The following is a 72,089-nucleotide window of genomic DNA, read 5'->3' as shown; positions in this document are numbered from 1 at the left end:
GGGCTTACTGCTGTTGGCTTTTGGCAGAATCAATAGCAATAGCAAGGTGATGTGCTTGGGGACCCCAAGATGTGACATTTCAAACCGTTAAGAAGCATAAAAAGCAGCAAAATTTAGAAGACTACTTGTACCATAGATACTTCAGGTATAAGATACTGTTTTCTGTCCCAATAGGAATTTCCTAATAAAACCTGGGAAGCAGGTTTGGCCTTTCTGTGTGAATTAACATATCAGATAAAATGTAGAAGTACTGTCTTAACTTCATGTCTATTTGTTCTTTCATTGACTATGTCCAGCCCTGTAGAGATTGGTAGAATTGCCACAATTGTTTTAGAAGATTTACTTTTAATGAAGGATCCTTTCTTACCTGCTGCAGTTTTCCATCTGCCTTTTCTCATCCAGGTTCCCGCTGATCTCTTCCCAGCCCACAGGTCCTGTCAAGGACTCCGTATGGCAGAGTGCCTGCTTTGGAGACGCTGTGCTGTAAGTTGTATTTTCCTTCCCTCCTTGCCCACAGAACAGGCTTGCAGCTGGAGTGGCAGCAGTGCAGCTGGGCTCGCTTTGCTGAACACCTCCTGGCACTTTGTTGGTGCTGTTGCCCTGTGGTGCTGGCTGCAGGCAGGGACAGCCCTGCTCAGGCCATGTGTCCCCAAGCTTCCAGCCAGTGACTGTGCCCCCCTCCCTGCTCTGCTGGCAAATCACACTTGTAGCTTCACAAACGTCAGGAAGGTGCATTCCTGGTGCAGTGTTTTATGATCTTGTGGCTGCCAGGCCTTTTCAAACTGCCCTTGCACAGCTCTGTTGGTCCTTACTGAGGTAGGGATGCTGCATGCCCCATTCTAGTGGGTGCTTTAAACTCCATTAATTCTACCAGCTGCAGGATAGGACCATTGCATTGCTTTTTGAAAGTGTGTCTGGTGAAGTTTTCAGTTTGAATAATATTAGCTAAATTTTACCATTTCTGTCCACTCACAAACTCAACTCACAGAGGATGAAGCAGAGGGAGTCATTAAAAATTTTTAGTTGCTTAAAACTAATAATCACTTCTTTTAGTTTTTACTCCATACTAACGCCAAATGTTTGATTACACTATTCCACAATTTCACTTCAATTAAAACAGGAAAACCACTTGAGAGTTTAAAAAAAATCAAAGTAATGGTGTTCATCACAGTATCCCTGTGGATTGAAATAGGGCTGTGCAGGCTGGGCTTAGAAATGTTTAAAGTGAATTTTGCATTTCAAGGTTGTCTTTGGAGCAGTTACTCCTTGGTTCCTCTGCACGGGTGGTGCCTGTTCTGGTCCATGGGAGCAGACGTGCGGCCGTGTCACGTACTGAGCACTGAGCCATGTTCCGTGTGTGTGCTTGTCAGCAGCGGGGCCGGGCCGCCCTCAGAGCTCCTTGTGCCTCTGCGCTGTCAGCGCTTGCAGCGTTTTGTTTTCTACGCGCAAAGTGTGCGTGCTCAGCAGAGAAACTGATAAACCACACAGCAGATCAATTCTGCAGCTGTGGGAGAGGGTGTGGGACGCGCGAGTTAACAAAAGGCACGCAGGGTCCGGGAAGGCAGCGCCTGGCAGCCTGGGCTGGCCGGGCCGGGCACGGGGGTTTCTGCCCTCGGCGGGAAGGGAAGGGCTTTGGCTTTGGCGCTGCTGGGTCTGAGGCGCAGGAACTCTGCACAACGCTGCAATTGAAAAGGCTTAAGTTGGGTATGGGGATTTCTCCAAACACACATAACATACCAAGGGCCATTTTGGTAAGAGTGGGGATGGAAGAAGCACTGCTCTGTGCTGACTGTGTTTTCATCCCCAGCGATCCAGGCCCAGCACTGGCTGCAGAGCCACGGCCACGGCAGAGACCCTTCACCCCTCCCAGGCAGTGTCACCACACCTAGAGGTACTTGAGCTGAGGTAAATGATTTTTCAGAAGGGCATGTAGGGACTGAACAAGAACTAGAAGAGATTGGGGTTAGATGTGGATGCCTCATCCCTGGAAGCATTCAAGGCTAGGCTGGGTGGGGCTTTGAGCAGCCTGGTGTAATGGAAGGTGACCCCCAAGGCTGGGGGTCAGATTTGATCTTTGAAGTCTCTGCCACCCCAACCCATTCTGTGATTCTGTGAAATCCCTGCACTGCTTGTACCTCTGGTACCAAGTTCACTTGCTGTATTTTGGTGTAATGATCACAGCAGCATGCAGGGGGGAGAGAGGAGGGTTTATGAGGGTGATTTGGGATACCCCTGTGTGAGGACCTTCAGCCCCCGTGGCTCAGAGGAGCTGCCTGCCCCTGAAGCACAGCATGAGGTGAACACATCCATCAGGGTTTGGTACCTGCACCTGACAACAGAGGGAGTTACATTGGGCAAAGGGGTTCACAGGGCTTGATTTATAGTAAACATGTAATGTCTGAAGGCTAATAAAGCTCTTGCTCTGTCATGAGGAAGGCTGTTGCCACATAAAAGGGTTCCCAGGGGCAGTATGGGCTCCAAGGGAAGACCCTGCAGACCAGCATGTGAACACCAGGGCACTGCAGCTGGCCCCAGGCATGGGCAGGGGGCATGGAGCTGGGCCCAGGCCTCACTCCCTTCTCTTGTCCTGTGCTAGGAACACTCACCCATGCTGTGTAAGGACAGAACTAGCTCCAGCCATGGGCTCTCATGATGCTGAAGGGATGCCTTGCCAAATCTGTCAGCAAAAGATTCTTTCAGGAGTGCTGGTTGCTGAAGAGTTAAACTTCCCTGTAATATGAATCATGTGCAAAGTACCCAAATTTGATTATAAATCCTGTTTAAGTTTCAAAGCACAAGCATTATTGGAAGTAGCAATACTCACATCAAACAGCCTTGATAAGATCAACAAATTACTAAGTATAATTGTTTGTGCTGGGGTGTGTGCAAGGAGATAAATAACTCATAAATTAAACACCAGTGCCTGAGGGTGAGTCATTCATGGATTCAGAGCTGTCCTGACACTCACAAGCAAAAAGTAATTTTCTCTTAGTTCAGTAATTATGCATTTCAAGATATAAGATCAGCAATCAATGCTAGGTGTGCTTGCAAAGGTGGAAGGATACTTCAGCTATTGGAGTTTCCCATACAGAGATTAACAAGAAAAGTCTGTTGCTTTTCTCTGTAGTGGGGAGTATTCAGACTGAGGTACACTTCCTCAAAAAGATTACTAATAAAGGGATTAAGAATAGATTACGGGTCAAATTTTGCTGTTATAAATCAACAGCATTCTCCTGGCTCCTGGTTTATAGTAGCAGAAAATATGTCCCAAATTATGAAAGCAAATCAACAACCCCCCTGTGATAAGTGTTGTTAGTCATCCAGGCTAGTGCCTGCTTCTGAGAGGCACCTGGCACCTCGCTGGCTGCGCTGCAGCTCAGCTCTCACGCGGGGTCATTAGAGCCCCTTCCTGACTTATTCATAAGACCCCATGAGGATCTTGTTCTAATCAGGGTTTTCCTAAGGACAGGGAATAGTAATGTAATCTGTTATTGTAACAACATCATCTTGATCTGCTTTTATTTACTAATGTTTTGCCAGCCATTAAATATTTTTCTGTCAAATTCAGACAGAGATCACACTGAGAAATCATATTTTTGGGAATGTGGTGTAAATCTCACAGCTGCTCAACAATAGTTGCTGCTGGGATAAACTCCCAGCCTGCAGGAGATAATTGATGTGTAACCTACACCCTCCTGACCAATCGGATCTCAAATAGCCTTGACCTCACCAGTCTGGGGAGTTTTCTGCTGGGAGAAGTGTGGTGGGAATCCTTCTGGAGAAGGACAAGAAGTCTGTGACAGTCTTTGATGGGTTCTCTCAGTCCTCAAGAGTACTAGTAGTGCATCAGTTTTCTTCCACAGATGTACAGGAGAGATGAAACACAGCTGGTTTACAGTTACACGTGTGGCATACGTCATGACCATTAAGCGATGCCATCTTCTTGTGACACCTCCCTTCCTTGCACACATTCCTACAACCCAGCAGTGCAGTCACCTCGTGCTCAGGAGCCATCACCAGGTAATAAGGACACTTCTGCTATTGCAGGCCACCTTTTACATGCTGTGTTGTGGGAAACCCTTCATTTGGAGGAGGTTTGTGTCCAACACCAGGTGCTAGTTTGGGATGTGCTTGTGGAAAGTGTTAGAGGTCATTGCTGGCTTCACTGGCAGATGCCATTCTGGGAAAGAAAGAGAAATGTTTAATTTATATTTACTATTTGGGAAAAAAAGCTGTAAGCACACCCTTTTATCCCAAAATAAAAATGAGTTAATGACTGGAGTGTTTAGCCCATTGGGGATGTCATTGTTTTCAATTACGTGCCATTCTGATGGGAGAGCACAGATTCTTAGGCTGAATGGAGATTTGTGCTCCAGCTATTTGTGCCTTTTAAAACATTTTCTTTACTACTTTAAGAGAAAACTGTAAAATGACAATAATGACATATTATTACAAGTAAATTACACTGTAAAATAGCATTAATATTGCAGTTGAAACCTAGAATTTGAAATAAGATGGAAATATTCATTTGCACACAGCTTTTGTTCTTATCAAAAGCAATTTGGATTAGGAATGAGATTTACTTAGCGCCTGCACTCTCAGGCGAGCTAATGCTCAGTCACCTGGACTGAGCAGGCTGTCAAGCTCATCTGTCACCAGCGCCGCAGGAGCCTCAGGCGGAGCCCGGCGCTCCCGGAGCGGCACAAAGGGAGCCGAGGTGCTGAGAGCGGCCTGGGCTGGGCTCCCGTGGGAGAGGGATGGCCTCTGGTTTGTCTCCACAGCAGAGGAGGTTCTGTACCACAGAACGTGACACCCACTCTTCTCCCGCCTAATGGAGAAAGACTAATAGCAGTTAGAAATTAATAAACCCAAAGTGGGTGCAGGGTAGTAATCGGGGACCTTGTGCTTAGGAACAATGCTGAGCAATTTAACACTCCATTTCATAAAAATTGTCCCCTGAATTTGACCTGTTCTTTAGAGGTCAAGGGGTTTTGGCCGTATTTTTCCTCTCCTCCATTCACAAATAGGAAACCATCAGACCCTGGAAGGTCTACTTCTGTAGAGAGTAATTTTGCACTGGTGAGGACTGCAGGAGAGCCCCTTTATAGGGGCATGTAGAAGGGATAGGGTGTCAAACTGCATTTAAATGCTCCTTTTTGGGCTGTGTTGGCATTAAAGGTAGTTGGCCTTTCGAGTAGAACATGCTATTGTACATTTAATTAGGACCACCAACGAGGCCCCATGAACACCCCATGGCAGTAGGTCTTGAATCTTCCCTTCTCTCCATGCTTCGTCCTCAAACAGAATGGACCTACCCTTCCTCACACCTCAGGCAAGGGCAGCTGGCTCTCCAGGAGATCAGCCCACTGTTTGATGGTCACAGGATGAACAGGGGAACCCCAGGAATCAAATCACCTTTTTTTTTTGTCACAGCTTTCATTAATTTTTATTTGCATTTTCAGCACAGAAAAGAGAGTAATAAATCTAGAATGGATCTTTCAGGCAGCTTCTGCTTGACGTTACCCTTTCAGCCCTTGTTCTCTCTGCCCATCTAAATAACACAAGGAAGGCACAAAAATTTCATAGGGCAAAATAGGTTGAGAGCCTCCTATATTTCTATAGTCCTTTGCAGCGGTGATAAATCTCTGTTATGTGTCTTTGCTGTAATTTTTCTGTGGAACAGAGGAAAAGAACTGGCAGGCACTGAATCCTGTCTCATGCTCCTCATGACCCCACACAGAAGATGGCAGTGAAGGCCAGAAAGCACTGCTGGGATGCTGCTGCCATCCTGGCTGTATAAGGTAAGCCCCAGGTAACTTTCCCTCTCCACTGGATAAATAGGGCTGCAGGGAGGTGCACGCTGCTCCTGGTCCTGTAAACATCTAATTTACTCCTGCACTGCTGACACACACAGGGCAAGCTGGGAATAAACCAGTGTATGCTTGTTGGAAACATTCAGTAATTCCCAGACTGTATGAAAGTACATTTGGAAAGGACGAAGAAGTGACTTGACCAGCAACCTCTTGTGGATCTGTGCCAGTCCCCAACCCAGTGCCTGGAGTGGAGCAATGAGCACAGCACAGTTGTGCTCCATCCCACCACCTCCCTCCATTTCTCCAATGAGAAGGGGTGCTCCTGGGACAAATAAGGCATTGTTAACCTGTAACATTAGTTTTAGGATACAGGAGTACATTGAAACTATGTCTGAGCCATTTCAAAAATATTAAAAATGCAAGGAGTTAGGATGGTGACGGGAGTCAGAGGATGCAATCCCAAGGCAGCCCTGCCAGAGCTCAGGCAGCTTGCAGAGTGCTTCTGCTCTGGGGGCTCTGCCTCCCCCCCCTGCTTCTGGCATCAGCTTTTACAAGTGTCCTGTGTGCTCCGGATGGCGAGGTCCCAGTGACAGCAAATTGGCAAAGCTAAGTGGCGCTCAGCATTGCAGGGACTGCTGCTGTGCCACTGTTCCTGCAGGACTGGGAGTGTTTCTGATGGGCAGAAAGCCTGTTCTGGCAGGTTTGAAACATTTTTTTGGTTCTTCCATGAGAAATAACATGAGGTGTTATATAACACAGGCTTGAAAAATGTGGTTTTTATCTCCTAAGTTAACTCCTGGAATGGTTTGCAAGGGCATTGGCATTGCAGCATGTCTGAGGTTAGTATGTTCACTCTGAAATCAGTGGTTCTATTTTCAAAGGCAGTGAAGGTCTATTTGCAGGAGTTGTATTTTAATACTATGTCAGATTGTATCTTAGAAGTACTCATGGATTATTTCTAGAAATCAGTTAAAATACATATATTATTTATATTCCACTAAATGTCTTTACTTGGGACAAAATATCTTTAAATACATTAGAAATCAAGTCATACACTATCCCTGACAGTCACAGGGCACCTTCAAAATAAGAGAGCTGTTTTCTTTTTGGGGCTCAGAGACCAGTGCAGGAGACCAAAGACATTTTGGTGTTTGAGCCTTGCTGGGAGCCTGGCTGAGGACCCCAGTGCCTGGCAAGCATGTTGGCACCCTTAGGAGTCCCCACCCAAGTGGGGTGTAGGAATGAGTGTCCTTCATCTGATGGTATTAAAAAACCCAAACCCAAACCTCAACTGGTTAATCCATTTTTATAAAGTATCTCTAATAAGACAGATATTCAAAAGCACTTTGACAAAGCTGCTTCATTGTAACAATGAGCAAATAAGAAAACATAAACAGGACAGGTCCTGAGATAGGAGAGAGGAAATGCTTTCTTGGTGTCCCATGTTAACAGAGGAGTTTTTATGCTTCATATCTGAAATAACCTAAATGGAAGGCCATATCTAGGGCCAGTCTGTTTTGGTTTTCAGGCAAATGCAATTTTAATCATAATGATCCCGCTGTATCCAGTGAAGCTACTCTGAGCTTAGAGTTACTGATGTGCCTATCTTTGCCTAAAGACAAATACATTTTTATAGGCAAATTAAGGTTAATCATGCTTTAAATCTTTGTTATCCCAGTTATTTAAATTGGGGTCCAAGGAAACCTTTCTGGCCAGAATCAGAATAGACTTCTGCATCTTAATTATCTAAATATTTTTATCAAATTTGTTTTTTTCCAGTGCTCTGTGATGAGTGGGTATGTGGGAAATGCAATGAAATATTAAAATGTTTCTGATATATTCTTGCATATTTAAAGATTTGACGATTTTGTTCAGCAGCTGAGTTTATGAGCCTGCAATACCAACATTTATGCTTTCACTTCTTCATAAACTCATGGAAACTTTTCAGAAAAGTTTTAACTACAACATGTCAATGAACTATAAAGGAAAGGTTTATTTTGTGTATACCCTCTTTACCTGAGGTCCATAGTTAGACTCTGCATTATGGCTTCTGGATCTCATGTGCTCCGTTTGTGCTTTTGATCATGGCACTCTTTGCACAAAGCTGAGAGAATTTCTGCTTCATAAAGAGGAAAATACAGACACGTTTTGATGTCTATAGAAATGCATGTTTGCTCTTGTTTTTGAGGCAGGGGAACTTAGGGTTTAACATCTCAACAGTTTTTCTTAGGTTTCTGAGCCATCAAAGTTTCCAAGAAGCACTTAATGGGGAATAGAAACCATTTGGTTGTGGTGGTGATAGTATCCTTGATACATTTTTCTTTAAAGGTTGTACGTGGATAAAAATAGTAAGTAACCCAGTCTACTCATAACCACTTCATCTTTAAGTTCATGCAAGTTTAGGGAGGTGTAAGTGACTAAAAGGATGAGTGGCTTAAGATTCACTGAGTGATACTGCCAATACAAGGACTGAAATACCAAAGGAGTAAAGGATATATAGACCTTTGCCCATTACATCAAGAAAATGAAAAAGTTAGGAAGGGGGAGGGGGGGATTCCTGTGCTACATTTTTCAAGTCCTACTCCAAAAGGGGTAACCAGCCCATTAGTATAGGTGCCAGGAAGCTGCTTTTGTGACATCTCACCAAACACACCTACTTTCACTGGACCATAGAAAGATCAATCCTGTCTGAAAACCACCCATTACCTAAGACACCTAATTTATATTAGAAGCTCACTAAAAGGCACTGTCTGGCCCCCAACCTTCACTGCCAGTGATAAAGAGGATGTTTTACACCATATGTGACACTTAATCAAAACCGATATTCTTTAACAAACCCTTAACCTCTAGCACACAGGAGTCATATGAGGCCAAGGGACAAGACACAGATCCAGCTCAGGGTGGCATATCCTTTGATTAAGATGATACAGATTTCCCATTTTTATCAGGGTTACAAATTCTGGATATATCCCTTTTTGATTGTCAGCATTAAATTTCAGTAGAGGTTCAAGCCAAAGAGAGACCAAGACTAGTTCTGTCTTCAACTGTGTATTAGAAGATAATTTCTCTGAATCCTCTGCAGTAATGATCCTCTGATCTTCTCATCTTTCTGTAAGCAAGTTTTCCTGGGAACCTGGATTTAAACTATGGCACAAACCTTGCTTGCGGCTGGGTCCTTTCTTAAGGAGGAGTATCTAAATACTCTTATTCTGTGAGCCCTGAAATGGACCTTTTTTTTCTTTCCTTAGGTCTTTTTCAAAGAGGCAAACCTTCAAGTGAGTTCTTTCACCCTCCCTTGGATTTCTGGGGCAGGAGGTTTTACTTACAGAGTATACAGCACTTTAGATGAGCATTGCAAACTTCAGGGGGTTAGACAGTTTTCACTACCTGCAGTACATTGGAATCTCAGTTATACTTGACTTTACTCCTGGGTGACTTCCCTTTCCCCCCAGATTTTAGGTGAACCCTTATCCTAGCTTTTACATGTGGCTGGTTTGGGCATGGAGAAATCTCTGAAACTCCTCATCACAGCGGTAGGTTTGGCTAGTTTCCCTCTTTGTAGTCAAATTTTTCAGCTGGAGGTTTATATTTTGTCAGGAACATGGTTCTGCAGAAATTATTTCTAGTCACTATTCCTTTAAACTAACATGCTGCTTTATTATTAATGTGTGAAGGAGATCTTGGAAAGGGTTTTACTTTTCAGTTGTAAGTTTTTAAACACTGAACCAGCACATCTGTTCTGCAAGGCTCTGTGGCTGGCTGGAGGATATGGGCTCACTTCTGCCAAGTGCACAATATCCTTGTTCAGCACACAGAAATGTTTCTTATTTGGGCTCTTTTCATTGTTACGGTTGTTACTAGTACATTTATTAGCAAAACTCTCTCTGTAAGGAACTGTCTTTCTCCTACTTTTCCATAGGTGCAAGGAAGACCCTCTACCCTCACAGACAAGACAACATAATCTACACATTTCTCTAGCAAAAAAGGACAAGATTTTGCACGAGTTTAAGATTCCAGGAAAAAGAGGCAAGTAGGAAGCAAAGGCTCTCAAACCTTTCAGATCTTCTTTTTCCTGTGCACTCCATGAAGGAAAAGGGGCAATATATGTAGGTTACTCTCTTCAAGAGCGAACTTCAGTCATAGAAAGATCTGTAATCATGTTTAACTATATTCAAAGGCAGCTTGTGTTTCATAAATGCAAAGCTGACAAACAGAAATCTGGAGGACTGGTTCTAGTTTATGACATATCACATACATCAAAGGTCAGCCTTATTCTCCCATACCTTGGTTTTAAAACTTCTTTAATATACAAAAGCACAATCAAGGAAGAAAGACTTGCAACTCAGCTGCCACTCCCAATTCCTTACCCATCTTGATTTCTTGATCAGAAAATTAATTGAGCCTTGGAATCTTAATTTTTCCCTAAATCTCTTCAGATTTAATCAGTGTGTTCTGCTGGAAGCAATCTTTCACTTAAGATTTCATAGCAATGTAGCTAGAGAAACCACGTCATTTCCTGCATCAAATACATCAAAGTTATGTGTGCTGGGGTGAGGGATGAGTAGGCTCCTGTTGCACGGTCGGGGTGTAGGGAGGCTGAGATCTCTGAAGCTTGCTTTTGGGGGAAGAGGTTTATTGGAGAATTCAGGGATGCCCAAGCCTCGTGCTCTCAGGCGTAGCACGTGGCTGGGCTTAGGAGGACGGGGGAGGGGAGAGAGAAACGGAGGGTTTAGGAGAGGGGAAGCCCCAGGCAGGGAGGGAGTCCTAGAGAGGAGGAGAGGGCCAAGAGAGGAGAGGGCCAAGAGAGGGAGGAAGTCCAAGAGGCCGCATGGCTGCTCAGAGCCCCCTTATCAGGGGCTCCCAGGTGGGCTGGGACAAGGCATGGGCCAATGGGGTTACAGACTCTGTTTTAGGGGCAGGTACAGAGGTGCGGGATGAACCACAATCTTTTGCGGGGTGGGATGGAACAGACCATTTCACTCCAGGATTCATCCAAGGGTAGAAGTGACATCCGGCTAGCTAAAATAACAATCGTATCTATCTATCCTCTGCAACACTGGGGTATTTTAACTTTGTCCCATGTTTCAGTTTTGTTCTCTTTGCTCTAAGGAAAGAGTGTGTTTTATTTCTTTTTCTACTCGGGGGTGAATCTGCTCTACTGCAATGCAGTCTAAAATTAATAAAACCCCAGGGAAAGAGGAGCAGATGCCTCCTCCTGTGCAGTGTGCTGGTACAGGAGCTGACAGCAGTGGCAGGGATGGTTTTCACAGCCAAAGCCTTCTCTGTTGCACATGGTATGAAGCACAGCCTCTTGGTATCATTTAATTAAAAGGCAGAAGGCAGACTATGCTGTGACCAAGTTCTGCCACTATTATTTAATGAACACTTCCCAAACATGAGTGCTCTCACAGCAGTAAGAGATGTAGCCTCCCTTATCCCTAACTTGGGCATTCAATTTACTGGTCACAGTGTCCCAGTGAATACTTCGATTCTCTAATGAGATGGGAGGGTAGTTTGTGTTTCCAGATTTAAAACTTGCTGCTGCAGAGATTTGGCTCTGGCATTTGCAGGAGGAAGTTGCCGTGGGGGCCAGAAGGCTGCATTACAGCATTTAACAGCCTGCTCAGGTTGCTATTACGGGGTCAGCTAAAAGCAGTGCAGTCCCACGGTAAGGTATTGTATTGTTTATTTATATTTCTGCAACAGTTCTGTAATGGTTTGCCCCTCCACCCCCATTTTCTCCCAATGTTTCCACCCCGAGTTTTCCCTCCGTTCCCTCAGTGCCAATCCCCCTGACAATGCTTGGTTACTCCCCTCTCCCCTCCCTGGTACCTTGTCCATCACTCGGCTCCCCATCCATTCTTTCAGAATCTTCTACCCTGAGCATCGAGGGATTGGATGAGGGCCTGGGGTCCCTCCCTTAAATTTCCCCCATTGTTTTTTTGTATCTGTCTTTTACCTACCACTCCCCCAAATCCCCCCACTGGTCAATGGGCGTTCCCTTCCCCTTGTTACCACCCCGGTATTTAAGATGTTGCAAAAGGCTCGAGGCCACATTTGGCTGCTGGATACTCTGTGATTCGGAGGTCCCCAGAGCCTGGGTTAAACCTGAAACTGTTTCCCCAGCCTTGAGTCAGCTCCCTCATTACCTCCTCGGACGCTGCCTCGCCTCCATACGAGGCAGGCACTGTGACTTTCTGCCAAACGAGGCAGGCACTGTGACTTTCTGCCAAACGAGGTAGGCACTGTGACTTTCTGCCTCTGCCGCTCCCCGACTCCCCTCGAGACCCAGGGAGTGACCCCACAGCTCACCGTGCCTCTGCCGGGCAGGGGAAGCCAGGGGGCTTCAGGTCAGCACAGCGGCAGCAGGGTGCCTAGTTTGTGGTTTGTCTTAAATGGAACCTTTTGAAAGAGGCTTATGAATGTTTGGAGAGAGTTTTCCTTTTTGGCTTTGTTTAAAACCCAAGATTTGGCCTCAGCATTAAAGTCAGTGCCACATGCAGAGAGGAGTCTTGCTTGGCTTTCCTGCACAGGTGCAAACCCCACTTTTCACTCTTGTGCATGCTTCAACTTTGAGCTCCCACTGCTTCCTCGGCCTGGGAGTCTCCTCAAGTGTGGGAGTTCCTCTGAGGCTTTGTTAAACATGAATTTAACCCAGCTGAGGACATAAGGATGTGCCAAGGGTGCTGGAGTGTGGCTCACCTCCACCCAGGTGAGAGTCTCTCACAATTGTCCTCTCATCCATTTACCTCCGGCTGACCTTCCCAAGGGCTGGTGAACCTGAGATGTGGGACACTGCTGTGTTGGAGGCACCTGTTTCATCCCAACCATACCTGAAAGCACGTGCTGGGTATCCAGTGGCTGGGAGTTACCTCATGCTCTGTGAATGGGAGCTGCTGTAAGATGGGCTACTGGATTCCAGTCCCCTTTTGCTTCTCTAGTCCCAACAGGAGCCGGCAGCAACTCCCTGTGTGTTCTGTGCAATCACAACAGCATCCACAAAGCATGGACTTTGGTTCACAAATATTAATTAAAAAAAAAAAAAAACTCTTTCATATTTGCCTGGAAAGAAAGCTGGAGCTCATTATAGATGCATGCTTTATGGAAGCTTTGTAAGTGGTGAGTACAAGATACCTGGTAAAACTTCTACAATATGTAATGACATCCAAGTTGTCTATTTTCTCAAAAATAATATTGAATTGGCCAGTTTTGGCCCTGGGATTAGGCTGTAATACAGGATGCTTATAGTTATGAGAAAATTCAGGAGTAAAAATATAAACCAGCTTGACACAAAATAATAGAAGGGGAAAAAAGGCTATCTTAAATGCTGGTGGCAGGCCAACATGGGTATTTAGAAATTAAATCCTAAATCTGATTTGTGGACTAACAGCAGCTTGAGATGAGTGCTGCAGGGGGCAAAGGGCAGTTTTGAGGTCTGTGCATGTCCTGGCTCTCCAGAGGGCTGCAGGTGCCCTCCTCGGGCCAGCTCTGCTGGATCCATCAATGGCTGGGCAGGGAGGTCATGGGGGCTGCTCTGCCCTCTTCATCCCAAACCTCCTGATGGACAGAGTGGACAAGTGGCAGGAAAAAGAAAAAAGCTGATGCCTGTGGAAGGATTTAGACGTCTGTTGATGCCCAGTTTGGCCATGCAGCTACAGCCCTGCTTTTGAAGAAGCTGAGGCCCTGTACACGGGCTCTACCTCTCCCCAGGGCTTGCAGCCACCCAGGTGCCACAGACTCCCCTGCATTTGAGGAGGATGAGGACTTTAGGTCTTGCAAAACCAGCCAGGAAAACAATTTAGAGCTCACCTGAAGTGTATAATGAGCCTATCTACAGCAGGTTGTTGGATGCAAGTACAGAAAAGGCACTTAACTCATTCCATGGGAGACACATGCTGTAGCAGACACAGGGTACAGAGGCTTGTCACCCCTTTCCTGGAGAAGGGACAGTGCCGCTGAGGGCCTGGAACACCTGTGTGCCATCAGGCCTTGGCCGCGAGGTTCTGTTGCTGCCTGTTACATGCTTTCTTTCACTTTCACTGCTAATTGGCACTTTTTAGCTATTTTTGCATGTGGAGTGTGTTAACACAGGATAGGGTTATTATCAAATTAATTAGGAGCTCCCTCCAATTATTCCTGCTGCGCCTGCCGGGCTGTGCCCGCTCCCCCCGAGGGGCTGATTGGCTACCTGAGCCCCTCTGGCTCCGAACGCCGGAGCGGTGCCACGGGCTCGTCACGGCGCCGCTCCCGCCCCATCCCCGGCGCTGCTGCCGCTGCCAGGTTGGCTCCCTGGTGTCCTCCAAACGGGACCCGGCGAGCTCTGGAGCCTGACTGGAGCAGGGATGCTGCTCCCAGAGGTGAGGGTAGCTGCCCCGGCTCGGCCCCAGCGAGCTCAGGGATGGCTCCAGCCAGAGGGCGACACTCCTCCTCGCACAGGTGAGCTCGGGGGTTCAGGGCGGTTCCCTGGCAGGGCTGGCAGTAGGGCTTTGGGGGGGATGCGAGAGGGCACGGCTGGAGCCGCGAGCTTATCCCAGCACCAGCCTCGCCTCAGCGAGGGTGAAGCTGCAGTACCTGGTGTCGGAAATAGCTGAGGCTCTCAGGCAGGGGACAGGGATTTATATACTGAAACTTGCAACATACAAACCCACAAAAGCAGCTGAAGCCAACCAGCATGTGGACATTTGCTTAATTGAGAAATAAGCACATAGTTGTGGGTCAGTGACTATACAGCTGATTGGCTGAGGCTATTTTATTTTGGAATAATTTACAGTTGTTAAATGGATTTGGAAAAGCCTTAATAGTGGTTATTAAACTATTGACTTAGCCTGACGTGTTCAGTGTAGTAATCCGTGTTTGTGTTTGTCGCTGTGACGAGGCTGCTGGAGCTGGGAAAGGTGCTGGAGCGCTGTCAGCGCAGGCGGGGACTGCGGGGCCGCGGGGAGGGGCGGCAAGGGCTCCCCCTGCGCGGACATCAGCAAAGCTCTTCGGATTTTATCTGGGTCAGAAGCAATGCTCTGCTTCCCCATAGCTACAAATGCATTATGTGCATCTCCATCATCATCTATTGAAACTAATTTAATGTCAAAAACCCTCCTCTACAAAGAGTGACTTTTTTGCACCTGTACAGAATCAGACTCGTTTTCAACTGTTTGTGCAATGAATAACTTCAAGTGCAGCACTTGTCAAGTTTGCCCTTCTGGCCAGCAGTTCAAACTGTTCACATTCATTTATATCACGGTGCAGGACACATTTGCTAAGACTACAGAGCACATATTTTACGATGCATGGAAGAAATCCCTCCAAATGAACTAAATATCCTTCCTACTCATCATGTCTCCTGTCCACAGGTGATTTACAGAGCAATTCTTATTTTCTTTTTATTGTTTTCTTTTGTATGATGGTTAAAAAGGCAGTGGACAGATACTTAAAAGATGAATCCTCTTTTTCTGTTCTGTTTAACCCCTTAAATGTGCACAGTAGTAAATGCTGGTTTTCCCTGGAACACAGTTCTGTGGGCTGGCAGCTGTGTATTAGTGTGGAGGCTTTGCTAGAAGGAATTGGAGCTCTTGAATATTTCACAAAAAGATTTTTTTTCTCCAAATTGTCGGTTAATGACCAAACTCCACTAGATGTCAGGAAGAAGGAATGTTAAGCAGTCAGATTAAAAACAAACAAACAAAAAAAAGGCAAAAAGTTTCCTCCCCAGATTTTGGCTCCCCTGTCTCAGACAATATTATTGTTTCATTAGTTGCCCAGCTAGCTAGAATCCCTTCTGGGAGAGACAGGCCCTACATTTCAAAAGGAAAACAAACAAACCATCATGTAAAACGACTCATCCCTGTTGGTTTTCAAAGAAAAATATAATTCAAGACTATTTTAAAATATAATACAAGGGCAGAAGAGGTCACAAGCTCTGAGGGCACCTTTGGAGGTCATGTCAGAGGGCTGCTGTCTGCAGCTGATGGCTGCAACGTTTTTATTTACTCCCCATCCTCTTTTTAAATCTCCACTTTGGAAACACACCATTGGTGTGAATAACTCACTAGACTGAGGGGGGATTTTGGGTTGCAGGGGAGAAGAAGAGCCCCACCCATTCAGTAGCAGTTACAGAAATGATGTGAGGCCTGTCACAAGGAGTCTGCTGTGAAGTGTGACCATCTCTCCAGTTTGGGAAACCCTGACCAGCAATGGAAAATTCCCTGCTGACGCTCTTTGCCCACCATGACTCCTACACCAGCCTGGTTGCCTGGCACGCTTGTTAATGTGCCAGACATCGTGTTATGGCTTTTCCAACCATTTCACAGGCCTAAGGTCAGACAAAAAGGCTCCTCTTCTGGCAGCATTCCCAAGTTTTTTGTGTGCTTAGCAATGCACACAAAACAGCAGTGATAAAACTACATGTCCCTGACGAGCAATTGCACTCAGGCAGTTGCATCTCGATATGTTCTGGTGATGCAGGAGTTAACTTGCAATGTGCAGTGAGAGCTGTTTTGTTTTACTAATTATTATAAATTTTTATTTACCAATTATTTTTTAAACATATATGGACATATTTTCTTCCTCTTGCCTTTTTAAGTATAGTTGCTAGTATTTCTACTTTAGACAAGCCCATGTTCTCATTTCAATTATTCTACAGTTGTTTTCTAGAGTTGAGAGGTATTCCTGTATTAAATATATAATGTATGAGTACACTCAATGGATATTCATGCAGTCTTTCAAATGAGAGTTGCTACTTTTTCCCAAGTACATAGTTATTCAGTAGGAAAGAACAACATGAAAATTTTCTATCATGGAGTGAAAAGCACACAGAAATCTGGTGGCTCCAAGAATTTCAGACCTGTGTAATGTCACTGTGTTTACCTCCAAATGCTCTGTGAAGTATCCCGTGTGAGGACACTAACCTAGATAGTTTACGTAAGACTGCAGAAATTCAATTCCAGAAATGAACCTTCGTATCTCTAGGAACAGCTGGAGAGGCTCAGGTCTACTCATCCTGCTCAGAATGGACATGAGGAATTTGGATTAGATGCAGATGGAGTGGGGATTTTGTTAATGACAGAAAGAGAGGCAAACATGTTGAGGCATAACTGCCTGAACACAATCACAAAATATCTGTGTACTTATTTCTGACTTTAAATGATGAACACCATAAATATGCTATCATGCAAGAGGCAAAGCATATGTAAACGTAACAATATCCCATTACCTCTCCAGCAAAGGAGAATTTTCATCACTCATTCATATCCCATTGAATCAGCACAAAGATTCACTGCTGGCTGTTAATTATCCTCTACAAAGATCTGGTTATTTTGTTCAATTTTAGTAAAGGCACAGTTGTTATTGTAGCGTACATAGAGAGAATGGTACCTCAGGGAGCAGGGAGGAAATAAATATGCTTGTGTAGAATTTTAACTAGGAGAGTTCTGTTGCACTGAAGGGATTCATAGGGTAGGATTTTGATATGTGCTTCAGGAAATTAAGCTTTTCCAAGACAAAAAAACCTTGCTGTGACTCTCTGAATATGTGATACCACTCAGTATTTGAAAGACATCAGCCACTTAAAAATAGCTTGCTGTTACTTAAAAGCATTTCTAAGACTACTTTGAATGAAGGGTAGACAGGAGGAACTGGTCTGTTTTTCTCTGAAGTCTGTGACCCTTCAATCACATCAAGGAAGGTGTATGCAAAAGTTCACAAGGCCCATTCATCTCTCTGGGGTTTTTGAGGGGCACTTGGAGGTCAAAGGCAGCAATCCACTTCCTCCACACCAGCATGGTGGAGGAACTGGGACTTCTGACAGGAGGTTTCTTGGCAGGACCTAGTGTCACAGCAGGAGAGCACCAGCTGGAACTGTGCTTGGGCTGGGTGCAATGCTGGAGTCACCAGGATTCATTGGAGTTCAGGAAAAGAAGAGCTGGGAACAATAGTGAGTTATGCCAGGGAGCTGTGTATTTTATGAACTGAACTGCTGCAAACACTGCAGTCACTTGGCACTTTAGAGGCTTCAGGCAAGATCCGCTGAAGGTGTTATTTTAGAGGGTAAGTTCTTTCCCATGTGTGTTCCACTATCTGAATGCCAGGCCAGGAGGAAGCAAAGCCTTGAGACACTTGGGTTGCTCAAGTCACTGCTGTTGGTATGAAGCAGGTAGGTGGCTCTAGGCTCGTGTAGGAGGACTAGCCTTGTTCAGAGGCAGCACTGCAGCTGCAATGAAATCTGCCTCATTCCCTGCTTCTCATTTCTACTCAATGCCCCTCTTCTCCTTGGTTGTGCAGGGATAAATATAGAGTTCACAGAGTGGCTGTTTGTTCCAAGTGTGCAAGTGGAAAGGACAGGAGAAAGCATGTAACTTTGGGTGGAAATACTCAGAAAAATAAGAAAACAAAATCACCAAAGCTGAAGGAAGATAATTAAAACTTCTGTGAATATCAATAATAACTAGAGATGAAGGAAACCCAAAAAAGATACAGGGTCAGGAAAGTGAAGCAGGAGCTTTGGGGTGGGCTATAAGAAACCACAAGACATGACAGGGTGATTAACATTGGTCACTGAAACACTGGCCATGGCACAACCCCATTGAGGTGTCTGTCCCTGCCACGCCACTTGGATGTGACTCTGCTAGTCCTGCTGCTACCTGCTTGGCTAGACTCCTGCAGAATGGGACAATTGCTTTTGCAGTCCCTTGTGGTTAATCCAGTATAGCAGCTAAGAAATCATCACCAAAAGGCACAGTTCACTTAGCAGATACTTGGACCCTTGCCTTGCATTGCAAAGGAAAGATCTGTGTAGGCTATCCCCAGAATCCTGTACTTGGGCTGATTCTAACAATGAAATAGATTGGTTATACCTTCTGCCCATCTGTCATCATGGTGTTCAACATTAAATCCTGTCCAGCTACTTTTCTTTGCTCCACTGTAATGGGAAGATTCATGATCAGAAACTTCCCACTCAGAGCAGCTGGAAACATTTCATTAATGAAGCATAATGTTGTTTCTTTTGTTCTTTTAAGTTCTTTGAGAGAAAGGTGGGAGATGCCCACTGCCATATGGCCAACAAGAGGCTTCAGTGAAGTGTCTCTCATAGGAGAGACACTGTGGAGTGTCTCTCCTATGAGGAGACCTGATAGGTAAACTTGATGTTTGTTGCTTAAATGATGTCTGTGTGCAAGCAGGATTCCAATGCATTTCTACTACTCACAGCTTGGAAAGTGTTGTAAGACCATTTTTGTCTGTGTGTTTTCTTGTTACCAGAATTATTTTTTTTTGTTTGTTTTGTCATGCCCTGGGTTAGAAGGGAAGACCATAAATATTTTGGGGTTTTAATAGTGTTACTACAAACTGTGTAGTATTCTAATAGCTGCTTGTAAAGTCCCTGTTTATTTAGGAGAGACTTGTATTACATCTGTATAATTTATAATGTGTAATATTAAAACATCGTGAGAGGATTGATTTTTTTTTTCCTATTGCTTTTTACTGATGAGTCAGAAAATAGTTTTGATGCTCCTTCTGCCTCTGATTTTCTTGGCCCCCAGCTGTTGTCCTGCAGCTGGAACAGATGCACTCTGTACCTCCCAATGTCTCACTGGTATGAGGGGAAAATAACCCTCAGCAAAATTCTGTGGGAGGCATGCTGTGCTGCATGTGTAAAGCTGATGGATCAAAGATATAAACTAGGAGTACGTAGGGTTTTCTTTCAGTTCCTGCAGGGGGGTAAGACTTGCCTTAACTAGGTTTACCTTCTAGGAATGCAAAGTCAGTGTGGAAGAACACTGGGGCTTCTGGTTTCTTCAGTGTTTGGACTGTTTTTATCAGTCTTAAAATAAAAGGATAGCAAAATTAATGTGCAAAAGGTTGCAAGAGAAACAATCAGCTGGCCAGCATCTAAGGGATGTATTTGTACTCATGTCCCAGAAATTCAAGTGTGATCAAGTTCAGGTGCTCAGGTGGAACAACAGAGTAGGCAGATTTTTTGTGCTCTGACCTGAGGAATGGGGATAGTTTGCTTTCCCTCCTCCCCTCTGTGTTTTTCAACCAAGCAGCCTGACCACCCAGTGCTGCAGTGTTTCAGTGCTATTTTGTATCAGACGCACACAACCCAAAGCATGGGCTTTTCTAGTAGATAAATTGCATCTTCTTATTATGACTATCCTAATCTATTTCTAAAAGTGCTAATTCCAGTAAATGGCTGTCATTTTCTTATGGCTCAATTCATACCATAGTTAAAGGAAGGGGACATTTGCTTGTGTAGCCTTCAGTTTTGGCCTGAATACTATCTTATACAGGGTTAATCTTGATGTACAAGATAAAGAAGCACAAAGGCAAATGTTGACTGAAAGTCTGAAAGTTATTGGAGATGAGCTGGGATTTCTGAATGTTCAAGAAAATGCATATCAAAATCCAGAATACCTTATTAGAGTGGTATTTGTGATCTTGCTTTTCACACTCCGTGTTGCAGCAGCAGAGGGAATTCCCTCAAGGTCATTGGTTCCTGGTGGATGCTGTGCCTTAATGGCATATAGGGCAGCATTGCTGGGAAGGAGCGAAGAGCTCAGCTTGGACCACCAGCTTTGAGGGGTTTGGGCCTCCATAGCAAGGCTGGGATCAGCCCAAAACACCTATCAAAGACACACCTGAAAAGAGAGAAGTCTAAGCAGTTCTGGGCCACAAGGTAGGTGACTGCAGCTTTGGGCTGGTTTGTGCTACATAACAGAGCTCATTTGGGACTTCAGCGTGGAAGCAAATGTGTCAGCTGCACAGGTGATGGATGGAGTGAGTAATCTCAGAAGATATGTGAGAAAAACACAGAGATGAGATCAGCCACAAAGGAAATAGACCAGAGGCTGGATAACAATGAAAAAGAAACAAAGCGGGGGAGAGATATTTCACCTTCTTTAGAACCATAAAATTATTTAGGTTGAAAAAGTTCTTTAAGATCAAGTCCAGCCACTGACCCAGCACTACCAAGTACACCACTAAACCATGTCCCTAAGCATCATGTCTCTCTGGGCAGCCTATTTCAATGCTTGATAACCTTTCAGTAAAGAGATTTTTTCTAATATCCAATTTAAACCTTTCCTGGCACAACTTGAGGCGGTTTCCTTCCGTTCTATTGCTTGTCACTTGGGAGAAGAGGCTGAGTCCCAATTGGCTATACTCTCAGGTGATGTGGAGTCATGAGGTCCCCCTTGGGCCTCCTTTTTTCCGGGCTAAACACCCCCAGTTTCCTCAGCTGCTCCTCATAGGACTTATTCTCTAGGCCCTTCAGCATCTTCATTGCATTTTTCTGGACACACTCCAGCACCTCAGTGTCTTTCTTGTAGTGAGGGGCCCAGGACTGAATGCAAATTTTGAGATGTGGCCTCACCAGTGGAAAGTACAGGGGGCAATCACTACCCTGGTCCTGCTGGGCACAGTTTTTGGGACTAAAACAACTACCCAGCATAAGCACTGAATCAGAAACATTTTCTTTGTGTGAAGGAATCTAGAATGGTTTTTAGACCAAAAACTGCCCCTACAATGAGAGTCTGCCTCCCAGGATGGAAAAAGGAAGCATATTCAGCATGAAAGGGGTTAAAAAGTAGCAGGAGGGGCTTTATCCTTCTCCTACTCATTCTTTGTCTTTTTCTAGGAACTACACTTCCTCATTAAAGGTTATGTTAGGTAAACCATGCAAACTGTTTTTTTTAATATCATGATTACACTTAAATGTAAAAGCACACGTGTTGCTCTGGGCTCTTCCTGGGCTTCTCGGTGAGTGAGTGTGTGCTGCTGCCTTAACCACGGCTCTGCAGGGCTGGCATCGAAGGAGCAGCCAGAGAGCAGCAGGGCAGAACAGCCAGGGGCCAAGGGAGCACTGGGTGCCTGGGACTGGAGCCCGGGTGGGAGAGGAGCTGGCAATTTTCTGTTTGACAGAGACCAAACGTTGGGACAAACCATTTTTGTAATGGCCAGGTAAGATGGCAGCAGGAGCAGCAACTGTGGAACAGCCGGTGTCTCTGGACAAGAGAATGTTACATCTTTGTTTTGATTACTTTTAATATCTTAGTGTTATTTAACGAGGACCCTGCTGAATGCCTCTTCCTAGACGCGGGCAGGCTGCTGGAGCGAGGCGTGCCTGCGTGATCCGTCACGCAGCCAGTGCAGTGGGAATGCCTCGGCACCCCTGGGAGAATCTCTAATGCCAGCCAGGGCAAGTGAAGGGAGGGTCTGTATGGCCACCAGGTCAGCCTGCGGGGGCATTTTGATTTAATCACATCTCATATACGGCCAGGGGTATCATTGTATTTTTCAGCTTTGCTTTTTCCAACAGTTTTAGATACCTCATGTGAGGAAAGTAGTATCTCTTGAAGAATGCATTCTATATTTGGTAGTGAGTGATTTGAGGCATGAATGTGTCTGAAGGAGAAAGGCTTTTCAAGCAGCATGCTGCTGGCTCAAAGGATCCCACAAATTCTGCTCTGAGTCGTGCTGCCCTCTCAACAGCTTGAGACTTGAGGAATCAATTCTGGAACTGCTTGAGACTCTGCATGATATTCTTCAATGGTCTCTTTCTTCTCTGAAAGAAAAATGTCAGAGAGAATTAACAACTTAGATGGGCAGGTGGCAAGTCTTGAAAACCAGAGATGATTGAGAGAGGAGCACTGTTCCACAAGGAAACAGCTACTAATATTGCACCGGTGACAGGCTTGGAAAAATCAGTTTTGGGGTTTTATTAACTGCAGCACAACCTTAAATAAAAAGGTGGAAAACCAGATCTAATTTGTCTTCAGCCAGTATATTGGCAGTAGAATTAATGGACAAAATGTTGAGAATGGCCTCCCTTTACATCCATGCTGAAAATCTCAAGTTGGCTGAAATGCCACAGGGCTGTAGAGAGACACTTCTTACAAGCCTGTGCAAAGTGGTCCAAAGCAGAGAGCATGGACCAGGCAGCAGCAGAACCTGTGGGGGCTTTATAGAATTTCAGGCACAGGCTTTGAGGCACTCCAGAGGACACTGAGAAGCTGCTAAACTCAGAGCCTCTCTCACCATTGATGCCTCAAGTTGTCTCATTCTGCATAACTGCAGGTGCATCCTGGAGGCAGAAGCTGGGCTGGTTGAGCTTGGGAACTGTGTCTGAAGCTGGTCTGCTTCTTCCAGGAACACCAACAGTACTGTGTGGCAGCACTTTGGAAGTTGTGAAGGTATGTGGAAAATCTACAAGAGGAAGGAAAAATGTTTTCAAATAAGAGAATGGAATACTAGTTATATTATTTAGAAGAGACGAAAAGGAAAAATGTTGATCCATTCTTTGAGATAGAAAGATGGTTAAATGAAGGGTGGACTGAGATTAAAAAATGGGAATTTATTTCTTGGTTCTGCCATGAGACTTCACATGTAACCTCTGCTAAGTCTCTTGATGCTCTTGCACATCTCACTCATGTCTCTGAAATAGGGATAATCTCTTCCACAATTAAAAAATATTGTATGAGGAGAACATCCTCAATGGTTTGAGTCTTTAAGTGGAGATGTAGAGTAGTATTAGAGGGAGTTCTCCGATTTCCTTCTATTATGGGCACTGCTGAGTTAGATAAGAAACAAGCCAGGATTTCAAACAGTTTTGGAGTTGAAGTGTTGGTATCCAACAAAGAGCAAATGTTTTTTATTGAGAGATAAGGATATTTTGTTTCTCACAATGTAAACACAAAATATTGGTCTTTGTAGATTAGCTACAGCAATGAAAATACTTTGCATAGTCACTTAGTTGGGAGTTCTGTTAATACATCCTAAATGGTCGGGTACAGGCTGGAATGGGGAGTTGAATTAAACACAAGATACTGGGCAGGGTGAGGCTTTTTCACTTAGGATAAAGGCAGTTCTGTTCTCTGTGAAGCCTCTGCTTAAAACCCTCACACTTATGACCACATAGCAATTGTGGACAAACCAGTGAGGAAATGGGAGAAAGGACCATCAGCTCACTGCCATGTTGGTTGCCACTGAATTCTGATGAGAGTAGCTGCCTCTCTGCCCCCATGGGAAATCCTTAGTGTACTTCAATTCCTATTGATTTCTATTTGACAAAAGTGATATTTAACTCTCAGTTTACAGAAGTCAAAATTTGAGGTCCTTTATTCTGACTGTGACCAGTAAGTTTCTTCTGCCCATGGAAAGCTTAGGGGCAGATTACAAAGTTTCACAGATAATTTGTAAACCCCTAAAATTGTTGTGGGTTTTTGGTTTTATTTTGTTTTCCTGTGGCCTTTAGAAACCTGCTTCCCAGCCTGCCTCTTCCATTGCCTAAAATCATGGGAATAAAGAAATGCTTGCTGACTTCTAAATGTGAATTACGACAGAATTTGTGAGGGTCTGGGTCCCAGAATCTCAGAAATCAAGTGTGAGTTTACCTTTGAGTTTCTGCAGGGTCCTACTGCTCTGGGGCCTCGACTCTTTAGGGAGCAGTAAATAAGAAAAAGGCAGCTCTCTCCCCATGGACTAGAAATAACTTGCAGATTTAATTTACTTGTTTTATTGTAGATGTTTATGCTGAATTGTCCTACTACAGAAATTGTATAATTCATCCAGGAAATGAAATGGCTTCAACAACTAAATTGAGTGTCACATAAAAAAATCAGCGAGTACTGCCAGCTTTCTGAGGTTTTATAATGGTGTTCCCTTAGACTGTTAAAATCTGAGTCAACTTGTTAAATATTTACTTATTTAACAAACATGCTGTTTTAACTTCCTCCCTATATCCTTAAGTAATGAATAACAAAGCACAAAAAGAAGGCTACTCACCTAGTTTATTTTGGATTAGGAAAACCAGGGACAGGTAGGTATAACATATTAAATAGAATGGGTATTTATATTAAAAAAGATGCAAAATGTAGCTAGTTTAGATGACTAAGAGTAAACTCTAAGAGTTTAAAAGACGTTATTGCTCCAAGCCTTGGAGATTCCTTATGCCTTGCTAGATCATTATTATTCTCTTAGCAACAAAAGACTAAAAAAAAAGTTCATAAAAATTCTCAGGATATCATAAACATGTAGCAGCAAGAATAACAATGCTACACACATCCCTTTGTCACTCAGTGACAAGAGTGGGCACATCTGTTTTACTGGAGTTAATCTTTTTGGGAAGAAGAGTGGAACAGCAGAATTTGGATATTGAATCCTTTCACTATCTTTCCTTTGTGTGGGGTATGAAGGACAGTGAACCAGAACACTGCTAGTTATGGCCACAGGCATCTAAAACAGCCTAGGTGCATTGATTGCTTCAGCACCTACAAGCAAGATTTCTGAGCTTGAGAGACAAGTTTCCATGTTACACAATATGAGGAGTAAAAAATTCCTGGACTGTATTTTTAGAGCTGTAAGTGTGCTTGGCAAAGGAGGGTCTGAGGTATACAGTGCAGAAGAGAGGGACAGACGAAAACTGAGTTACTGTGACTAGAACATAAAAAGGCAGTCATCCAAAAGGGACTGTGAATGTTGGAGTGCCAGAGTTGTCCCTGGAGGTGTTACTGCCAGGTGGTGAACACACAACCCTGGGGTGAAGTAAACAAACCTTGTCCAACACTCCCAAGCTATGAAGAGGGAGAAATGTGACTATAGTGGGTAACTGGTTTCTGGAAGACTGTGTGTCCCTTGATACATGGTGCAGCTCTGGGCTTGGACTCCTTCTCACTGTCTGTAGCATCCAGTGAGGTGCCAGAGATGTGTGACACTGGCAGGAGGGTCTCTGGCAGACCAGCAGAGCTGGGGGCCCTGCACTGCACTGCAAATGGTGAGCAGTGCCAAGAACCCTGACTTAACTTCCTTCAGCTTTGTCTTCTGCATGGATACCATACCTGTATTGCAGAGAAAAAAAAACCAGGAACATTTAGAGGCTCAAGACGTGTGCCCCTCGCCAAATTCTTAAGAATGGTTAGACTCATGGATATCAGTGATATGACAGATGAGAAATTAGGATGAGAAGCTGCTTAATAGCACTGGTTCCTGCTACCTTAAGATCAAACTTCAGGCTGCCAGGGCACAAAGTTTATCTCTAGTTTGCTGTGAACTGGAAGATGCTGTTTTCTCTTTGTCTAGTGTGCTGCATGTGTACATTCTTGTAAGGGTATCTCACAGGGTCTTTAAGAACAAAGTTTGGCCCTTCCTTTCATGTTGGATTTTACCTCTTCAGGTTTGAGAAATCAGCATTAAAAAAAAAAAATCTTTTTCCCCTCCTAAATAAAAGGGCAAAAAATGGAGTATGTCAGCATCAACACTGGATAGTGATGGATTAGAAATCCTGCACAGACCAGTAGTCCTGTAAGTTGCAGATCTGATGGGGCTTGGTTCCCCTTGGGCAAATCTTGTTTGGCTTCTCCTAGGTCTGCATAGCTGGAAGCTCTGACTGCAGCTTTTCCTGTGGGGTGGGTATTTGTAACATCTTTCATCTTTGCAGCTTTCTTGCTGTTCAATAAGGGTTTAATTCAAACTTCGGTGGGTCTCCTTTTACTTAGCAGCTTGTTCTTATGAAACATACAGGAATTTTTCAGCTTTTTTTTTGCTCTGTCAGATGTGGTTAAAATTGGCTACTGTTTGTTCTTGTTCCTTCTCTCTTGCACAACATGCAAGTATGTACATGCACATCTGTGTGCACACATGCGCACACAGACATTTATTTTACATATGGAGAGATAATGATCTCAACCCCATTTTAATTTCTATAGGAATCCAGGCTAGGAAACAAAGTATTGCAATGCTACTTCTTTGGAAGAGGAAAAGTAGAAGGAAATAATTTTTTTTTTCTATGCAGTACACAGATTATCCAGTTACCATTTTGCTTAAACATAATATGTGTTGCTGAAAGTCTGGCAGTACTATTAAAAAGTAAAAGACGTAGTGAGCTCTGTGTCCTGGAACTGCAGTCATGCTTGTGCACGGCATGCACGCTTTGCCTCCAGTGCCAGAGTGGTCCTGCTGAGACTGGAGGAATGCATGGGGAACGGAGGCTTGCCACAACATCCTGTCTCCATTATGTCTTTTGGACTTCTGCCACAGAAAAGAATTTTATCCTTCATTTGTAAGTAATTAAGATGACAGCGGAGTTTAAATTTTCCAACTTTGTGAAAGCAAACTAATAGCAATGATCCACTTCAATAACTCAGATACTAATTGACACAAGAGAGAGAAACAATACATTAAAAAATAATTAACTTTTGTTAATTAATTTTTAGGAATAGGAAGGATACCTGCATCATGTGCAGATGTTTGTAAGTATCATTAGACTGGGAGGGTTGTGCAGTAGTTTGGAAATTGAAACAGGTCAAAACGACCAGGAATGATCTGCAGCATCGTTTGAGAAGTATGTGATTGCTAGTGAGCTGCAATAAAGGTGATGAAGATGTGCATTTTTAAGGATGTTTATAGAAGCCAGAGGTTAATTAGCAGTTAAAAAGCATCCACTGGTGTTTTATGTCAGCACCATGAGTGTGTTAATTATAATTTTCAGCCTGAAATATGCCTCTTTCAGACTTCAGCTGAAACAGATTGATGATTCTTTTACTGAGGCGTTTCTCAGATAAATTTTAATTAGTAACTTCCCCCCCCCCCCCCCCCCCCAACCCCCCAGTTTTCTTCTATGACCAGAAGTGGAGTTTCATCTCACTTGGCTTTCTCTTCCTTGGTATTTGTGATGCAGTTCCAGTACTATCTGTGGTAAAGCAGGAAGGTAAGAGATAAGGGGAATGCATCTGTTACCAAGTCTTGTCCAAATTATAGATTCAGACTTTGCAGAAATGTAGACACAGGAAAATGTGAAATAAACCCTAGAACTTTCCACCTCCTTTTTCAAAGTTAAGCACAAACCTAATTTGTTCTGTTCCTCCTAAATGCTTTTGCCTATTCTAATAAAATAATGCTTCTAGGAAACTCCACAGAAGTTTTATATGCCACTGTGAACGTGCCAGAACTCTCCAAAAACTGGGGCTCCTCACAGGGAGAGTGGACCAGGCACCCTGGGGGCATTTAAGCCCCCAGTTGAGATGACACAGGCTGTGTGTAATTCCCTAGCACCAATTAAAAGAAAATGCCGAGAACCTCTCTAAAGTCAGGTTGTTCTTTGCATCAGACTCAGCCTCAGGGAAGGCTCTCATGTCAGTCTCCTGTCTAGCCCTCTTCTGTAGGTTGCTACCCACAACTCCTTTTTCAAACATCCTCTCGGGGATTTTTTTTTTCCTAAGAAACAAAAAATCTCCCTCACCTGAAGATATGTAAGAATTCAGAATGTACATACAGGTTTCCAAATTACCTTACAGGGACGTTGATCTCATGTCTCATTGTTCAGACCACACTGTGACCTTCTGGCTGCTGGAACTGAGACTTGCCAGAGGAAGGACGAGATGTGGTCTGGACTACAGCCCCAGACTTCCTTCTCCTACTGGGAGCCACCAAGTCTTACTTATTTTGCTTTGGAAACAGGAATTCAGATTGAGATTCACAGAAGTCACTTCATTTCTCCAGAAGTACTTCCTTTCAGAATTTGTAACTCTTGCTATTGTTTTCAAAATTTCAGCAAACATATAATTTGCTAGTTTCTTTCATTTCACTGACCTACTTTTATATCAGTACTATTAAAAATAAAATACCGAATTGTGAGAAAGAATTACACTAGATAAGAAATAGACAAGATTTTTTCCCATTCAGGTGGCTTTATATTTTATCTATGTATCTATTTAATTACTTCTATTCCAATTTTGTGATGAGTAATGGAGGAAAATCCTTAGATGCTGTATTACTGATTCTGCAAGTCACAGTTATGTGGCCTCTTCCTATGAACAAGTTTTCTAACCTTACCTCATGGACCTACAATTTTTTCCCCAATTATTTCTATGATCAGATTTTATTTGTTGTGATGACCTTGAAGGGCAGGAATTAAGCATAAACAAATAGGATAATCATGGGGCCCAAAGACAGTAACTTTAGGAAGCTTGAAGAAAGACATTTCTCATTTAAGAGAGGTGAAATGAAGAATTATTAACTTGCTAAATGGCAAGTTTTCAGCTGTGTACTCATCTGGCTTTTTCTTGTTTCCTCTTCCCAAATGGCTGGGAGATTAAATTACTTTGTTTCATCTTCAGAAGAAATTTTGTTAATGAAAAATATTCTTACTCAGATGGACTGTGCTACCAGTTAATAAAAACCACACACATTTTACAAGATTTAACTAATATACTCTTTATTTATTTCTTTACACAACTAAAACAAAGATAATGAAATTAAGGGGGAAAAAAACACCCAAAACCCTTGGGCAATCATACTGAACTTTGTTCCCTATTGTAATGACATACTTTAACACAAGGTAAGTTTTCTCTAACATTATTAAGAACAGAACCTGTTTACTAGTCAAATACTAGACGTCTCTAGTGAATTTGAAAATTTGCAAATTATACAACAATGTATCACCTGGGGAGAGTTACAGCTGTAAAAAACAAGGAAGAATTTCTGATTAAAAAGGAACATTACTTATTTTGTCCCAATTGCTCAAAAAAATTCATAAATAAAATGACTAGATTGAAAGCTATGTTCCAGAGGTCTGTCCTCACATATTGGTGCGTGTAGAGCTTGGACAAAGTTTCTGTTGGCCCCATTCCTTGAAGATCAGTCATCTGTGTTGGTGAGGAGTCACAGCTTTTAGATTTGAGCACTGGGTTGTTAGGCTACTTACTCAAAGGTTCTTCCTCTTAGCAGGCAGTGTGTTTCAGAGTTCAGTGAAGTGCACAAAGAGCCTGGAGCAGGTGTGTTCCTGCTGTGACTGCCCATGAGTTTGCTAGGCCTGCCTCTATCCCATCCCTAGCTTCTACTGGATGCCAGCAGACCAGTGTCTCCCTTGCAGAACCCAATGTCTCCCTTGCTACCAGCTGGATCCACTTACCACACATTTCCCTTTAACCTTTCTTTAATGGAGTTGTTTCAAGCACAGACCAGTGCTCTCAGAATTGCTTCCCCAATTTAAAACAGAAAAAAGGCTCTCCTAAAATCCAATTTTGCTAGGTATTATTTGTCTTTCATATGGTTGCACTTGGATACCATCATACTTATGCAGCAGACTAAATCGATACTTTGATATTTCACATGCTCTAAGGCAACATTTGTGCTCTTCTAAAGGCTTGAAATCCTGGGATACTGACAGGACACTTTACACAAAACATAGCCAAAAGCAAGTTCCTGTGTTGGTCAGCAAGTCTGTCACCCTGAATTAATCTACCTGTAGCTGCTGAAAGGAGTCTTACCTCTCCTTTTCTACGCCCACCCATGGAACTCTGTTGCTCCCTGTATCTAGTTTGACTCAATTTAGCTTGCAGTATCAGAGGCACATTTTTGTGGGATTTATTTTCTTATGGTGATGCCCATGAGCTGTTAGGTTGGCTCAGCTTCTGGGTAGACCACACCTACTGCTAAAGCCTGCTTCCCCCCAGCAAAATTTTTGTTCCTGTAGCCAGAACACAGGGAGGTGCTTTCTGGAGGATGATGACACAATGCCAGCCAAGACTCTTCTCTAACCATTTTGATTTTATACTGACAAGAGCTCATTTCTCTGATGAACTTGAGTCACGCAACTATCTCAACTACTATGTGCTGACTCACGAAACCTCACAGGTCAACTTCCTGTCAGTCCTGCCTCTGGCCCTCTGTAAAGATGACCCAATATTCTTAAGCAAATGGACCCATACAGGATGTAGAAATTAAGAGTGCAGTGTCTAGGGCTGGTGCCTACACTCTTATTCACATCTTCTAAGACTTAAACAAATTGCAAAAGCAGGCTGAAATTCAGAATGAAGTTGAATTCTAGGAAGTTTAAAAGGTCTGATTCAAAGCCTTGTCATTATCTTGGGTTTTGTAGTACCATGCAAATGTTTGGCGCTTAGGAAAACATACGGCTTTCCAGATTCTAGTAAAATTTTAAACAGATTACTAAAAGAGAAGAAGGTATCTCAAATTCAAAAATATACATCTCCTGAATAGTTAGTTAGATTTTTTGGTGATCTAGTTATTTTCTGAGGTATGAGATTTACAGATAATCCTGCTTGTTGTCCCTCCAGTAAAGGACATGTTTTAAGGTAGATTGTTGAATGGAAGCCCTACAATTTCAGACCCAACTTTTCAAACTAAAGTGACCTGAGCCTGAGTTTTCCTGGTGTTACATTCTGTCACAGCAGAATGCATTCCTGTCTGTCTTGTCCAGTTGCATTCTAGGCTTCAGCATGGCAAAACCACCACTCAACAAAGGAGTGGAGTACCACAGCTGTGAAAACTGAACTGGACCACATACCCACAGACCTTCAGTAATAGAATTCTTTAAAGAAATGCAGGGCTACCCACAGCAGGGACCACTAAAGACAGAAATAACATGTCATGGCTCAGAAATTTCAAAGGACTATGGAAACAGAAAAGCTACTTCCAGGTATAGCAGACACTGTGCTGGATGGAAGTTGTGTTAAGACTGTGCACTTTCTCCTGACTTTGTACTGAACTGAGACTGAGCTCCAAGACTTAAACCAATGAGATATAAGTTACTGTGGACAAATACAGCATTGAGCTTACAACTGAAATACATGACTGGTATCAAGTTTTAGCGTTCTTTCCAAGTTGCTCTTGTTTCATCTGTCAAAACCTCTCAAGTTTCATCAGAAGCTGGTAGACATTGCTTCCTCTTCCATATTATTTTGCTACTTACCCCAAAGGCTACATCTCAGTTCTAAAACTGCTGCATTTTGGTATCTGGTAGAAGTATTATTATTGTTTTAGAACAATATTACTTTCTCTGTACATACACAGCTCAAATACACACCATTTTCAGCAAATTGATCAAGAATCCATCCCAGGACCTGCAGTTAACCAGGAACTACCTAGAAGCAGGAGGCAAAGTCTTACAGAGGCAAGGCTCTTTAAGAATTAACTGGTCATGGTTAGTTTTTTCAGATCACATATAGATATAATACATCTGGTGGGCAAACTCAAGAAACAACGGCTCCTCTAGTTGGGCATGGAGCTCAGTCTCTGGGGCTACTGCCCCAGTGATAACTCTGCAGGAAAACTAGCACCCAGGGGAACTCAGATGTCCAGTTGATACAGAATCTCCCTCATGTATCCAGGATTTTTCTAATGATTAATGTCTTCATCTTAGTATGTTGGTAAGCAAAAAAAAAACAAAAAAAAACAAGCACCTAAATAATGTAATTTATAACTTTCTTTTTACATTTACTTTCTTCTCGTGTTCTTAATGGCTGCTGGGAAGTGGTAAACAGAGACATGTGATGTCTGTCACCAAGTAGTTTCTATTTAACAATTCTATGTATCTTTACACCTCTTTTTCATACTAGCCTATCTTTTTTTTTTGCAACTTTCTTGTAATTTATCTTGATTTTTTTGTCTACTTCTTAAATGGTCTGTTCATATTCTGGTTTAGTTCTTATCTGAATTTAATATAACAGTTCCCCCCCAATTTTGGATACTTGACTAGGAAAAGATCGTTCTCTTCTAGTGTTAAGCTTGATTACATCTGAATTTTATTCCATTGGAAAACTCTTTTATATATAAATTCAATCCCACTACTGGTATTTCAAATCTTTCTGCCTTAAAGCACTGCAGTTATGTCCCAAGCCTGCAATAAGGTCCATGTAGGTAAACTACTCTATAGACAATATCCCCCTTAAGTCAGACAGCTCTCAACATGCACCCATCCAGCTGTAGAAGAACAACTTTCATACTCAGATTGAGCCCCAGACAACATGATCTTCCTAAAGCAAAATGCCATTGATAGTATTTGGCAATACCCTGCCAAATAGCAAGGGCCAGCTTTTCAATATAGTTTTCCCTGTTACAGCATCTCAACATAAATGATTTCTCTTTAACATCGGTCTTTAAATGAACAGCTCAGTTACTAAAAGTCTAAAGTAATCAGTAATAGTTCTGGTACAAGGATGACAGACTCTCGTATGTTTCACTAACAACTTCTGATATTGTCAAACAAACTCCAAGTTCTATAATAGCTGTAGAAGTCTTTTTTTAAAATACTGCAATAGTCAGGCAATTTTGCATTTTCATTTTCTTCCTGGAATGTCCTTATGTATGTACACTGATGAATTTTTAAAGGTTGTGTGTATTAGCTTTCACTGGCTAAGAATTATTTCTGACATATTTTTAAAAAACACTGACTTCTGTTCCTAGTTACAACTTTCTTATTAAAACCAAAAATACAAATTGCAAAGAAACCTTCTTCTTTATGGCTGTGTTATCTACCTCGCTAACAACTAATTCTAAAGTAGAATTACAAGAGACTATGTAAATAAATACAGACATTTAACAAAGAGAAGGATTTGGTTGGCTTTTTTAAACTACCTTGGCAAAAATGAATTGTGACTAAAAGATTGGGGATTAATTTACAACCTACTATTAAGTCACCTGAAAGTACTCTCAACATACCAGCACAAGTAAATTGGTTAGAAAAAGACTAAACATCACACAGTAAGAACTACCTTCCTCCATCATAACTTCCTGATATAAAATTCACATTTTCTGAGTGTGTATTTTCCTGTTCTGTAATAGTTTCTAAGTTAAGCTTGGGTAGTTACTGCAAAGTCATAGTGCTGGGACCAATTAAAAAGCACTTTATTCTCTGTTCAGAGAGTTTATCTTGGGAGCCTGGGACTCCACACACTCAGCCCAACTGTGGACATAGGAGACTGTGCTCACTCTATCTCCTAGTTAATCCTCAGTTCTAATTACATTAAAGATTGTAACAGAAAAGTAGGTTTGAGGTTTTTTGGCCTCGTTCAGACTACTTGGGACACCACACTAAGGGTAACCATGAAAAAGTCATTCTTAGGGAGAATTTGCAAGCTAAGGGTCAAAATCAGTGCTTAAACCTACACGCCATCCCATGACCCTGCACATGCACTCAGATGTGATGGAAGGCCAAGCCCAAATTGTTCCCCTTTACAGGAACCCTTCACAAGCTAAGTGGTGTTACAGAGAAACAGGCCCCACTAATAATCATTCCTGTATCATCATATACTTATGTAACGTTTTATACATATTTCCTGTCTTAGTTTTAACAATCCGAGAGCTCCCAGTTTCCTTTGTGTTGCATAACACGAGACACAGACCAGCAAACTGACGTTGAGGGGAATCTTATTAATTCTCCTTAACACGACGAAAATAAAGCCCGCTGGTACAAATGCTCGCTCCGTGCCAAGGCTCGGGTGTCCAGCTCAAGGCAGGCACTCCCGCTGGGAGGCCGTGTCGCGTTAAAATCGAACTCGCGGCCTTATCGGGGCACGGGCTCTGTTCTGCCTCAGACACAGCGGAGCTTTTCGGCTCACCCGCCCGGCTCAGGCAGGTGCGAGCCCGCCACAGCGCTTATGCACCGGCGGCACGGCGGGGTCGCGCCGCCCAGGCGGGCGCTGCTGCCGGCGCTGACCCGGGCGCCCGGTGCCGCGGCGGGGCGGGCAGCGGGCCGGGCCGCCCGGCTCCCCTGGGGCCGCCGCGCCGACATCTTAGCGCCGGAGGGACAAAGCGCGGCGGCGCTGTCCGTCGGCCGAGCGCTGCTCGGCCGCCGCGGCTGTCGCCAGCCGTGAGTGACAGCCCCGGCGGGGAGACATCGAAAGATCGCAGCCCTGGCCCGCCGCCCCCCGGGCACAACAGCGGCGGGGGCGCGGGGGGAGGGGAGCTGGAGGGATAGCGCCGCCGCCGCGCAGCCCAGCCTATGCGCAGACCCCTGCGGGCGGTCGGGCCCCGCGGGGTCAGGGGAGCGCGGCGGCAGTGCCGCCTCCCGGGACGGCGAGTCCCCGGCCGGCGCGGGCCGCGGCCTCCCGGCGGGTCCCGCTCATTGTTCCCCGCAGTAGCCCTGGCAAACAGGAAGCCGCCCCGGCATGGGGCGCCCCCCCCGCCCCCGGCGGGTGACTGGCAGCCCGGGCGGCCCGTGCGAGCGGCGGCGGCGGCGCGGCGCAGCCAATGAGAGCGCGCGCGCGCGGGCGTGGGCGGGAGTTCCGGGCTGGCAGGCGGGCGGGCGGGCGGCGGTGTCGGCCGGGCCCCCTCTCCCGCGGCAAGCCCCACCTTTCGGCTTTCCCGCACCGTCAATCAAAATAGGAAAAAAAACCCGGAGTAGGCTCGGGCCGCCGCCGCCGCTTCAGCCCGCCGTGAGCACAATAAGCATGTCCCCGGCGGCAGCCGCCTAGCCCCAGCCAGCAGGGCCTGTGTGCGAGCCAGCCAGCCTGCCTGCCTGCCTCCCGCCCAGCCAGCCAGCCAGCCGGCCGCTCGCACTCACACCATGACCGGTACGTACGCACCGACCGAGCCGCCCCGGGGGCTCCCCGCTCCTGCTCCGGCCCTGCGCGTCCCCGCTCCGGCCCCGGAACGTCCGTGTGCGAGCGAGGCGAGAGCGGCACTGAGAGCAGCAGCAGGAGGAGCAGGGGGAGGAGGGAGAAGAGGGGCAGGGGCAGCAGCACGGGGAGGAGGAGGAGGAGGAGGAGGAGGGCTCCGTGCGGGAGGGCGGGGGGAGCGCTGGGGTTAGGGGGGGGAGAGGGAGGGAGGGAGGAAGGGAGGGAGGGAGAGAGAGGGAGGGGGGTGATCGCTCCCGTCAGTGACTCTCCCCTCCCCCTCCCCGCTGTGCCCGCAGCTCCCGAGAAGCCCGTGAAACAAGAGGAAATGGCTGCCTTAGACGTGGACAGCAGCAGCCACAGCGAATATCTCCAGCACGGCAACGGCGCCGCCTCGGCCTCCGCCGGGGCGGCCGCCCCCCAGGTGAGCGCAGGCCCGGCTGGGCCCCTTCCCCCCTCCCCCGGGTGACACGTTGTGAGCGGGTGCGGAGCCGGTGCCGCCGCCGCCGCTTCCTGTGTGCGCGTCTGCGAGGAGCCCGGTCGCTGTCCCGCACTAACCGCCACCCCCCTTCTCTCCCTGAACCCGCCCATTGTGGGTAGGACGCGCAGCCGTCACCGCTCGCTCTGCTGGCGGCCACCTGCAGCAAGATCGGCCCGCCGTCGCCGGAGGAGGATGAGGCCGCCGCCGCCGCCGCTGCCTCTCACTCTGCCGGAGCGGTGAGTGCCCGCCCCGCCGCTCTCGCACGGCCTGCCGGGGGGAGAGACAGCACAGCCAGCCCGCCCGCCCGGGGGGAGGGACGGGACACACGGCACTGCCCGCCCGGGGGGAGGGACGATAGCAGGGCCGACCTGCCAGGAGAGGGGTCCCCGGGCTCCCCTGCCTCTCCAGGAGGAGCCGGGCTCCCGGGAGGAGGAGGGAGCCAAGCTCCCCCCTCCCCCGCCATTGGGAGCGGCGCCTTCATTTACTTTCAAAAACGGGGGGAGGCGGGAAGCCTCCCTCCCCCGACACCGGCACCGGAACGGCTCGCTCGGCACCCGGAGAGGCTGGGAGGCATCTCACCTCCACCTGAGCGCGCCCCCGGTATCCTCGCTAGGCTGTCAGCCGGGAGCCGCGCAGCCAGGCAGGAACACAAAATGAAGGCTGGCTGTAGGGAAGGATGTAGTGAAGTAAAATGGCTGTTTAGAAGCGAACGCGGTGGTGGAAAGCTGCTTCCTGTATCGCGCTGTTTTTCTAAGGAGACTTATCATGCGGTTCCTTGAAGCATTTTCTGTCCTTATCTCTCATGCGCCGTTGCCTCTGAAAGGAGCCTTGATGACCTCGGGACCTGGTGTGATGAGATGGATCTTGCAGACTAGAAACGTATTCTTGATGAAGCTAGTTTAACAATCCCCATAACAAAAGCCTAGTGAAAACTCATTTTCCTTAATTCGTGTAGCTAAACCTCGTGTTTACGTATGCTCACAAAATTCAAAATGATTATGCATTTCTAAATCTTTGATACCTAAAAATATTCGTATATGAAAAGAGAGTTCCAAAATGTCTTCTAAAATGACATGATGTAATTTTTTGGACTTGGTCCTTGGAAAATTGCACATATTACCTCTAATTTTTTTTTTTACAAAAACATCTTTAAAATTAGAAAAAAGATGCCTTTTTCTTTTTCTTCTTTTAAAGCAAGTCTTGTTTTTTAAAGGTACTGTACAACAGCCTTTTACGGTGTTAGGATTTTGCAAACAGGAAGAAAAACTGCAAAGCATTGTACTGGTGAATGAAGTGGCTTTGTCAAGCTTTTAACAAATGTCAAAGTGTTAGTGATAGAAGTTTCTGATACTTGTTAAACTTTAAAATACTTTCCATCTATATATTACAGCTTACTTTACATAAAGGGAAGCTGAAGCAAAATAGCTGTCTGAGGTCATACAGCAGGTTGTAGACTAATGACAGAGCTCGAAAATATCTTAAGATTCCAACCCTTTTCAAACATCCCTTCTGCCAAACCTATTTATTTGCTCAAGCAGTGTGTTTTAAAAAATCTTTCTGGATGTTTTAAAGTGCCTGATAGCTCTAAGATTTGTTTCATAGTACTGGTTGCATAAACATAGTGAAAAACAGATGCTGTGTAAATGATTGCTTGCTTTCTTATATCCACCTCTAAGGCTGGAATTGTGCATCTTGGGGATGGATTGATTGATTAGGATGAGTAGGTCTGACAGGGTACTGGAATGCTGGTGCAGGACAAATGGTTCCTGGCAGTTCAAAATGGGCAAAACAGTTTTGATATGGTACTACTTTACTCCTATTAAGATAATTTGTTGTTGTGTTAATGTTTAAGAGGCTTTTCAAGAGAAATCTTAGTTAAAAACCTAAGTGAATAAGATCACTCACTACTTTCCATACATGCAGATAGGCCCTTCCTACATATCTTCTGTGAGTTAGATTATAGCATTCTGTTAATTTTTACACTCCTACAACCTAATTCTTGAATGATTCAGAATATTTTGGGTGGAAACTAAATATAAATTGAAGGAGATACCTAACAGTAGCTGAACTAGACACTGGAGTTAATTAATATGACCTTAATAAAGAAAGGGGAGGAACTAAAGGCCCTGAAATACATTCCTTGTGAAAAACAGAAGAATGAAAGGGATTTAGTGCAATAAAGTATTTTTTTTATGGTCCTCTGTGTTTATCATATTGGAGACTGAAAGAGGAAAGAAGCTAAAAAGTCTCACATTGTAAGTATCTCTTAAGTTGTGTGGAAAATGAAATCTACATGCACAGACAGACATAATTGTCTTCCTGCAGTTTGTGATACTCATCCCTTTCCCAGAAGCATAGGTCAATCAGTTTGAGACCTGTGCATGGGTGATGGTGCCTAATGTAGCAGTAGAAGGGCAGCTCTTTCCTGTTTTATTCTATACCCGGACTGCAGTTCTGACTGCTGAACATCTGGTAGAACTCTTAATCCACACAAATGGATAGTAGAAGTCAATCTAGGTATTTCCTCTTAGAAGTGCTTGAAGAACCTGCATGTCAATGGACAGCGATGCTGTTGTTTCAGGGTTGTTTTGTTTCTTTTTTACTGACATTTGCTTGGTAGGAGCTGGCAGGGCTGGAGCCAGCATGCTGGGCTAGCATACTGCTTTCCTGGCTGAAATCGTATGCTGCAGCTGCTCCCCAAGAGACCAGCAGTATGATTTAAAAGCAACAACAAAACTCCCATAGGAACACAGTTGGAATATTGCGTGTCTGGGATTTGGGGAAGAGCTGGAGCAAATGTGATTGTGTTTGTAACGATCTAACTGGCCCTGCTTTGAGCCCAGGGGTTGGACCAGGCAACCTTCAGAGGTCCTTTCCAGCTGAAATTATCCTGTGATTCTGTATTGGTATCTGAGTCCAGGCCTACTGTTTGAATGGCCATTGCTGTAACACCACTGAAAGGATTAGTGAGGAAGTAAAAAGACTAATGAAAATGGCAGCTGCTTGTAATAAACAGCAAATGAAGAAGGCAATTGACAGAACTAAACTCAACCCCCTTCTCCCTTCCATCCTGTCAATGACCTGGCAGGTTGTTTTTAGACAACAATGTTTCCAGCTTGGCGGATGGTTCTGGTTGTAACTGTATTTCTTTTTTGATGAGAGGCGCTCGCAGGCATTGCTGCTGATCTTGTCTTTGTGCATTGATAAAGACTGCAGTTTTTCAGCTTTGACACCGTGATTTACTCTGCCTAATGATCAGCCAACACCAGTATGTTGCCTGGTGGTGTTTGATATTAATGTAGGTGGCCTTGAGTTTGTGGCTTGCTTACCTGAGCATCTTTTCCTTGGTTGCCATACTGCTACATCCATGGTTGGTTCAAACACTTGCCATGGGAACTTTGCCTTGAATATTGCTGCTTGCTGGTTTGTGTGAGAGCCTTGCTGGGATGGTGTGTGCTACTGCCTGACCTAGAATGATGACTCATGTTTTGGCCTCTCAGGATGTCTTTCTCTGTCTTAGGAGTTAAAAATCTGAGAAGTTTTAGTTTGGGTCTTTCTTTTTCACTGTTTATCTTTGACTAATAATTCCACTTAAAAAATTCATATTTAGAATTCTTTTTCATTTAGTTATAAATACTGCAGTTTTATTCCAGTTTAAACATCTGTAAAAAATTTTAGAATTAGGTGAAAATGAGAAGCAAAGCACAAGATGGTAAAGCGATGCATAAGGGAGGAAACAAAAGAACAGACATATTTAGGTCAAGCAGAGCCTTGTTGGTCAGCTGTATGGTTGCAGCATGATCAGATGAATAAGAAGCTACAAAGCTGAGATGATAACCAGTTGTTTATGTTCTCTTACTTCATCGTAATGCAAAGCTAAAGGCTGTCTTGGAACTCTCATGCTCCCAAGGGCCATTCATAGGATTGTGCTGGGTGGGACTGGATAGGTGAGGATAGGGTGCAAGACTGATGGGAGGTTGTGTGGGAGGTCTGGAAGGTGGGTGAATTGGGAAGAGTGGCAGGCTGGCTGAGAAAACTGTTGGCTCTGACAGCTGCCAAAGAATGGGAGCTGTCAGCGATGACTGCCCCAGCTGAGGTGTGCAGTTGCATCTTGTGTGAAGTGGGCTGCACTGATTCGCTAGTCTTTAAAAAAAAAAAAAAAAGGCTGGGAGGAATTATTTATATGATTTATTTGTGTTGTTGCTTACCGACAACATATGGAAAACATTTGGACAGGTTAATAATTAGCATATGTGGGGAACATGAGTATAATTTCTCTGTTGTAGGCAAAGCATTTCTGTGTATCTTGTACAAGTAAAGGCTGGGGTGTTTTAAGAGTGGTATGGCATATCTTGAGCCTTAGAATTGAGTATCAGTGCTTCACAGAACTTAATGAAAGTGTGGAATTCTAATTGGTTTATACCTCAGAATATTAAACATCTGAGATGCACCCTAGTTTAAACTCAGTTTAGGGGGAAATAGGAATAATGCTGACAGGATGGAGAAAGAGGAAGGCATTTTAAATATCATGTTTTCCACTAGGCAAAAATATGTCTGAATGCCATGTGTGTCAGTTAACCATACTACTTGGTTTTCCGGCCTAAATGGTCATTTTGAGGAAGTTCAAAATTATTCTGACATCCATTTTTGATTTTGTTCATGATAAGATAGCTTCCTGTTCACATCTGTTCACATTTGTTCTGGATGTGAACAGATGCATCAGAACGTGTTCAGCCACTATAGAAAAGTCTGCCTGGAATTGTCTTGCTTCTTTCTGTTCTCTACTTCTGCAAAACGAAGAAGTTTCACTAGAATGTGATGGCTAACAGTGTATTTGTCCTGCTGCTGTCAAGAAGCTCACCTTTTAAAATGTTCTTTGGTTTTTGTATTCCAATTATGTCTTTCTAATATTGCATCAGAACCAAGTGTTGAAGTTCTTTTAGAAGGTGCTTTAGGGATGTTCTTAAAAAAAAATTATTTCTCCTTATAGTTTTGGAGAAAACAAGAAAATGTATGGTTTAAAGCATTTCCATATTTAAAAATCACATAGACAAAAAGTTCTCTAATATTAAACATTAGCAAGAAGTCTAAGATTTCATAGAAAGTTGAGGCTGGTAAGAATGTCTGGAGAATGCCTGGTCTGCCCCTTCTTGCTCAAAGTAGAGTCAGTGAGAGGAAGTTGTTCAGAGCTATGTCCAGTGGGTTTGAATACCTCCAAGGTTAGAGACTTCATGATCTTTCTGGGTAGTATGTTCCAGTGTTTGATAACCCATATGATATAAAAAAAGAGGCTTTTTCTTATAATATGGGGGACAGAGTCAAAAGCCTGACTAATGTAGTGATAAAGAATATATCTTGCCTAACCCCATCTACCAAGCTAGTTTTCTCATCATAGGGCATTGTGAGGTTAGTTATTATAGCATTATTTCCCTTCCAGTAGGCTGACTACTTCTGAACACTACTTTTGTTTTTTCCCCTCAAGATTATTTGAAGGTTAATTTTTTCAAGGTTATTTTCAAGGTTATTTACTCCTTTGCCTTCCCAAAGATCAATCTGAGGCTGACTGATCCCAGGTCCTCTTTCTTGTTCTCTTGAGCATTTGATAGACCTTTCAGCACCAGCGTTGAAAGCAGGAAGAAAACAAACCATTCCATAGAATGCTAGTTTGGCATGTAGTTACATTAAGATTCGTATGCATATATAGAGTTAATAATTAATAAAGAAAAGAGTTACCTGTGATCTAGTTAAAAATGTCTCCTTGCTGCCATGTCTCGGTTCTTAGTACTTCAGCTTCCTTGTTTCTACTAAGGTCAGGGATATTGTATTGTCTTAATTTGGAAAAGTTCTGAACTTCCACTGATTGATAACAAACTGTTGAAGTTTTGGCTCCAGTTGTCCATGTCAAGCAAAAAGATGTAGATATTCTTTAACTGAGATACAGTTAGATATATTTCACCAGATTGGAGTTTCTTCTAAAATAAGATTTTAAGCAGCCCCAGATAATACATTTTTCCCCAAAATGCTCTTTGTTTTTCCAAACATTTGATTTGGGCAGAAGTATTTCTCTAAATCGAGTGGCTTCATTGGCAGAGGGCTCAAACATGCAACAGAATTAATTTGTCTTAACAAACAACTTTGTGTTAGCTGAACCACAGTAACTGATGTTGAACATGTTTTTAACCTATGGCAAATACAAGATAGAATGTATTAGCTCATGCTTTAATGAAAGAGTTGAAGCAAGTGCATTTTATCTTGTATTTGTAATGACCTAAGAATGCACAGATAGTTTACTGTAGCTTGGTAAACACATGGTATTATTAAACCCATGCATTAGAACCCTTACTCTTTCATAAAACAACAATTTGGATGAGGCAGTGTCCAATCTTCTTCATTAGGTGTGTGATTTTTGAATATTTAGGAGCTCATGACTCATTATCTTTCCACCTCTGGTTGTTTGGCTGATGCTTTTGCTCCAGGGCTAAATGGGGCAAAAGCGACTTTCTGAAAAGTGCAGTGAAAAGCAGTCCACCAGCACAGATAAATGGTTGGTAGACTTTTGACTGATGGCTAATGACATATGCCCATTTGACATGTTGAGATGCAGGTGTCTACAAGAGATACCAGTTCTTACAGGGGTCTTTCTCTGCTTTTCTCCTGTCCATTTTATTTGGTGAAGCATATTTTATTTTTTTAGGAAGTCCTATCATTTAGTATGGTTTAGATAATTTCTGAAAGGAGTTTTATGTTCTGTCTTTCTCTTATCTCCTTCCACATTTGACTTAATGTTGCTGTAATTTTATCGAGATACATTGAACAAGATGATTATTCGATTTTTATTTATCATGGTTCATGATTCTGCAGGGATGAGACTCTTCTCTCAGGGACATCTCTTTATTTTAGCCACTGGAAATTATACAAGGCTTGTTAAAAAATCAAAAGACAGGATGAACAGTGGTTGTAGCTTTCTTTGTTGGTACTTGACCTTTCTTCAGGTGGACATATAATTTGATTTTAATTCATCCTACACCATGTGTCAGCTAGCTACTCTCTTTGCTCTCTCTTTTTCTGGTTTCCTGATGCTGCTTCCAATGAATTCCCTGTTGCTTCCTGTTCTCTCCTCCTTGGCTGAGTAGTGCTGAACTTTCCTCAGATCTTTGTCCCTTCCTCTTGAAGCAGAGCCTTTGGATTGAAACAGTCCAGCCTTCTCTTAAAGGAACAGCTGCCAAGTAACTGCTGCCTGAGTATCAGTTGATAAGGAAACTATTGCTTTTTCTCTACCCTCTAAATAATTTTCACGGATGACTGGGACATCAAACTAACTGGTGTATTTGAATGTAAAGCTCAGTGACTAGGCTGCAGATGTTGCTGCTCATGTATTAGTGGCAGAACTTCTCAATTACTACAAAAGTGCTTAATTGCCTAAGGACATAAAGAATGGTTATTACTCTTTAGTTAGTAAGAAAAGAAGTCCAAGAAATGTATTCTTGTCTCAACAGACTTTGTGAAAGAACATAACAAGTCAATCTTGTTATTGACAAGCTGATGACGACCATTTGGGATTAGAGATCATCCTCAAATACTCTTCATACTCTTTTAGTGCTAGCAATTTTGATAGCTGCCAGATAGCTTCTTGAAAACCTCACCCTCTTTTTGCTCCTCCCTCCACATGATTCAGCTGGTGGTGTCTGATACAGCCAGCTGTAAGAGCAATATGAATAACAGGTATTTTATGTTATATGTGTAGCATAGCTTCTTGTCCTCATGTGTGGCTGCCCTGAACTTCTCTATGGACTGACAAGCGCATCTACTAAAAGATTGGCTCTGTTGTGCTAAAATCATTGCAGAGCAGGTTTTGGGGGAAGATTTCACTGGATCATGAAAACGTGAGATGTGTGCCCAGCATGAAAATGCCAATATGGAAATCAACATATGTTTTGGGAGAAGAATAAAGTAGGTCATTTCCATATCACTAAGGAGACAGGTTCCCTTTGAAGTATTTCCATGGAGGATATTGCATATGAGTAGACATAGACATGTTACTGCATATTAGATCAGTTTAACCTAAGCTTGTAACATTTGCTTGTACGTAGTTTTCTATCAGTGAGAAATTATATCAGACTTGTAATGGTTTATATTACTTTTCCTTTCTCTTTTCTTCTAACAGCTATCAGCACATTATGTTATGAATTTATTTTATAATGACACACTTTAAACATAGTCATATTTTTGCTTTTGGTATTTTCTGACTGACGGTCTTTTGATATTTTATTAAACTTTCAGTTAATAGGTATTTATATGCTTGTGAATTGAGTAGTTATGAACTTTCTTAGCAGCGTTTCAGCAACTTTAAGAATATTAAACACAAGTCTATAAAGCTAATGTGGTAGCAAAGGAAAATAGAACTTGTTGCCTTCTTTTAGGTAACATATGTGACATGGAATATTACATGTTTTTTTCTTCTAGTATTGTAAGTTACAAGCTTGAAAGACTAAAAAAATGAAATCAGTTTTTTAAATGGAAGGTTGATTAGTATATGAGGGAAAGAAAATAACAAAAGAGAATTATTATTCTCCTTATTATGTTTTTTTTTTTACCTTGAAACATGGCCATAAAATTAGTTTTGTTCTGGTGATGCTGAATCTATTTACTAATAGACTACCTGAAAAATTGTGAATCACACTTATGAACCACTGAATATTTTGAGCTGGAAAAGATCCTTATGGATCACTGAGACCAACTCTTAATAAGAGTCAATGGTCTGGTTTTTGAGGGCTGAAGAAGGCTAGCATTCTTTTGTTTTTTGCACAATAATTATTTTTACGGTTCTTGAGAAGAATTTAGAACCACAGTATGTGTTTCCTTATTGAAAATTAAGCTTGGTAAGCACAGTAAAACTTCTTCTAGTAAGTATTCAGACTTAAGTACTTGTTATTTTTCCTTTACATGTAAACATTGTAGTGTTATGGGCTGGAATAGGATAAGAATGTGAAACTAGCAAAGTCCCATCTAATGCTGTGGACTAGATTCACTCAAGTGCATACTGCAGAATTCTTTCAGACTGGCTAGGTCTCAATGCTATGTTAGGAAAGAATTAGATCTGTGCTGTATTTTGCATGTCCTGGTTTTGTTCTAAAGGAAGTCAGAATGCAGCATCAGAAGAAGGTTTTGATATGTTCTGGTAGCTTCCCTACCAGGAGGGATCCCAGGACAAGTGCAGAAGGACAAACCAGAGCTGCTCTTTCTATGTCCTCTGGACTCTGCCAGAGAGTCTAGATTTGTTTCACAGAGCTGAATTGGTTGTAAGACAAGTTAGTTACATGTTGCTAATATGAAGTTATTCCATTGTTTTACTGTAGTATGGTTAAACAGATAATGAGAAACTTTACTTCGTAATTTTTACATTGATGGTTACTTACAATAGCAAGGTGGTTGACTATGCAAATCTGTGCTAGGTATTGCAGGGTGTTAAATCTAATTCTTAATACTCTATTCTGAAAAGGCTTGCTTTGGTAAAGAAAGGTAAGTGCAATCTACCTTTTCTTTACTGAATAAAAACCAAATGCATTATAGGTTCTTTAAGCATCTGGGGTCTACTCTGAAACTCTGGCGTTTTCTATTGTTCCAACTTAATGAAGATAGATTTTTTTTTTTTTCCCCTCCTATCTGATGGATATGACTAATCCAAATAAGATTTCAGTGTAAAAGTTCTTAGTCTAGAAGTCTTCTTCCTTAGCAAAACTAAGTCCTTTAAGCTTGTAAATACTAGAGCTTTGTGTTATGTGTAACAAACTCAGGTTGACCTACCTAACTTTCCAACTGTTTGACTACATCACTTCTTAACATGCTCTGTACTTCTGGGAGTCACAACATGCACAAATAGCAAACAGAGTTGAAAGGCAGTAAAGCTCCAGGAGATAGAGGCAACACTGGCTTCATGGTGGTTCCTCTACTTCTGTGCAATAGGCGCCTAGCTGGGCAAAGAGTGTTTCTGAGCCTCAGGGTAAGTTGGTGATGAGAACTCCAGCAGCCCCTGCCAGCTCCCTCCTTCCCACAGCCAGGGGTTTGGATTACCCAGCAGCCCTGCCACCAGAATAACCCTGCTGCTGGTCACCTGACATAGCCGTGACATAGGAGCTGCATTTGACATGTTCGCGAGCAACGCGCAGCTCATGACCCGCAGGCTGGCTACCCTGACTTAGGCATTACAGCCTCAGACAATTTCATAGATTTGATCCAGTTGCTGATGGTCATATGAGCTGCACTGCCTGTTTTCCAGTAGTGTATCAATATCTAGTGCTGAATTGCATGACTGGTCTAATGCATAGTCTGTACGGCATTTGTCTTAATTTTTTGTTTTCTTTTTTCTTTTTATTCAGACAGGGGATTTGGCTTCTGTGCAATTAGCTGGAGCTCCAAACAGATGGGAGGTCTTGTCTGCAGCTCCTACCACTATAAAGGATGAAGCTGGTAATATAGTACAGATTCCAGGTGCTGCCACAGTAACTTCAAGTGGGCAGTATGTCCTTCCTATTCAGAGTTTGCAAAATCAACAAATCTTTTCTGTTGCACCAGGATCAGATTCATCGAATGGTACAGTGTCTAACGTACAATATCAAGTAATACCCCAGATCCAGACAGCGGATGGTCAGCAGGTTCAACTTGGCTTTGCAGCCTCCTCTGATAATAGCAGTATAAATCAAGAAACTGGTCAAATTCAGATCATTCCTGGCTCAAATCAAACCATCATTGCCTCTGGAACGTCTTCAGCTAATATTCAGAACATCTTATCTGGTCAGTCTGGTCAAGTCCAGGTTCAGGGAGTTGCAATTGGTGGTTCGTCTTACCCTGGCCAAGCACAAGTGGTTGCTAATGTCCCTCTTGGACTGCCAGGAAATATTACTTTTGTACCCATTAATAGTGTTGATCTAGATTCTCTGGGACTTGGCAGTGGTTCTCAAACCATGACAGCAGGTATTAATGCAGATGGGCACTTGATAAATACCGGACAGGCCATGGATAGCTCAGATACTTCTGAGAGGACTGGGGAGCAAGTTTCTCCTGAAATGACAGAAACTGCTACTGATAATGACTTATTTGTGCCAACATCATCTTCATCACAATTGCCCGTTACCATAGACAGTTCAAGTATATTGGAACAAAATGCAAATGACTTGACCACAACTAGTGGTCAAGTTCATGGTTCTGATCTTCAGGGAAATTACATCCAGACGTCAGTCTCTGATGACACGCAGGCTCAAAATATTCAGGTCTCCACAGCACAGCCAATTGTACAACACATACAGCTACAAGAGTCACAGCAGCCAACCAGTCAAGCCCAGATTGTACAAGGTATTGCGCAACAGACAATCCACGGTGTTCAAGCAAGTCAAAGTATATCTCAGCAGGCTCTTCAGAATCTTCAACTGCAGCTGAATCCTGGAACTTTCTTAATTCAGGCACAAACAGTGACCCCTTCTGGGCAGATAACCTGGCAGACATTTCAAGTGCAAGGAGTTCAGAACTTGCAGAACTTGCAAATTCAGAATGCACCTGGTCAACAAATAACTCTGACCCCTGTCCAGACTCTCACTCTTGGTCAAGTTGCAGCAGGTGGTGCGTTGACATCAACTCCAGTTAGTCTAAGCACTGCTCAGTTGCCAAATCTACAGACAGTTACAGTAAACTCTATAGATTCTGCTGGTATTCAACTGCATCAAGGAGAAAATGCTGGCAGTCCTGCAGGTATTTATTTTACTCTTTTTGCAAAAGATTGGTTTTTATTACTGCATGTTGTTGGTTTAAATGGCAATAATCAGTACATCATTGTCTTGCTATTGAAGCCTACAAATACAGTGGGTTCAACATGGCGATGATATATTTTATTTGAAACTACTGTTTGATTAGAAACTGTAATTGTAGAACATAGTCCTACCTTAGTCCTTTTAGTATGAGCTCATGTAACTCCTAAGTAGTTATATTAGTTAACAGCACTTCAGTGTTTTTACTTAAAGGTCTTACCCTGAGAAGATCTGTATACTAAATTGAAAAGGGGGAAATCTGGCTATCAGCTGCCACTCTTCTAAGGCATCAGTATCATTAACATACCCATTCTTCCTAGTCCTGAATAGATGATGTTTCTATGGAAAATTCAAATATTTGTTTTTGCAATTTTTTTCTTCTTAAAATTTTCAGACCTTCTCAGATGCTGATATTTATCTGCGCTTTCATTAAATTAATTTCCTACTGATTTACTGTCGGTGTTACTATGATGTAGGAAACTTGTGTAAGCATCAGTGATACAAGCATGCATATATCAAAATGGAGATTATGCTTAAGAATATGTGTGAATTTTCAGTACTGCTTACTTGCATTATGTTTTAAAGTACAGTCATTAATTAGAAGTATCACAGTGTTTTATCTTGGTGGAGAAGAAATATTGTTTTCTTAAAATAGGTGTTTTTTAATGTGAGAAAAAATAAACATGCCTGTTTATTTTTGATAAATATGATATAGTGCATTCCAAATTTCAGGACATAACTAGCTAAACAAAAAAGAAGGGATTATTGTAGTTCAGGAGATTCTGCTATACCAGAAGCCATTTAAACACATTATTGGGTTGTGCCCAGGCTAGTTACTAAGGGCAGAGTGAGCAGTAGAGGTCATTTGGGAGGGAACTGTTGCACCAAGTAGTTTGGGAATCACTGCTTTACTATAATCATGGGACCCAGCCCTCTGGTTCATCAAGATACTGAAGCATAAATATTTAAGTGAAGCATGCATGGTTTGTATTGTATATCTATTTTAGCTTGTGAGAAGAATGCAATGTTAAGTAAAACATGCCTAGAAGACCTGCTGAGTTTTGTTTCAAAAGGCTACTGATTCTAATACCTATATAGTTACTGATACTACTGTATTCTATGTCAAGATGCTTGCTTTCCCATTTGCAGTCTAAAATTTGAATTGAAAGTACTGTGTTGGGATGTTTTTTAGTTAATTTTGTTTCGGAATTGACTTCTGTATTATGAACTTAGCATCAAGTAAAAATATTCAGATCTCGATAAGCCTACTCTTCATTGGCTTGGAGACAACAGCACCAAAGGAATATGCTCTGCTCACAGCATTTGCTCTTCTGTCTGATCATGATTCCTAAATTTTCTGTTTACAGTGACCACAAGAAGTCTTGGTTTGTCTCCATTACACATTTTAGCTCTGAGTATATAGATGACAGTAACAAAAAGCATATATTCTGCATGTTAATACAGTGAAACTCAGATGTCAGAATCTAAGTCTGTGAAAAAGAGTCCTTTAGTAATTACTATTAGTTCTCTGGCTAATACAAGGAGGATTATTTCTGAGATTTATACTTGGTATAGGATCATGTAGCTAATGATATTGCTTGTGGAGTAATGTAGCAGAAACTTGAGGAGCAAAAAACCCCCAACCAGCTAGGCACATGAGAAAGAAGTTGAGTCTGATCTGTGCTGTGTATCATTTTGTCTATTGATCATTCTCAAGAGTGTTTCAATGGTGGTTTATAATAAAATGCAAGGGAGTTCATCAGGCGTTCTTTAACTGTATTCTGCTATAAGGTTATTTCACATGGGAAGGCAAGAGACTAAATGGGATATGTGAAATGTGATTAAATAAGCAGAAGTGCTAGATGAATAGCAGGAACTCTTGCCTGAAGTGCATAGCTATAAACACCTGGTTATATTAAAGATAAGATGGAGATTTATAGTAACATTTTTCCTACTTGTCTAGGAATAATAAATGGAATGGAAAGTATTAAAACTGCCATTCCCTATATTTGGGGAGAATGTAATTGGTCGTTCCTTTATGTTAGAAGAAACTCACTTTTCCACAGTAATGATTAGTGTGACACTGCTTCTGACAGAATGAAACTGAATTATCTTGATTGACTTTTGTGTCTTTTCCATATGCATCTGGTATTTTGTCTGAAAGAATCTTTTTCAGAGGTGTTGCTCCCCTCCTTATTTATAACCCCTCACAACCTTTCTTCAGTTTGGAGATAAATATGCAGTTAGAAGAAGATTATGAAATAGAGGACTTTTTTCAGTCAAATGCATGTTGTTGTTTTTCAAATAAGGAAAAACAGTTTAATTTTAAACTGAAAGAAGGTAAGTGGAAGAGACAGCAGAACGAGAGAAGTTAAAGGGTGTGAAGCTACTTGATTCCTTTTTTTGCCAACTATCAATGAGTTTTGAAGCAATATAAGAAGGGTTTCCCTGTATTGTCTCCCCCAAGCTGGATAATGCACTCCTTTCATTCCGGATAGAGTCAGGCTGTATTTTCTGTTTTCATTTAAGAAAATCTGTCTACCTGAGGCAAAAATAAAAAGAACATATTGCTAGTTTTGTGTCAGAGATGGCTACTAATTATCTGAAGTCCAAATAATGTACTTTGTTCTGTTAGCAGTGTAGCTGTGAAAGCGGGTGGGTTTTAGATTTTCATTGTTACAGCCCATTGTGTGAGAGGTGTTCTTCCAAGGCTCACTCCCCCTGAAGGCAGCAGAGGACATCTTTACTGTGCTTGTGTGTGAGGGGAAAAAATGTCTTTACCTGGTCTGACATTTTCTTTACATAATAGAAAGCCATTGAAACCCTAATACAAAACTAATAACTTTGTCCAGTAAATGTACAGTTTTTTCCAAAAGGTGTCAGTAATTATGTTTCTACCAAAATGTCCATTCTACAAGGCATATGTAGGCATAGACCTACATTACAGTGAATTTCTGAAATTCTGGAAAGTCTTGGCCAAGCTTGTTTTGTCTTAGGATGTTGATTAGAGCTCATTCCTGGTTGTGCTTAGTGTTGTGACCAGGGGAAGGGTATTGGTTAGTCATAGCTGGGACTCTTCAGCACTGCTTTTCTAGCAAAAAGCTGTATCAAATAGTATCTATATATTAAACACTGCAGAGAGATACCTTTCTCACCTGTGTTTTGGCTTCACTCTTCTGGTCTTGAGAGGAAATTAAACCTGAGAAAGCTCTCTAGAAGTGTACTTCTTGGCAGTTTGTAATAAAATAATGCATTGTGTATAACAGAGCCATTACATGCACAGTTCATGTTACTCTTTAGTCACTTGCCTGGTCAAGAAAGGTGGAGTTTTTTATTAGCTTGTTTATATAGATTTCTTCTTTAAGCATTTCATATAGTATAGTATTTATTTTGGAAAACTGTCAGGAACTGAAATGTACCAACTTGGCCTTCATGTTTCTGATCCTGTAAGTTTTGTCAGCTTGGAAGAATTTTTAAGTTACTGGATTTTCCCCCCGTCCCCAAGCCATTGTCCAGCTGAAGGAAACTTAATGATGTTAATAAAATTCTAATTGTAATAGTGTCTTAGCTAATTTATTAATGTACTGAATCAGTTTGGGATTGTTTTTTTCCTGGAAAAAAATGGCAATTTTACCAGGTCTTATATAGGTTGCATAACTTGTTATAGGATGCTGTATAATTTTTTTTTACATACTTCTTTTGACCATTGCAGTAGCAACTGAAGACACTAGCAAATGACCTGAAAGAAAGTAGAATTGGCTTGAGAATGGACTTTACTACTTATCAACTCAGTCACAGCCAGCTTGAAGATCAATTTATTTTCATAGGAAAAAACCTTACCCTACAAATAGTTTGTAGGTTGGTTTACAGCTGGAATCAAGTCAAAGGGATTCCTTTCAAGAGTTGACTCAAGTGTCACTCCAAACCTGAGGTCTTCATTTCTACATCTTTCTTCCCAGCTCCTCTTCTGCAGGAGTGTACACAGCTCCTTAAGGACTCATCTGCCTGCTGCCATTGACCTTAGAGTCAGGCCTGTTGCTGACTTAGCCCAGCTGATAGTGAGTGGCAGTGCTTGACTGTTCGTGGCAGCTTCATTCATTCCATTCCTGCTGGAATCTGATGTCTTGTCATGCTGGAGTAATTTAGCTACTCTAAATTTGACCAAAAAGTTGGCTGACAACTTTTAAGGTAAATAGTTGCCCAAGGGGCAATTTATCTTTCATCTGCTGATATCTTGTGAGGCTTTGGTCTAATATCTGTTTTCTAAAACAGTCTAAATGCGGAAACAAAATTAAAAATGAAGTATTCACAGTTTTACTTGCTGGGATGGTTGTTTCAATGTTATAGTGGTTCAGATTAAGTAGTGCAGAGTGCTACTTAAAGCATAGCTTTCTTCTGGCATCTAGAACTTTTAAAAGAGTTTTGGCTAGTTTTCAGTGTTTCATAGCTTAGTTTTTTTCTTTTTAAGTTTCAGTTTTTAACCTGATTAATTTCAATTATGCAGTTTTTCCTTCTAAGGCATTCTTTATAACAATACTTTGAGACAAGCGCATGGTATCATTTTGATATAGAATCTGATTTAAAAAAGGAAAAAGTCTTATGAAATGCATGAAGTAAACTGAAGCAATGATGTTAAGTAAATATTTTCATCTGACAATGTCTGTCTATGGCTATCCAATTTTCATTTGAGGCATTTAGTTTTCATGTTATAAAATCAAAACAGTTGAAACAATTCTCCCCACTATTTTCTTAATATGAAAATTAAATTGGAAACTGATGAATTTAAGTTAGTGTGGGAATTAGAGCTATTTATGTACCAATCTTGTGTAAATAGTTTGCTGTCAGCATGCTTAAATTACATTCCTTATTTTAGCATCATTTTCAAAGGAAATTAATAAATTGTGGAAGAATTAGATGATCATGCTTGTATGTGTTTCACAGTTGTGCTTGTAACAGCACATAGTAAATTATCTCCCTTAAAGTTTGCAGAACTCCAGTTAGTCTGGTTAATTTTTTAGTGCAATATCTATTGTGGAATAGAATGACATTTTTTTTTTCCAAATTCTTGAAAATACTGAATTGTTGCAGCCTTCTGCTGCATTAGTACTTCATGAGCTTTTCTCCTCTTTGTTCCAAAACAGCTCATTAATGAATTTTCTTTACAGCTGGTGGTGGTGAGATGAAAGTTTTTTACATGTATGTTACTCCTAAGTAAATATATATTGTGTACGCTGAGTATCTGGGGATGCAGTATAGATTCTCAGGGCTGAGGAGGTTAGCTTGAGTTACCTTAGTCTCAGATATCCTCAGGATGTTCACAAAAGAATATATTACCAGTTTCAGGTACACATTCCTTTTGCATTTGTCAAATAACTCTTTTTACAAGATACTCCTGACACAAAATGAAAACTCTCATACACCTGTGGGGATGTATGGCAAGTATCTATGGAGTGAAAGAGGGAAGGCATTTTATTTCCAGTACTGTTACAGCTTAAGAAGAAGGCTGGACACTTGTCTGTGTTTTTTCAGTCTCAGCACTTCAGGGCCATTGTTTCAGGTTCTGTGCAGTTTTCTTGCCTTTTGAACCTGGCAGGATCACATACTTTGTTCTGATCTCAGAGATCAGAACTGAACTTGTCAGTGCATCTGGCTCATAGAAAGTATCTGAAGTTTCTACCAAGGATGACGACAGTCTTTATAATGCTAGGAATACTCACCAGGACCCTAGTGATTGCCCTCTTGAAGATCAGGCTGGATTGTAGGTTGGTTGTCTTTTACTGCCTGTAGAAGACTTGTATATTTTTCTAAAGGCAGTAATTTCAAGAGCAAAAGGTGATAAAAATACACATTGTTAATGACATTGTTGTAATTTAGCATAGAGAAATGATAGTTCTCAACCTGCATTTAAAATTTATGCCAGTATTTAATTCATGTATTCCAAGTATGTTTTGTACTTCATTTAATCAAAGTGTTTTCCTGTATCCTAGTAAGACACTTGCTGTGCAGAACTCTCAAGTATATTATATCAACAACAGTGTCATCATTGATTTAAATAAAAAATTAGTTTTTAATCTAATTCTCCATATAATTGCATTTTGAGTGCACTAATTCTGTCCCTACTTCTTTGAGTCTTTGTTTACTCTTTTTCAGTATTATCACAGTATTAGCTTTTTTCTAACCCACTGGAGCATTCACATGGCCAAAGGCACACAGCATTAAAACTGCAGAGAGCTCTTCAGCCTTCTCTTAAAAAGTATCAAATGAAAATTATCCTAATCTGTTGATTTATTGTTTGCTTCCGTAGCTGTTTTTACATGTTCCTGACATACTGTCAGTAGGAAGCTTTTCATTGTCATCTAGTAGTAGGACAATTATTTGGCTTTTACCTAAGTACAGGACAGAAACACTTACTGAACAGTTCTGTCTTCCTGAATTACTGCTGACAATTCTGTTGTTTGACCCTAGCAGCAGTCAGATAGTCTTCTATGTAAAAACACTTAGTCCTGATGGTCAGAGAATTCCCTGTCCTCTTGCTTTCCTTACATATTTCTGGTGTTAGTGGCTTCTTCAGTATTAAGGATGATCAACTCTTCTTCCCCTATTTAGTTAGACCTTCTTAGATTTTCAGCTGTGAGAAGAACAGAAAAAGTAAATGTCTGCTGCAGCAGGCATTAGTGTCTCTGAGAATACAGAATCTTCAGTCTGTAAACATCTCAAGTGACTGCAGTTAACTGTAGGGCAAGTAGCTGTTCCTTGATGCATAGTGTGTTCCTTGAGGTAGCACTGGCTAAAGAACTTTAGTAATTTAAACACTTAAATATTTTTGCTTTAGAGTAATGTATAGCATCAGTTGGAAATACAGTGTGGCATTTCTTGCAAGGAAGCAAATCTGATGCTGTATTTTTAATCATTTTGCTGGTACTGCTTGAGTACTACAATGTCCTGCTCTTAGGCTTGTACACAACAGTTGTTTTTCCTCAGAAACTTAACATCTGATTTACAGCTATTGAATCTAGATGACAGTCTTTTTTCTGAGTTGAGGTTCACCAGTATTTCAGGATGATGCTTTGCAGTGTACCTTGTGTTGCCTTTCAATTTATTGTGTAATAAAAATGTCTACATTCACACTTAAGATCTGGGGGCAAATCAGAGTAAAAATCATTATTTCTGCTGAGTTTCCTGTCTGAAAGACTTGAACAGCTGGTCAGCTATTAGAGTGAGTTTAATTTAGATCAGTTTAGATGGGAAAGAGCAAGAATCGTGTCTTAAGAAATTTAAATGTCTTTATTAAAAGCTTCCTCACATCTAGAGATAAAGGCAAGACAAGTCAAGATTCCAAGGTAATGTGGGTTGAACTGTAGAGAAAGCAGAAAACAACAGGAGAAGATGGGAAGGAAGTGGGAATTAACGTCTCTTTTCTTGGGAAAGGTAAGATGGGAAGCCCCTATTTGGAAAAATAAGTAATCAGAAACAATTGAAATGGCAATCAAATTATGATTTTGTGGAGAAATCAGTGGGAAGGTGTGTGCAATGCTGCTGCGAATCTGTTTTCAGTTCAAAGACCATATTTCTGCTTTTCACATCAGGAACTTGTAAAGCTTGGCTGAGAGAAAGGGAGGGTGGCTTTCAGCATCTGGGAAAAGCAGCTGAACTAGAAGCTCACATTTTGCAGACTCTTACAATGTAATGTTGAGCATGCCTTTGTGACATTCTGCAAAGGCAGATATATTTAAAAATCTGCATCCTCTTCCCTTCTCAGTTTACCTCTGTTGCTGTGGCTCTTGGGCAAACTAAAAACTTTTTCCATAGATGAAGAAGATAACATGTTCCTAAGTCCTGGTTGAAACAGATCAAGACGTTATGTGACAATTAATTGATGCATTCATCTGATACCTGGAGAAGTAGGTAAATGACTTGGGTATATCAGTGGGCAACCGTATTTCTCGCCACACTAGATTATAGCTCACGTGTACTCAAGAATAGTTTAAACTGCATTTCCATCTGCATTGTTTCCTCCCATCAATTTAGTTACTCTTCTCTGAAACACTTTAAACAAATCTCTTCCTTATTGGTTTTATTTGCCAAATACCCTCAATCCTGTTCCATATTGTAGCCAGTTCTGGGCTGTCTATGAATATGAAATACTACCTTTGGATCAAAATTGTTCACCGAGATCCCAATTTCCATCTTGGAAAACTCAAACCTAAACCAAATCTTGCACACTAGACAGGAAACAGAGCTTGAACAAAATACATGCTTTTCAGTATCTGTTGGCAGTTTGAAACAATAACTTTGTCTGAAATTCTCCCTCATACTTACCTAGAACTAAATCTTGAACTTTAAAAGTAAGGGCATATAGAAATTTGAAAGCATGGAAATAAAAGAATAATGAAGAAAATGTAACCTTTATTTAGCCCTTCTTTAATTCTTAGAAGACAAAAGTTGTCTCAAATTTGCTAGTGTTTGCATCAGCTTGTCATGACTTTAGGAATTATATTAATTCTTTTAGGTCTCTTTTTTTGCAGAGTTTATGTAAATTCTCTCAGTTGAGGCTGAATTAGAAGGGAGCACATCTAGAAGAACACCGGGGTGAAATGTAGTCTCTGGTATCTATGTGAATTTTCATAATCTTAAATTCCATTGCATTGGAGAACACTTAATCTGTAGCTCTTCTCCATAGTTAGTCCTTTGAACAGCTTCATGAGTGGCACCCCTCCTTCCAAAAAACACTGGTGGAGTTTTAACCTTATCTCTTGAAATAATGTAAAAACTTACTTGAAGGGCAACAGGCTCATTGGCTCTGAGGACCTAATTTAAGGCAGTCACATTCATTGTGGGCTTTGATGCAGTCCACTCTTCTATACTACTCCTGCAAAGGCTACTACTGCTACTACTCCTGGAAATGCTTTAGCTACTGATATTTCTTCTAATTGTGTTTTAAGTATAGTCTACATAGATAAGTATTAAAAAATCCTGTCTGTAAATTGCCAGTTTATGTGGCACTTTTCTGTGTGTCAGGAGTAGAAGATAGTCCTTCTGATGAGTAACTAAAGCAATAGGTACAATTTCTGCCTTACCAAGATAAGCAGAAAGCACAGCACAGAATTAAAAACACTGTACTACTTTGTCTTCATTTCAGTTTGGCATTTTTTAGAATAATGCTATAAACTATTGTATATCTATGCAAATTGTTGTCTTCTCCAATATCCTCAACTATTAGGTATGTTTTGTCTGTCCTGCTTTTTTTTTTTTTTTTTTGTCCTAATAAGTTTCTCAAGTGTGCATATATCATTATGAAACTATTGTACATCTCTGGGCTGCTGCAGTAATGGTGGTGATTGGGAGAAACTGGGAATAGAGAGATACTGATGAAAAAGTGGAAGGAACTCTTGACAAAAGTTTGTAAAGTGAAACAGACATTGCATAGAAGGAAGAAAGTCATGGATACTGGCATGCAGTAATAGACTTTTTGGACATGCTTCTACTCCTACGTGTTTCTCTATGATTGGAGTGTGACTTTGGGAGGTCAGTGTAATAGGAGAAATCATATGGAATGTTTGACTTCAATAGTGGAGTTGGGTCTTGTGAACACAGATCCATACCCTAATTTGTTCCATTCATCTTTACATATCTCTTCTGAAGTATACGTATGCAGTCTTAACTGGATTCAGCTACTGACTTTGCAAGCACACTATATACCACTGTCTAATGTTAGTGATATCATAATGAAATTACCTTCTTAAAACTGTGTTATTTTATTAACAGTACTTTAATTGTTATTTTAAATAAAACCAGTATTTATACAGTGTACATTTGATGCTACATTTGATTGGTAAAAGTATTTTGATTATAGTGTATAACACACAATCCTAAAGAACTGGTTGGAGACTTGCATTGGCCTGTGCTGGCAGCCATGTTGTCTTGCTGTATTTAAATTCCTATTATGTGCTCTTTTGTGCAAGAGTGAATCAAGTTTCTGCTTCTTCCTGAAGTTGCTCTAAAATGTATTAGTATACTCAGTAGTTATTTGAAAGATAATTCTATAAACTTTTTTTTATGGTGGTTTAATGTTTGCTTACCTAAAATCAATTTTATATATAACATACAGATAATAAAGTTATTTTTTAGCTGGATCTCAGAAAATAGCTTAATTTGGTAGCAAGGGTACTTTGGTGGCTCATGTAGAAGCCCAGAAGTCGCCAAAGTTTTTATAGATGTTCACATGAAAGATATTTATTATGGTGAAATCTGAAATTGTGGACTTGTGATAGTAACAATGAAGGTGTGCAGGTGACTTTGGGCACACTTACACAGTAGTACCACGTCTGTAAAAAATCAGCAGATGTGAATATGCTTGCTCCTGGATTCCCATAGCTCAGAGCCTGTCATATTCATGCATACTTAATTTCTAACACTGACTTTTGCAGCCAAACCAGATAAATATTCTAGACTTCCCTGGTTTTGATCAGGAATTCTCTTCCCAATGCAGTAATTTCCTAGCGAATTACTTTAAGTGTAGTAACATCAATGATGCAGGGTGCAGGAGAATCCTGCATATGATTATATGTGTGCAAAAGAAAGGCAAACTCTGCTGTTGGGGATGACTGGGCTGAGACTCTATTGGCATCAAGCAAATTTTTGTGTAGCAATATCCTTTGTCTCTAAACAGATGAATGCTGGAGGTGACTTTGAATGTAGACCAGGTAACTATTACTCTTTATGTATTTTATTATTGGTTTCTTTCCTGATCTCTACTGGGACATGATGCTCTTCATCATATGACCCGTCAAAGTTTTTCTTATGTTTTATCAGACAATCTGCAGCTTTGTCTTCATTACAAAGGTATGATGGCTGATGTACTGACTCCCAGAAAGAACTTAAAAATGACCACAATGCTCAGTTCAGATTTCAGTGTTTAAGGATAAAAGTCTACATGATAATTGAGTTTGTTTTACTGGAAAAGCAGTATCTTGAATGTGTCCAGAAAGATAGACAGATATTAGTTTGAAGCTTCAAAAACAAACAAACAAAAAAACCCACCCTAAATTATGTTTGCTTATTAGTTTGTGCTAGTGGCAAACCATTTTCACAGAAAAAATGCATAGTAAACTACTCTGCTGAACCAAAGAATGGGCTGGGGTTCAGCATTCTAAAATTATACATACAAACTGTATTTTTTGGGAATCCAGACTTGGAGTCCACTGGGAATGCAGAATAGTGTTTGAGGGGAAAATGTTCCTATTAAAATGTAAATTTGTTAAAACAGTTGTTATGGCGCTGTAATTAATTCTTGGATTAGATTGAATGAATGCTCTGTAGGGAGAAGGTGCTCATACTTGCAAATGTCCATCCTATAAGGAATAATTAGGAGGCCTTTTTGCATCCAGAAAACTGCTGAGACCTATTTTGACTACTGGTATATCAAAACACTGAAGTGGCTATTCTATTGCTTATCTCTGTCTAATGCTGAATAATATTCTTCCCTAAATGTTTTATATGTTTTGTGCAGATGACATAAATTTCAGGTGAAAAGTGGAAATGGAATAAAACCATTAATTTATTTGTTTTCCTTAGGTGTCTCAAGTCTTTCTCAGGTGAAAACCTTTTATTAGATTGATTTCTCACATCACTTTATATATCTTTGTGCATACTAAAGACTTCTGAAGACCATTGAAGAAGGCTGTTGCTACTACATGTGACACTAATTCAGAAATGCTATGGAAACAGAAATGTCTACTCAGGATCATTTGAAATATATGTTTAAATGTTCTTCAACCTCTGTCCAACCTCTTGTTCCTCAGTTTTTCCTAAGTTTCAAGCAAGCAATATTCTCCTGGTGACAGCATTCCTCACCAAGAACAGTTCAAACTTAAGCTATAACAAAGCATTATAGTTTATCTTCAACTTTGAAATGCATATTAAGATAACTTTTAAATATGGGTTACAAGAGCACAGAAGCAATGTCAGAATTCACTTAAGGGTGTTGACTTTTGTCTGGCATAGTTCTCTCATTAATAAAAAAATTTGATCAGTATGGTTTCCTTTCTATTTATTTAATGGGTTACTTATGGATCTGTGTTTGTTCTTTTTTCCCAGATATTAGGATTAAAGAAGAGGATCCTGATCCAGAAGAGTGGCAGCTCAGTGGTGATTCTACACTGAATACTAATGATCTAACCCATTTGAGAGTACAGGTTGTAGATGAGGAAGGGGACCAACCACATCAGGAGGGGAAAAGACTGCGACGAGTAGCATGTACTTGTCCCAACTGCAAAGAAGGTGGTGGAAGGTATGTAAAGTTCAGTGTCATATCACACATATAATAAAAAATGAATAATGGGCAAGGAAAAAAATGAGCTTTTCTTAACAACAGTCTGCAACAAGAGGAAACTAGAGGCTTATGCAAATGAGTTTATGCAATAAAGGACTAGCACTTCCATTTTGGGCTTTGCAGATGAAAAAAGAGATTATTCCGTCCTTTCTGAGTTACTCTGTTGAGTTTAGTTGAAAAAAAATGTGGAGTTAGATGTCACTTAGTACAAGTGAGGGGAATAGAACACCCTAAAAATATGAAAATGAAATATTTTGGAATACGCACATCTGTGATTGGCTTCCTATCATATGTCAAGAACTTGATTAAACCCTGTGTTCCTGCATTTCCTCGGTGATTGAGCATTTTTCCACAGTTTAATTGCTTTAGAGTGTTACAAAAATACAGTTTTCCTAGTTTTCTTATTCACTGGTTTCCTAGGAAAAACAAGGTTTGTATAATAATTCTAAATAACAAATTTTGAATTGTTTTCAAAGTTAGTGAGACTTGACTAACAAAGAGGTACTAAGTTCCAATTCATTAAACTTCAGTGTTTCATTGGAACCTGTGCTTTATTATTGTGCATCTCATTAAAATAGTACTAATTTTTTTTGTTCTGAAGATTTTATTCTACTTCCAAACACTTAATTTTAAATGCGTTGATTATGGATATGAAAGGGGAAGGGTAATAAGCTGCCTTTTACAAGTGAAAATATTTAGTTGTGTTTGTGCTTGAGAGAATTGTGCAGGAGCTTCTTTCCAATACACTAAAATTTGCCCATTTTGATAACATTTTCTTCACTAAAATGGGGATCTTTATTTATTTTGGAACTATAGTGTAAATCACTAAAATGTCTTTAAAGAATGTGCCAGTGGAACTAAGAGTTCTAATAGTATTGGCTGAGTTATTTCTCTTGTCAAGTCTCTTGTCACTTCTTGCTGCGTATTCTAGACACCTGCCTTGCAAGCACAGGGAGGTAATATCTCAGGCAGCCATGCTGAGTAAGTATTAAGTGTGTTTAAGAGAAAAAGACTCTGATACATTTACATCACCAGCAAAGCTGGTGATAAAATCTGTGGGCTATGCAGCATCTTTGTCCATCAGATTCCTCTTGTTAAATTTCTATGTGTAGTTCACTGCAACTTGGCACAGACATTTCTAAGTTCTTGGTGTACTCTGGCTCTGTTATGAAAATCTGCCCAAAATACACCCTGGGTTGAGATTTGTTTCATTTCTGGTGAAAACTCTGAAAATGTGATTTGCACTGTGTGTACTCTTAGGAAACAGAGATTCCAGGTGTTTAATCTTACTTGTGCTCTATTCCAAACTATTCCAAAATTAAACAGTGGTTTAATTTAGAAATTTTTACTGTAAAATCCTCTTCCTTCTGAGTGGAGTTGCTGTGAAATGAAACTTTAAAGTTTCAGTCCAGGAGAGAATCTTTTTGAGAGATGGTTTGGGAAGTCTGGAGAAGGGTGTAGTTGGACTGAAAACTCAGATACGCGATTTTTTGGGAAAGAGTTGAGATAAGAGCTATGACAGAGTTAAGATAGATGAGAATCTGAAATCCCCTGTGAAGGAAGGCCTGGACACATCAAACATTCAAAGTAACTAGGAAAAGTAGGACAAGAAGTCAGGATGTGTGAAGAATTAGAACTGAAGAGAAGCAGGATAAAGAAGGAGATAATGCTGGGGAAACAGAAAAGAGTGAAAGTTCTTACAGTTGCTAGAGCAACTTTCCCACCAGAATGCAGAATTCCTTTAGCGTTTAAGAGAAAGGAATAAGCCCACTGGAAAAAATATTTGCGTGTTAATGTTCCATAGCTGCTAGAGTTACCTGTTTATCCCTAGTACTGGAATTCTGAGTTTTGATTAGTCTTTTAACTCTGCTGATGATTTGCAGAGTTCCAGATGGTAATACATTTGCTTTTGTAAATTCTTTCAGATAGCATTCATAATTCTTAAAATGATGTTAAAGTTGCAAAATTTAAAATCGGGCAAATGCTTAGTTAAGATATCCTGGGCAAATTTAACTTAATTCCTTGTGCATATACATTATCACTTTGTTTCAAATTACTTGACTGTTTTTTTCATATGGCATCAGTGTCATTCAGTGGAATGGGATGTCTGATACAGAGGGAATGAATCAGGGCTGTGTAAAGATTGTCATCTGGTCACCTGCTTTACTTATTGCAGCAATTGGGAGGTGTTAAGGGAATGAGACACAGAACTGCATCAACAGGGCTCTGAAATTTTGGAGGTGTAGGTCTATATACCCCATCTTTTCCACTGCAGAAGTACTGAGTTCATTCCTGTGAAGAAGTTGTTTGAGCAGACTGTGAACATCTAGAGTACTCTGAGAAAATATGCTTCTACTACATTAACCTTGACACCTCAAGCTGGTGGGTGTTTGACAATTTTGGTCTCGTTTCTACCTCATAGTTGGAGGTAGAAAGTGATTGTACTAGTTGAGATTCACCATACCAAAATGTTAAGATGATAAAGCCATCAATGTTTGTGAGCTGCTTGGAGACTGTGAGTGTTGTCAGTACCTGTGATGAGGAAAAAAAGCCCTGGAGAAATGAATAATTTTGTGTTTAATGTAGTACAGAAATAACATGTAACTACTAAAAAAAGAAAAGTACTTTAAATCAGTGTGAAAAAACTGAATAATGTTTCACTCAATTAATACTATTGCTCCTATGCTCTGAATGGAGAAGGAAAAGGAAAATGGCTTCACATATGCAGACTTCATCATAATTTCATCTATCATATAGTGTTGGTTTTGGTATTTCTTGCTGCATTTTCTGTTTCTGGATTCAGAGGCAAGTGGAGAAGTTTTTTCTGGTTTTTGTTGTTGGCTTTTGGAACTGAACTACATTGTAGTCTTCAGATTCGTACCAGTTTTGTGAAGTGGGAAGCCACTATTACCTTTGCCTTACTTGGTGAGAGGGAAAGTAGGAAAGGAAGAAGAGGATATATTAGATTTGTAAATCAACACCTTTTAGCCCCAAGCTTATATAATAAATGGGGAATAAGCAAGTGGACAGACGCATGCCTGAAAGGATGACTCTGTTTCCAAACAGAATGTATTAGGATTCTAGTTAAGATGTCTGAAGTTAAGTAGAAAGTTTACTCTCCTCTCAGCTACACCTAGAGTTTTCACCCTCCTAACAGTTATATTACATTGAGATATGACTGCTACTGTCTGATATATAGAGGAGCTGTGCTTCTGAGTACCACTGCAGGTATGTTACTCTAAAAACCACATCCTTCAAATAATTAAAAAGTTTGTCTTTTACCCTTGAAATACTTAATGTTATTGCTGGAAATACTGCTGAATATAAAGTCCAGTTTCTCAGTGGATGAAAGTGTTTCCTGCTTAAACCCTGGCAGTCAGCCTGGTTATTGAAAAACATCATATCCAATCTCTGTAAAGCTAAAATGAACTATGGAAATACTTTATTGTGAATAGATCTTTAGACTTCACTCAAGGAATCGGTTGGAGTGATGTACATCTCTTCAGTTATGATGGCTATTGGCCAGTGCAGCAAGAAAGGCCTCTTAGCATCATGTGTTAGGGCATAGTGCCAGACTGTCTCAGCTGCAAAGTGTCCAGATAGAATTTGGCTTGTATCCTGTTAGTTTAGAGCACACATGAAGCAAACATGTAGGTGCCCATATGAAGTTGTATAGAATAAATACACTTAGTTGCTAATTCACAGGAGCCTTGTGAGTTTCATCCTGTGGATCCTTACTTCCCTCTCACTTGGAACTTCAGAGTCTGCCAAGGAATTCTGTCAGCAGTTAGATGAGGTGCTTAGAATTGTGTGTTCTATATCACCTATGCACATGTAATGACCATGAGTAATGACCATGAGTTGAACCTTGGTTTCCTTCAGTCTAGACTAGAGGTGTAATGAAGCCATTTCAAATGATTGACATAGGAATATTAACATTATTCTGAGGGACTTTTGATGCAATTTCATCCAATTTGTGTACTATATCATGCCAAGTTACAAATTATTTGTACTAATACTGTGGAAGGGAAGACACTAGAGTTTTATTTGGAAAAGATGTGAGGATGAAGTCCTCAAATGGTTCTCCTGCTGCAACAGGATCAAAAGCCTTCTGGACTCTGCTTCTGCTTCTATTGAATTTGTTCTGAAATCAAAATTTGTATTTTTCATGACAAATAATTAGTAGGTACGGGTGATGTTTTTTTTTTTATCTTCTGAGACAAAATGACTAATGAAGCACTATGAAGATTATTCTATATTGAGAATCTTATAGGACTTAATGGGACTTTATCTCCTTACTTTTCTGGACTGTAATATTTTAGGTACATATGTGATTAGGTTGGAATCCCCCTTAGACACTGTGGGGTTTTAGAGTGAGTTCATTTTTGTGCATGTTCAGCAATGCTTGTGGCAATTGCTAGCACCTTGAAGCATGCACACACTTTAACCTGAACCTTTGCTAGATGTAAACCAGAAGATAAAGCACCCAGTTTAAAGAAAAAAATTGCCATGGGGAGGCAGCTAAAAACTGTATAATCAGTCATAGAGGATGGAGCACTCAAGACTGATTTCAGAATCCATTTAAGGTGTTCTAAGTTAACATTGCTGATGAATAAAGTGGTCTGATGCCTGGCTGCATTTTCCAGTCTCCTCCCTTGTACCAGCATTTACCATTTGTATAGCTGTGTTGTCATCCAGACCTATTCCCTCAAGTGCCCCTTTCAGCAATAGCAAACACTTAAATTGGCTAAAATCAATCATGATGCCCTGCACTGGCCAGACTGATCTCTTTCTCTGGGTCTATCTCTTGTGATGTGATTAAAAAAACAATAGGCTGTTGTATCAGGTGTTTCCCCTGATCACCTACCATTTCAGTGAGACGGCATCTTAAAATAAGCATCAAGCTTAGTCTGCTTTATATTATCTTTGAATTCTGTGTTCATTGTGATGGATTTCTTTTTTTTAACTGAAAAACCAAGGAAATAATTTAAATGTCAGCAAGATCAGCTTCCACCTCTTTTAGTGAAAGCATTCAGGTTAGTATGCTTGTCTTCAAATCCTAAACTGATTCTCAGGATTCCCCAAGATGCCAAAAGTCCCATCTGTTCTCTACCCAGTTGCCAAAATCCCCAGTGTCCATTTTGGCAGTTGCAGTAATTTGTGTTTTTCTTCACCTAACCTATCTTTGATATGGTAAAAGCCTGAAACTCTGAGAAATTTAAGTATGGGCACTTCAGCACCAAAGTGGTACAAACTGCTGTAATAACTGTATTTCCAATTTCATTGCATGTATGCTTGTTAAAGATTATGCTTCTATCACATAACATTTCACACACAGCTGAATTTGTAGTTTCTGTGGAGCTGGGATAGCATTATAGAATTTATTTCCAGCTCCTTGCGGAGTGTTCTGGAATCCAGTTGTATTTGAAACAAGAACATGAAGTTGCTTGGGTTGGCTTGCAGATCTGTTGTGGTATGTGTAGCCTCATGTATGTATAGGACCAGTATTTAGGAGGAATGTATTAGAATGAATAACTTCTCTCTTTTTTTTTTTTTTTAAACAGAGGCTCCAATTTGGGGAAAAAGAAGCAACACATTTGTCACATACCAGGATGTGGCAAAGTATATGGGAAGACTTCACACTTGAGAGCTCATCTCCGCTGGCATTCTGGAGAGCGTCCATTTGTTTGCAATTGGATGTTCTGTGGCAAAAGGTTCACTCGCAGCGATGAGCTCCAGCGACACCGAAGAACGCACACAGGTTTCCAGTCTTTGATTCTGGTGTATTTAACTAAAGGAGTGCTATGGACTGAGCTTGGATAAATAACTTTTAAGAGGAGAACAGATCTTTGAATTGGATTGATTTTAAGGCAGTGTGATTTTTCTAAAATCAGCTAGATCTTATTTTGGAATTGTTGGTAGGTCTGAGGAGATAAAACACACACCTCTTGATTCCAAACTGACATTTAAGCTGATGTTTAACGTAGCTTAATCAGAATACTTTGATTCAGGCTCAGCAATACATTTCATGTGTTTGAACCAGATTATTACTCTTGTTCTATCTTAAAACTTCAATAAAGAAGAAAAAAGAAAACTTCAATAAGAAAAAAAATCCCCAGACTAGGTGGCCTGGGGATTAGATAATCATTCCTAAAATCAAAGAAGAGCATGTGATGGTGCATCATTCTACACTTTTTAGTTTGATGGTTAGACCACTGATTAGTAACTTCAGGTTCACATTTCTCCTTCTGTCCAATACAAAGAAAATAAATTAATGCAGGAGCAGTTAGTTTAAAATCTGTTGTCTGTTTTATCTGTTTTCTTACAAACTAAATATTTGCATTCAACAGCATGTTTACCTTTTAAAATCATAGTATTTGAAAAACTCATAGATAAATAATTTTTGTGTTTATCAGCATTTACATTGCTTAGAAAAATGTCTTTGGGTGTCTGTGAAAAGTATTCCATGTTGTTCTTAATGGTCTGCTTTTGTGTAGCCATTTTGGATGCTAAATCCAAGCTGGGACGTTACAATCTGTCTGAATGGACAGGCTGATGGTTTTTAAAAAAAGGCGAGTTGAATGATCCAGTTCAGAGGGTGTGATTAATAGCTCCTAGTGCACCTGCTTACCAGTAAAAAGTAGAGAACTCCAGGGATCTATCATTTGACCTCTTAAGATTTTTATCATTGACCTGGAGGAATCAATACAATTCTGTTAACCTTCTTAGGTTTGTGGATGACTCCAAACTGGGGTGACCAGTCCATACACTTGATGGCAAGGCTGCTATTCAGAGGGATGGAGGCTGAAGGATTGGGTTAACAGGAATCCTAGGAAGTTCAGCAAGAACAGTCACAAAGTACTGCACCTGGGATGGAATTAACACTTAGGGTAACAAAGGCTAAGCATGGAGAGGTTGGGAACAGCTCTTCTGAAAAGTACCTGGGAGTCTTGATAGACAAGTGGAACATGGTCAAAGACCAGCAGCAACAATGCCCAGAGCTGTATTAACAGAAGCAAGGACCCTGATCACAGGGAGTATTCCCTTCTTTTAGTTAGACTGCATCTAGAATATGGCATCTAGTTTTCAGCAGCCAGTACAAGGAAGACATTGATGACAGGATTGAGTTCACTAATGAGTGACCAAGATGATCAGGAAGCTGGAACATTTGCCTTATGAGGAAAGACTGTAGGATTCAGATGCACAAAGAGAACAGTAATGATGGGGAGCTTAGTAGTAATTCTCTAGTTATGTGCAAAGGCCATCCTTAAGGCAATTACTTTCCCTGATGATGGTGTATTGGTTGAAGGATAATAGACAGCAGATGTATGTTGAAAGAAGAAGGGTTCAGAACAGCTATAAATAAAAGCTTTTTAATTGTGGGAATAGCCAGGCAGTGGAAGAGGATGACTGTAGAGTTCCTGCAGTCTCCATCCTTAAAGGTTTCAAGAAAACTGGGTAAATTCCTCAGCAACCAGATCCAATCTCATAGGTGACTGCTTAGGAAGGGATCAGAACACAGACATTCAGAGGTCCTTTCAAACCTGAATTACCCTATGATCTTGTGTGTCAGTCTCAAGTGTGATTGTACTATAGGTCATAGAGTCTTCTCTGTCCATCATTTGGTAGGTTTTGTTCTCCTCCTAGAAGTTACTTATTGGTAATAATTGCAGTGAAACTTAGCAGCCTGAGGATATGAGATGGCTATATTCTGTAGCATGCCTGAAAGATCTCTCTAGGCTCAGTGACAGCCAGAAAATTAAATCGTTTCTTATATAAATTGCATAGGATTTGTATGGGTGTCAAGAAATATAACACACAAGTTTATCATGTTCAATCGCTTTCTTCCTCAGTATAATTCTTATTAGAATTCTGACTCTAAAAAGCATTAAGTTTATTTTTAATTTTTAGTGTTCTTGAATTTTTTTTTTCCTTCTTTGACAGGTGAGAAGAAATTTGTCTGTCCAGAATGTTCAAAACGCTTTATGAGAAGTGACCATCTTGCCAAACACATTAAAACACATCAGAATAAAAAAGGCATTCACTCTAGCAGTACAGTGCTGGCATCAGTAGAAGCAACATCTGATGATACTTTGATTACTGCAGGAGGAACAACACTTATCCTTGCAAATATTCAACAAGGTTCTGTTTCAGGAATAGGAACTGTTAATACATCTGGCACCAGCAATCAGGATATTCTTACCAACACTGAAATACCTTTACAGCTTGTCACAGTTTCGGGAAACGAGACAATGGAGTAAATATTACACAAGATACCTATTAATTGTGGTTATTTTTATACAGTAGTGAGAAGAATATTGTTCCTAAGTTCTTAGATATCTTTTTATTGATGTGCAAAAATTTTTGGATTGACAGTAACTTGGTTATACATGACACTGAAATGCCTTACTTTGTATGATATTCCATAGTATATTAAAATGGTAAAATTGCATGGGTTTTGTAGGTACTTTTGGAATCTAGAAGAGAAGAAATTTTACCAAGTTATATTAAAAAAAAAAAAAAAGAATTTAACGATGGAAATGGTAGTCTAACCAAATGCATCAATCCTGTGTGGTTTAGTGTAAAAAAAAATGAGAACATGTTGGTATTTATCTATTGTAAGATAAAAGAAGTTGATGGGTGAAAAGAAATCACATTATGATAAAAGAAATTTTGTAATTTTCTTGATGACTGGAATTTTTATTATGCATAACTGACAAATCAAGTTTCCAAGCAAATGTTACATAGTGTAGGCTTTACTTAGCTCATCAACTTGTCATTTTGAAGCTAATTATTTTAATTAGGTTAACTATGTACAATATTTTAAGCATTACTCTTGTAAGATTTTGCAAACTACATTTTAACATGGAACTCTAGGGATAGTCACCTTTTAAATCCTATTGAAAAGCCATGTTTAAGATTTAATTTGCCAAAATGATGTCTTGTTAATGTTCTTTCAATAACCAAGGTGGGCAATATAACCAATGTTTAAAAAGCTTAAAATGTTAAGAAAAATAAATATGTATAGGTTGAAGCATTTGGGTGGTAAGGCAGATGTTATAGTGAAGTATATCCCTTCTTTTGAACATTGGAGGACCAAAAATAAGGTGTATTGCGTCTCAGCAGTGATTTTTATCTAATCTTTTTCCAAAAAAAAAAACATCTGTATGCCAGGGCCTTAAAAGCCATCATGTAAATTACCAGTAAAATATTACATATGCAAATACAAAAGAAAAATCACTTCCATATTGACAGTACTCCCAAACATATGGATATAGTCATAGTGAACTAGGGGGGTTATGAGGTTTTTATTTGTTTGTTGTTTAGTTTTTGGTTAGTCAATCTGCATTGAAATATCAGCCATCTTTCCTTTTTTGCTTCTTCCCTTAAAAATTGTATGTATCCAGTACATTTAACTGATAAACATATATGTTTTTTATTATGCTGAATTTTCTTTTTATTTTTTAATTACTGTTTATATTTTCAATTATAGAAAATGTACAAAATGAAGTTATATAGCCAGTCTGTAAGTGCTATACCATTTTCAAAAAATGTACAACAATAATTACTGCAGTTCACCTATTTACAAACATTTGGAAATCTATTCATTTGTTATTCTTAAAACCACCTCAAATTTAAAGGCTACCTTATTGTACGTTTAAAGTGTATTATAACAGTGTGGTAGTTAATAAAACACTATTTTTTTTTCTTTTGACTTGAGTTTACTGTGCTTCTTGTTAACTAACAAGGTTCAATTTCATAATATGTCTTGATAGCATGAGATGTATTATTTTGCAGTAGATGGTGGGAAGGAGAAACTTGTGTTCTTTCCCTATGGACACAAAGATGGTAATTTTCTACCTCCTCGCTCACAAACCCCCATTTGGATGTGCATGCACACGAATGTGCTGTGTTGGTGTAGTGGGGATGTTTTGCTCTCATGTTGAGCAGGGCATGAAGAATATGTAGGTTCCATCCTATAGGTTGCATTTAAATCCTCTGACATGCTAAGTTTACATGGAGTATTAATAAGGAGCTGTGACTAAGTGAGAACTATGATATTAAAGAGAGTAATGGTTGTTTGTAATGCTCTAATGAAAGTAAAAAGGTTTTATTTGTAAAGTCTTAAGTTTTGGTGTATCAAATGACAGAGGACAGACCAGGATAATTTAGGATAAACCAGGCAAAGTCAACCTAGAAAAATGAGAACTGGAAGTCACATAGGAAAGATTTTCTGAATTTGCAGTTAGGTGGAAAAGAAATTAATGCAAATCTTTTAGAGATTCAGAGCAACAGGAATTGACAGGTACAGAGAAAAGGGAGTTAAATCAGTATCAGTTTAATTGTCTGTTTTATAAAATGAAAGGATGAAATTGGTTGGGATGAGAGCAGCAGCTTGAGGGAAGACACTTCTTCTTAGACTTGCAATGTTCCATGGATGTTATCAATATACTAACATGCTCTGAATCCACTTCCTTTAGGCAGGTGAATGGGCTTGGTTTTCAAAAGCTGTTGTAGTGTACAGAGCATATTAGCATGTTTCTAATACTTAGGTTCTGTTTCTCATCTCTTAGCCATCAGTAGCTTTATTAGTGCATTATTTTAAGTGGGAGGGAAGCGGGCTATTTCCTTATTCAAACTGCTTTTCACAAGTTTTATGGAATGACACTTTCAGTGATGTTCATCTGTGGATGAAGCTGTTTTGGTGTCAAGGGTTTTGATGTCTCATTGCTGAAGAGGAGATTGCTTTATTTCTCAGAGCTTTTAAGCTCACTACATCAAGTGGTTACTTTAATTAGTGTTTAGGTAGCACATTTTATAAAAAGATGTGTTGTTAAGCTTCAGAAGGTAGATGTTTTGGAAGAAACTAACTCTGGAAGTCTTATGGAAAGCCTACAGCTAAAGGGCCTAATGGCTCACAGCCATAGTGTTTGTGTTGTGGGACAGTATTTTCTGAAAGCTCCCTGCTCACCCCCAGGGCACAGATTCACGAGCCCAAGATCTTTGGTGTATCTAGGATTTTTGCTACCTCATGGCCTCTTTTCTGGTCCTCTAGGCATTCATGTGATACCAAGACAAAAGTGTGCATTTTGTAGAATGCTTTCCAGGTCTTCATGGCTTCCTGACAATGGTTGCTTGATGTGCTTCTTGCTGGTACAATCTTATCATTTTACATACTTATTTTCATGTCAGGCTTCTTGCTTGTATAGTTTCTTGGTAAGGTAGCCTTTTGATCCTTGGTTGGTTTTTATCTCTTACAGTCTTGGGTAGACACTAATTAAAACCTTAAAACTAGGTCTGCAAGGGAGCATGAGTTTGAGAGCATCCTGTGTTACCAATTTCAGTGGTTCAACTTTCAGTAAGTACAAGGCCTGTACATATATTTGCTATGATTTCAGTATTGTGTTAATTCATGAATGAACTAATGGTTTGATCCTTGCAAGTTGCATTGCAAACTAACACTGATTTTTGCAGAAAACAAGAGCTTTTGATTATTGTTAATTACCAGGTCAAGGAGCAGTATGACTAAGGACAATATCATTGTCACTGAAAGACTTGTAAGGAGCCAGATTTCTGGTCAGATTATGTAGACTTTCTTCTGGCAATGGACTCTGCAGAGCACTTTTTTGGACTTGTCTGAAGAACAAATAACAGGCCTTAGTTTTAGGCATTTTGAGCAGCTGGAATTGGGAAGATAAGCCTTGCCAATGGCTTCAGGAAAGCTCTGTTATGTTCTCTCACAAATTGTTCTGGGTGTTGGGGAATGAAGGGATGGAACTAATAATCACCTGTCAAAAATGGTTCTTGGCTTCTTTAAGTGAAGAATTAATTAGCAGCTGTCTGTCTTTCCTCCAGATTTTTACCACTACCATTAACACCAGGTGTATAGAGCATGTACTGTAAAGGGCAGAAGATTACATGGCTGACTTAACTAGACAGGAATAATAGCCATTTTGCTCATCAGGAGTACTAGTGGTTGGCATCAGGTTGTTCTGTGCTCTAGTTTCTAAAAGATTGTATCAAAAGGAAACATTTTTTACAAGCTATTTTACATGTAATTCCTTCTTTCGTCTTGGAACTAAGTTAAAAGAAAACCATTTGTGACTCAAAACAGAATCTCTGTAATTCCAGAGCTCACTTTGGCATCTTGACACTGTACAAGCCTCTATTTGGACAAGTTGGTACCCTTCTCAAGCCTTATTATTTCAGAGTTCACAGAAGAATGCTATGAAAATTACCTGCAAGGAAATAGCCTTCCTTCCCCAGCTATGCATTCTCTTATGTCAGAAGACTCAGTTACACAGATTTTGAGCTCAACGTGAGATG

At 41.0% G+C, this 72,089-nt stretch overlaps 1 protein-coding gene across 2 annotated transcripts; it reads left to right on the top strand.

Annotated features, from left to right (window-relative positions):
* The first annotated feature begins 34,859 nt into the window (after positions 1-34,859).
* On the top strand, positions 34,860-69,477 carry SP3 (Sp3 transcription factor). Of its 2 annotated transcripts, XM_021552472.1 has the most exons (8): positions 34,860-35,110; positions 35,452-35,576; positions 35,753-35,869; positions 46,010-46,100; positions 46,206-47,375; positions 59,528-59,720; positions 65,327-65,523; positions 67,707-69,477. In XM_021552472.1, the coding sequence occupies exons 1-8, from the start codon at positions 35,104-35,106 to the stop codon at positions 68,021-68,023; spliced, it is 2,217 nt and encodes a 738-aa protein (XP_021408147.1). In that variant the 5' UTR covers positions 34,860-35,103; the 3' UTR covers positions 68,024-69,477. The 2 variants fall into 2 exon arrangements, with proteins under 2 accessions (XP_021408147.1, XP_021408146.1); XM_021552471.1 differs by having other exon boundaries at positions 46,010-47,375.
* The last annotated feature ends 2,612 nt before the right edge of the window (positions 69,478-72,089 follow it).

This window comes from Lonchura striata, chromosome 8, assembly GCF_046129695.1.
Source record: "Lonchura striata isolate bLonStr1 chromosome 8, bLonStr1.mat, whole genome shotgun sequence".
Classification (NCBI taxonomy): Eukaryota; Metazoa; Chordata; class Aves; order Passeriformes; family Estrildidae; genus Lonchura; species Lonchura striata.
Note: the sequence above shows the minus strand (reverse complement) of the source record. Positions and strands in the feature narration are given on the sequence as shown.

Excerpts from the sequence above, each read along its gene's own strand:
- SP3 (XM_021552471.1), top strand. Across the intron at positions 35,870-46,009 it reads CCTCTCACTCTGCCGGAGCG|ACAGGGGATTTGGCTTCTGT; the intron begins GTGAGTGCCCGC and ends CTTTTTATTCAG. Across the intron at positions 59,721-65,326 it reads TGCAAAGAAGGTGGTGGAAG|AGGCTCCAATTTGGGGAAAA; the intron begins GTATGTAAAGTT and ends TTTTTTAAACAG.